General features: G+C 41.8%; 1 long non-coding RNA gene across 1 annotated transcript; it reads right to left on the reverse strand.

Moving 5' to 3' along the window:
* Positions 1 to 26,437: 26,437 nt before the first annotated feature.
* On the reverse strand, positions 26,438 to 50,968 carry LOC130018398 (uncharacterized). Its single transcript, XR_008791570.1, has 3 exons — positions 50,838 to 50,968; positions 46,541 to 46,955; positions 26,438 to 26,677 (listed from the first exon to the last, which is right to left on the reverse strand). It is a non-coding gene; the product is annotated as an uncharacterized LOC130018398 (long non-coding RNA).
* Positions 50,969 to 72,089: the final 21,121 nt, after the last annotated feature.

Here is a 72,089-nt window from a genome sequence, read left to right on the forward strand (position 1 = left end):
TGGCCTGACTTGCCAACATGAGGCCATGTGTTCAGTCCTGGCTCCACCTACCGGCTGAGAGTCCCAGTGGCACTGGCAGCTGGCACCTTTTGTACCAGGCACTCGAAGTGCCACATGCAGTGCATGTCAACCAATCATGTGTGATCTCTGGTCATCAACGATGACAATAAAAGGGAAAGAGAAAATATTGAACTAAAACACAGAGGGTTTATTTTAAAGATTAGACTTTGGGGGTCAAAGTGATGTCACTAGAAGGCTGGCACCTGCTTTGCATGCAGGATCAGTCCCCACAGCACACGTGCCCTTACCAGCAGAGGGAGGGACCTACCCTCTTAGTACCAACCCAGGAGTAGCCTCAAATACCACCAGGCATGATCCAACCCTTTTCCTTGCCTCCAAAAATAAATGTTGAACTTAAACGAGATTATGTCTAGAGACAATTCAAAACAATGATTTTTGTTAAATCAAACCTGAGAGGAATACTGCAGAACTTCTAGATGGAAATAGTTTTTTTATTCTTATGACTGTTTTCTCTTAAATAATCCTTTTCATACATTGTCCAGTGTAATAAAAACTGAAGCTCTTTGTTTCAGTGGAATGACAAAGATAGAACTCACCTCTACTTGGGTTCATGAACATCTGCTGAGGACCAGAAAGCACAGTGCTCTAAGGAGAGTTTCAGAAGAGCAGGGGGGAGTTGTGTGCTGGGCCACAGTGCAAGGTTCTCTGAGGTCCAGAGACCCAGTTACAAAACATATCGCACATATTTGATAACATTGAGGAAGCTCAATAAAATATTAATTTTCTACTACAGTCAGCTACTGAACTATCTGCACAACTTTGTTCACTTGGTTAGGAAGATATTTCAATATGGTAGCCTCAGAGAATGTCAACAAGAATCCCATTTTGCAACGAAAAGATTCTGATCCCTCAGTCTGTCAGAAGAATTAGAGAACTAGGAAAAACAAAAGGCCCAACTGTAGAACAAAGCAGACTTTCAAGTGTCCTTTTACAAATAACTGTGCTCACCAGGTGTTGAAGGAACAGTGTTCATCTTAAGATTGTGATGTTCAGGGGCTGGAGCGATAGCACATCAGGTAGGATGTTTGCCTTGCATGTGGTCAACCTGGGTTGAATTCCAAGCATTTTATATGGTTCTCTGAGCACTACCAGGAGTAATTCCTGAGTGCAGAGCCAGGTGTAACCCCTGTGCATCACCGGGTGTGACCCAAAAGGCAAAAGAAAAAAATTATGAATTTCTTGGTATCGGAAGAATTCATTGCATTGTCACTTTATGGTCATCACTGAAAACAAATACGATGCTTAGATATAGTATGTGCATGCACACACACACACACACACACACACACACACACACACCCCCCAAAAATCTTGCACTAATGCTTTGTTTTAAAAATGTAGACTCTCCCTGGTTAGCAATTTACATGTTTCTTTTTTTAATATTTCTGTTATTTTTTCCAAGGGGGTCTCTTAGGCTGTGCTCAGGAGGTGGAGGACCAGCTGATATTCTCAGCCAACTGACCCCATGGTTCACCATAGATCCTGAGGATGTGATGCTAACATGGCCCTGGACTTTCCTGGATACCTGGGGCCAGACTGGCACTGCTGGCGTCCTCCAGGGTGATTCTGGGGGAATCATATGATGCCAGGATCCAAAACCTTGACTGGACACATGCTGAGCAAGTGTCATCTACTGTACTATCTCTGGCCCTTCTCTTTAATTGTTTAATTGCAGTATATTGCATGCTGATGATTTATCTTAAACATTTCACATACCGCTTCCTTTCTCATACTAAGCCCCACTTAAGCACAAGGGCAGCACACATTGTCATCTTAAAGGAGCAGAGAGAAATCCGCCTAGACAATGCTTCAGAGTTACCTGCTGCAAACAGCGTTTCAGAACAGCCCACTCCCACTTCACAATAGGGCAAATTGCTCTTCTGAAGCCGCATTCTTCAAGAAATGTTATTCATTGATTTCAAATCTTTCCTTCTTTGTTATCCTATTCCAGCTTACACTCTCCTAGGTAGAAATCCCGGTCCTTACTTAGTAGTGGTCCAGTAGGAGTGATGCAAAACAGTTCCTCAATCTTTAATCATTTATATATATAATGTTGGGCTGGAGCGATAGCACAGCGGTAGGGCGTTTGCCTTGCACGCAGCCAACATGGCCGACCCGAGTTTGATTCCTCTGCCCCTCTCGGAGAGCGCGGCAAACTACTGAGAGTATCTCGCCCACACGGCAGAGCCTGGCAAGCTCTCCGTGATGTATTCGATATGCCAGACACAGTAACAACAAAGTCTCCAATGGAGACGTTACTGGGCCCGCTCGAGTAAATCGATGATCAATGGGAGGGCCTTTACTTTACTTATATATAATGTTATATCAGGCTATTTTTCCTGATTATTTGACATTAATAGTTCTCTTAATTATGTATTAGTGTAAAGTACATTGAACACAAGCAGAGGCATAATTTTTCCTAATGAAGTAACAATGAGTTGAAGTATTAATTTACTCTAAGAGCAATAGTTGGTTAAAAAATCATGAAGATTTCCAACAATAATTTGCAATAGAGCCTACCCTACACATTGGGCAGGGTTCTGTTTTGTTCATGACAGCCTTTTTGTAATGAATGTTCAATAATCTTGTGTTGAGTTGAAGACTTCTTGGTGGTCCCAAATATTTTCCACATTGATGCTGCAAAACTACAAATCAGCTTTGAATTTGAACTCCTTATAAAACACAGAAAGAGGGTGTATGGTGCCTCCAGCAGGTCAATCTGTACTTGTGAGGTGAGTGCATCAGCAACCTGATGGCACCGTCAGGCCTTCAGGTACCCCAAAGTTGCTGCAGTGCCTTTGGCCAGACCCCAAAATCTTGGGGCAAAGTTTACCAAGAAAATAAACGGACAAAAGTTAGGTATGTCGGAGACACACCCACAAACCACTTCCGGCTTAGCTATATAATTGGAGGCATGACCTCTGTGGTTCCTGATTAAACTGCTTAACAGCCATGATCCTAGAGGTTCAGAAACGAATCTCAGAACCCAAAAGCTTTTGGCAGAAATGCATCCTGTTCCTGCAGTAGGTTACTGGGGCTGGGCCATTCCAGGTGGGAATAGGTTTAGTGTCGTGGCCTGTTCCCCTTGGCGGCCTGGTGACCGTCATCCCCCAGAGGACACAGTCAGGTTTGGGCCTGCAGTGACGAGACACGCGGTGCCTCACCAGATGGGGGTGGAACCAGCCCTTTCCTCCCCATCCCAGCAAGACCTCGAGTTGCCACCTACAAATGGCATCTCTGGCTCCTGATCAAGCTGATTAATGGCCACGATCCCAGAGACTCAGAAACAAATCTCGAAAACCAGCGGCTTTTGGGAGAAATGCATCTGGACTGCACACATGGCCATGGCTCCAGAGGCAAAAGGACTTAATCCAGAGCCCGACAGCTTGTGGTAGAAAAGTGAATCGACCATGCATTAAACTATGGTGACATGCCTCCCCGGGAGGGAAAGGGTGTTGCTCTCTTCTGCCTTTCTCCGCCCCAGCTGCAAGGTGGCTGCCGCCTCAGAGCTTATTGGAAAGCCAGGTATGAGCCGGCAGTGACGGGGCAACTGTAGTCTCACAGGAAGGGGGTCGGTACCCCTCATCCTTTATGCCCTATTGAGGTCATGAGTCTCCTCCACTAGCAGCTCTCCGGCACAGACATGGTTTCAGAGGCAAAAGGACTTAGTCCAGAGCCCGGAAGCTTGCGTCAGAAAAGTAAATGGACCATGTGTTAAACTACGGCATCATCCCTCTCCAGGAGGAAAAGGGTGTTGTTCCCTTCAGCCTTTTTCCTACCTGGCAGCAAGGTGGCCGCCTCCTCAGAGCTTTGGGAAAGCCAGGTATGAGCCAGTGGTGACAGGGCAACTGCAGGCTCATGGGAAGGGGAGCGATACTGCTCATCCTTCACGCCCTACCGAGGTGACTAGTTGCCTCCCACAAGTGTCTCTCTGGCACGGCCATGGCTCCAGAGGTAAAAGGACTTAATCCAGATCCCGGCAGCTTGCACCAGAAAAGTGAATGGACCATGCGTTAAACTATGGTGCCATGCCTCCCCGGGAGGGATAGGGTGTTGCTCCTTTCTGCCTTTCTCTGACCTGACAGCAAGGTGGCTGCCACCTCAGAGCTTATTGGAAAGCCAGGTATGAGCCAGCAGTGACAGGGCAATTGCAGTCTCATGGGAAAGGGGTCAGTACCGGCTCATCCTTTACACCCTACTGAGGTCCTGAGTTGGCCCCCACCAGCGGCTCTCCGGCACAGCATAACACCAGACACACAGAAACCAATCTCTAAATATCTTTGCAGAAATCCAAAATTGCGTGGCTGCAATAGCGGCCGCACAACATTATATGATTCTCATAACCAGTTATAGAAAACGAAGTATTTCACAATGCCTTTTCAATAATTCTGATTGTTGTGGGGGGGATTCTAAACAATCATGGTGCATCCTTTGTCGAAATGATGAATGTAATCAATGTAGAGAAGAGTTAAGTAGAAATCATCTGCCTCACAGGCATTGGGTGGGGTGGCAGGGGGGTATATTGGGGTTAATAAATAAAACTATGAAAAAAATGTAAGGTGGAGTTTATGCCCAATTCCATCAGCTAATCAGTGGCTGAATAAATAGCAGTACTCTTACATATAAAAAATAAATAAAACACAGAAAGAGGCTAGATAGCTTACAACAAGTTATTCAAACTAGGGGACAGCACACACTAGTTTCCAGTAGACAGTGGCAGACCAGAGTTTTCAAATAGTTTCCTGGTTGATCTGAAACAAGAGGAGCAATACTTTATGGGCACCATTTGGTCATAGTTTGTGATTTTTGTTCCGTTTGACTTCAAAGCATAATCTTAATGTCTCTCCATGATAAAAAGTCTCAGCTTGTCCTGGCTAGTTATTAGATACTTAGAATATCAGGGAAAGTCAGAGAAGTCCCTGAGGATAGATCGGGCGTGCACTTTTCACTGTTATTCATCATAATACTGCCTTTATTTCTCTATGGATTTTTTTCTATTGGTTATTAACATCTTGGATTCTTTTTTTTTATAGTGAAGCAGTTTTATTTAAGAAACATAACAAGGAATGGCAAGAGAAAAAAGTGTGAGAGAGGGACCAGAGGGAGAGAGATAGAGAGAGGAAGGGAGTGAGGGAGAGGATGAAAGAAAGGGAGGGGGTAGAGGGAGGGAGAGAGGGAGGGAGAGGGAGAAAGAGAGAGAAATTATTCATTCTGATCATTGGAGACCTTCACGATGGAGTGTGTCAAAACTTTAGCTTACTTATCACAGAAGCAAATAGTAATAAAAGTTCCCCATTTGTATAGTAAATACTGCTTTGTAATTAAAAATGATTTGGTATTGTCAAATACCAGCATCATTCAGAAATTTCTGCTTCTTTGGTGGAACAGAAATGGCAGCTGCCCTGGAAGAAATTTCTACTTTTGTTGAAATTGGTCCAAAATAAATATTCCAGTGATATATGAAGTGTTTTAAAATAACAAACTACGCTAATGTATTTGCAAAAACGTTCTTCGGGATTTAGGTTTGCTTATGAATGATTTCCTTTGAGAAGTCATGTGTGAAAGGTTTTGCAAAAATGTAACCTAGAGGGGCCAGAGCGATTGCACAGTGGATAGGGTGTTTGTCTTGCACAATGCCAACCCGGGTTTGATTCCCAGCATCCCATATGGTCCTCCAAGCACCACCAGGAGTAATTCCTGAGTGCAGAGCCAGGAGTAACCTCTGAGCATCACTGGGTATGAAACCAAAAAGAAAAAAAAAAAGAAAAAATGCAATCTTGAAAATTTTTACCATCTTGAAATCAAGATGGACTTTATTCCCCCCAAATCTGAAAATTCAGATACTGCCTGAATTTAACTGAAATTATTTGAGCAGGACCCTCTGTCCAGCTGAATGACAAAGAGATTTGATTGTAAATTTTCTATGTCTGGGGAAGCCCCCGAAATTTTAGTTCTAGAGCTATTTATTAAGATCTGAGACATTTAGATCACAACACTGGAGGTGCCAATATTCCAATGAGAAATAAAAAGTGTATCAGAATATTGAAATTTAACTTTATCATTTCTCTGAAGGGGATGATAGTTTTTTATAATCTGAAAATATTTCCGAAGGAGTCAGAATTTAAAACAAGAACACCAGAATGAGAGAGAGAGAGAGAGAGAGAGAGAGAGAGAGAGAGAGAGAGAGAGAGATCTCCTAAAGGTGAATAATTTTTCATTATAAATATCACCAAAATGAAAACTCCTAGAGATTTTTCTACATTCAGGGATTTGGCAAAATAAACTAACAGCAAAAAAGGAATGATTTAGGAGAATTAATACAATTATTTAGAGTAGTTCTTCTTAGGAAAATTAAGAAAACATTTAAGGACTTTTATTTTGAAGGCTGAATATGATGGCAACTATGCAAAAATTAATATTCCATTGCAAAGGTAACATTTATTAACTCTATTTTTTGAAGTGGTAATGAATATTCTATATCTACTCTTCCCTTCATCTGTGGAACAGGTAACTTAGATATTTTTCCCTTTCTAAGGTAATAAAAGAGACGTTTAAGGAGAAAGCTATCTTGCCCACTCTTATTGTTGGCAAATTTCATCAAATGGGCCTTATCCTTTGTTTTATCTTTGATAATTTTTAATAAACTCCCAAAATTAAGAGACATAAGATATGATACGCCCCTCTTGGAGAACCTGGCAAGCTACCAAGAGTATCTCACCTGCAGGCAAAGCCAAGCAAGCTACCCGTGAGGTGTTCGATATGCCAAACACAGTGATAAGTGTCACAATGGAGACGTTACTGGGCCCACTCGAGCAAATCAATGAACAATGGGAGGACAGTAACAGTGACAGTGATTTAGCTTACTTGAAAAATAATTTTTGGGTAGGTCACCAATTTTCACTGACAAGACCATAGCTAAAGGCTACCTATTCCATTTTATTTTTTTAAGTAAAATAAACAAAAGAATAAGCATTTCAATTAAATTCTATCACAATGTTCTTTTTCCTTGTTTGTTTTTCTTTGGGGACCACATCCAAGAGTGTTCAGGGTTTTCTCCAGGAACTGCATTCAGGGGTCACTTCTAGTGGGGTTCTGAGGTCCACTTGTGGTGCTGAGCATCAAACCCAGAGTGGCTATGTGCAGGGAAAGTGCCTCACCCACTATATTATCACTCCACTTGCCTCCAGATTCTGATTTATCGGTACCTCTTCTCATGCCTGAGTAAATTCATCTATAAATTAAAAATTTTTTTAAAAATCCATCACTATCCTTTTGACTAGTAATCAAATGATAAAATAATTAGCAGAAGTGACCATTACAGTCAGGCATCACTAATGACCTTTGATTCAATCATGTACCACATACGCAGTGGACTCAGTTGGCTATGCCATATATGTATAATATTCACACACACACATATATATACATACACACAGATACACATAAATATATTCATATATAGACATATATATGTGTGTAATAAGTACAGCCAACTGTGCGCCATCTGAGTCTAAAAATTATACCCCATGATCTTTATGCAATTACTAATTATGGGATGACATGTTTCTCAAAAATAATTCTTGCTGTTAAGTCACATGTGAATGTAGTACACAATCCCTGTGGCTACTCTCTGATCATCACTATGTATTCCTTATCAAACATCATTCTGTTCTACATGGAACCTTTAACACAAGGGGAGCTATTTCATGATGTGGCAGCAGCAACATAAAATCGTTCATGGATTAATTCATTGTCCAGAGCAGAGGCTGAAGAGCAAATTCACCAGGAGCTTTTGGGAGAGGTTGTGCAACCTTCCCTCCTTAGAACCTTCTCCTTCCTGTCTGGGAGACACATGTGCCTCTGTGAGTTTGACAGTGACTTGGGTGAGTCTAGAGTCTTCTAAAAGACAAAAACAGGGTAGCACCATTCGAAGGAGTGAAGGCTTTAGTGGTCAGACTCTAAAACATACACAGAACCAAAAAAATACAATGATGTCGGAACAAATGATGCAAATGTTCTTGCTAAAGCACGTGGAGATTAGACTAAAAATATACCCGAGTGGAAGTTAATGGGGACCAGTGACTCAGGATTAGCTTTATAAAAGAGAATGAGCAGAGTACTGGCAGAGCCAGAATGGATTGTACCAAACACTTTTTGTTGAGATCTAAAAATCTAGATTTTACCAGCGCTGGGCCACCCCAGGTGGGAATAAGTTTCTGCCTTGGCCTATTCCCCCTGGCAGCCGGGTGTTCACCATCCTCCAGAGGCCTCTGAACAGTCAGGTTTGGGCCCGCAGTGACAAGACACACAGGGCCTCATGGGATGGGGGTGGAGCTGGCCCTTTCCTCCCCATTCCAAAAAGACCCCGAGTCATCGCCCATGAACGGCCTCTCTGGCTCTGATCAAGCTGCTTAACGGCCATGATCCCAGAGGCTCAGAAACAAATCTTGAAACCCAGAAGCTTTTGGCAGAAATGCGTCTAGCCCCCACAGTAGGTTACTGTCGCCAGGCCACCCTAGGGGGGAAAGAGTGCTGTCCCTCCACCTGTTCCCCCTTGGTGGCTCAGTGGCCGCCATCTGCCAGAGGCCACTGGAGAGTCAGGTTTGGGCCCTCAGAGATGAGACATGCGGGGCCTCACGGGATAGGGGTGGAGCCGGCCCATTCCTCCCCATCCCAAGGAGACCCCGATTTGCTGCCCAAAAAATAGCCTTTCTGGCTCCTGATCAAGTTACTTAACAGCCATGATCCAAGAGACTCAGGAACAAATCTTAGAACCCAGCAGGTTTTGGCAAGAAATCCCTCCAGATTCAATTGTTAAAATTTCAGAATTTCAAAATCACACAACCACTACTGCAGCCACATGACATCATATGTTATTCATAACTAGCAATAGAAAACAAATTGTCTTCTGTTGCCTTTTCAGCAGATCTGAGTGTTGGGGTAAAATCCCAAACAATAATGGTGGGTCTGGTGTTAAAATATTGAATGTAATCAAAGTAGAGAGAGAATAATGTGGAAATCGTCTGCCCCACAGGTAGGGGGAGGGTGTGGGATGGGGGTATACTGGGGTTTTGGGGGATGGAGAATGGACACTTGTGAAGGTATGGGTGTTTCATTGTATGACCAAGACTTAAACCTGAAAACTTTGTAACTGCTCTCACGGTGATTCAATAAATAAAATTATAAAAAATAAAAAAAATGTAAGGTGAAGTTCATGCCCAATTCAATCAGCTAATAAGTAGCTAAAGAAATAGCAGTACTCTTACATAAAATAAATAAATAAATATCTAGACTTACTCTATATATTTACTAGAGTAAATATTCTAACTAACCTGGTTATTAAAATTTACTCATTCCTTCATTCCTCTCCAGGCTTTTCATGGGTTAGTCTATCATTTAAAATATAAGAAGAATTTTTGGCTGGCATTTTGAAAAAAGATATTTTTTTAAATTTTTTTTTATTAGTGAAACACCATGAGGTAGAGTTGTAGATTTACAATTTTTTGTGCTTGGGTTTGATTATACAATGATCAGATACCCATCCCTCCACCAGTGCCCATTTTCCACCACCATGGATAATATCCCCCCCCACCCCATCCACCTATCCCCCCCTGCCTCTGTGGCAGGGCAATCCCCTGTGTTCTCTCTCTCCTTTTGGGTGTTGTGGTCTGCAAAAGAGGCATTGAGTGGCAAACATGTTCAGTCCATAGTCCACTTTCGACATGCATCTCCCCTCCTGGGAGGATCCTCCAAACACCCTTTATTTGGTGTTCCTTTCTCTATCTGAGCTGCCCTTTCCCCTAGAATGCCCGGCTGGCCTCTTAGCTATGGAGTAATCCTCCTGGTGCTGATCTCAGCTATTCTTGGGTATTAATCTCATATTTTGTTACTTTATGTCCCCCAGATGGATGCAATCTTTCTATGTCTATCCCTCTCTTTCTGACTCATTTCGCTTAGCATGATACTTTCCATGTTGTACCACTTGTATGTAAATTTCATGACTTCATCTTTTCTAACAGCTACATAGTACTCCATTGTGTAGATGTACCAAAGTTTCTTTAACCAGTCACCTGTTCTTGGGCATTCAGGTTTCTTCCAGTTTCTGTCTATTGTAAAGAGTGCTGCAATGAACAAACAAGTGCAGATGTCACTTCGACTATATATTTTTGCCTCTCTGAGATATATTCCCAGGAGTGGTATTGCTGGGTCAAATGGGAGCTCAATTTCTAATTTTTTGAGAATCGTCCATACTGTTTTCCAGAAGGGCTGAACCAGTCGACATTCCCACCAACAGTGAAGGAGTGTCCCTTTCTCGCCACATCCACGCCAGCATCGGTTGCTTTTGTTCTTTTGAATGTGGGCCAGTCTCTGAGATGTGAGATGGTATCTCATTGTGGTTTTGATCTGCATCTCCCTGATGATTAATGATGTAGAGCATTTTCTCATGTGTTTTTTTGCCATTCGGATTTCTTCTTTGAGAAAGTTTCTGTTCATTCCATTGCCCCATTTTTGGATGGGGTTGGATGTTTTCTTCTTGTGGAGTTTAACCAGTATTTTGTATATCCTGGATATCAACCCCTTGTCAGATGTGTATTCGGCGAATATCCTTTCCCATTCTGTAGACTGTCTTTGTATTTTGGTCACTGTTTCTTTGGAGGTGCAGAATGTTCTTAGTTTAAGATAGTCCCATTTATCTATCTCTGTTTTCACTTGCTCAGACAGTGGCGTGGCATCTTTGAAGATACCATTAGCTTCAATCTCATGGAGGGTTTTGCCAACTTTTTCTTCAATGTACCTTATGGTTTCTGGTCTGATGTTGAGGTCTTTAATCCATTTTGATCTTACTTTTGTACACGGTGTTAGGCAGAGTTCTGAGCCCATTTTTTTGCTTGTAGCAGTCCAGTGATGCTAGCACAATTTGTTAAAGAGACTTTCCTTACTCCACTTCACATTACTTGCACCTTTATCAAAGATTAGATGATCATATGATTGAGGGGAGATGTCAGTGTATTCAACCCTGTTCCATTGGTCTGCAGTTCTGCCTTTGTTCCAGTACCATGCTGTTTTGATTATTACTGCTTTGTAGTAGAGTTTGAAGTTAGGGAGGTTGATTCCTCCCATTTTCTTTTTCCCAAGAATTGCTTTAGCTATTCGTGGGGGCTTATTGTTCCATATAAATTTTAGGAGTGTTTGCTCCATTTTTTTGAAGAATGTCATGGGTATCCTTATAGGGATTGCATTGAATTTATACAATGCTTTCGGTAGTATTGCCATATTGACAATGTTAAGTCTCCTGACCCATGAGCAGGGGATATCTTTCCATTTCCTCATGTCCTCTTTTATTTCCTGAAGTAGAATTTTGTCGTTTTCTTTGTACAGGTCCTTTACTTCCTTAGTTAAGCTGATTCCTAGGTACTTGATTTTCTGGGGCACAATTGTGAACGGGATTGTTTTTTCATGTAGCTTTCTTCTCTCTCACTGTTTGCATATAGGAAAGCCATGGACTTTTGGGTATTGATTTTATAGCCTGCAACTTTACTATACGAGTCTATTGTTTCTAGGAGTTTTTTGGTGGAGGTTATTGGGTTCTCTAAGTATAGTATCATATCATCTGCGAATAGTGAGAGCTTGATTTCTTCCTTTCCTACCTGAATGCCCTTAATATCTTTTTCTTGCCTAATCGCTATTGCAAGTACTTCCAGTACTATATTGAACAGCAGTGGAGAGAGTGGGCATCCTTGTCTCGTCCCTGATCTTAGAGGGAAGGCTCTCAGTTTTTCCCCATTGAGGATGATGCTTGCTGTAGGCTTGTGGTAGATGGCTTTAATTATGTTGAGGAAGGTCCCCTCTATACCCATTTTGGCTAGGGTTTTCATCATAAAGGGGTGCTGGATCTTGTCAAATGCTTTCTCTGCATCTATTGATATAATCATATGCTTTTTATCTTTTCTTTTGTTGATATGATGGATTATGTTGATTGATTTCCGAATGTTGAACCATCCTTGCATCCCTGGGATGAATCCTACTTGGTCATGGTGTATGATCTTTTTGATGAGTAGTTGGATTCTATTTGCTAGTAGTTTGTTGAGGATCTTTGCATCTGTGTTCATCAGGGATATCGGTCTGTAATTCTCTTTCTTTGTGGTATCTCTGTCTGCTTTTGGTATCAGTGTGATATTTGCTTCGTATAAACTGTTTGGAAGTGTTTTTGATATTTCAATTTCGTGGAAAAGCTTAAAGAGGATTGGGAGTAAGTCCTCTTTAAAGATTTGGAATAATTCACTAGTGAATCCATCCGGGCCAGGACTTTTGTGCTTGGGGACACTTTTTATTACCATTTCAATTTCCTTGATGGTGATAGGTCTGTTCAGGTATTCCAGGTCTTCTTGGTTCAGCCTTGGGAGTCTGTAGGAGTCTAGGAATTTATCCATTTCCTCGAGGTTTTGATGTTCCGTGGCATACAGTTTCTCAAAGTATTCCCTGAGGATCCTCTCAATTTCTGTAGTTTCTGTTGTAATGACCCCCTTTTCATTTCTGATTCGGTTTATTAGGGTTTTATCTCTCCCTTTCTTTGTGAGTTTTGGTAGAGGCTTATCAATCTTGTTAATTTTCTCGAAGAACCAACTCTTGGTTTCATTGATCTTTCAGATTGTTTTTTGGGTTTCCATCTCGTTAATCTCTGCTCTGAGTTTTATTATTTCCTTTCTCCTGTTCGGGTTGTGCTCCTTTGAAAAAAGATATTTTGATTGTGGTCAATATTCTATGATTAGACCTGGGTATTTTTCATTACTGAGAATTCAGTTATATCCCCAAACTTTTAGGAAATTCATACATTGCGGAGTTCTTCCTGGTATTTTGGTGATGCGTGTTTACCTTATCAAGCCTTAGGCATTCATTGTTTTGGGTTCTGCTGTGGGGGTAGGATACTCTTGGTAGCTTTCCAGGCTTTCCAACAGGGCTGGAGGAATGGAATCCAGGTCGACCGGGTGCAAGGCAAATGCCCTGCCCGCTGTTCTATCACTCCAACCCAAGATAAGCCCTACTCTTCTATAAAAAATGTATATGCAAAAATCAAAATTCTGGTTAAATTTTAACCTACATTATTGATAAAGGTAAACTGGGGGATGTAGCTTATGTGGAAGCTCTTTAAATTATATAATTGGATGGATGGTCCCATCTCAATGAGCATTGAATTGACAACAATACTCCCAAGTTATGTTCAGGGCATAGATGGGATCAATGGAGCATGCTCAGTTACTTTCCAAAACTGACCAATACGAACTATCACCCTTGAAGGGGCAGGATGCTAAAGGGTGGTTTCAAGTCCAGAGGAAACACCCCGGGAGGGAAAAAAAAATTGGTCCTGTGACCATCTGCATCTCTTTATATGATTGATGTCTAAAAATCTTTGCATTAAAATTAAAAAAACAAGCCTGAAACACACCACCAAACAGAAAAAAAACCTCATATCTTTAAAGTCTGAGTAAAAGATAGTGTCCTACCTCTTATGTCATAAATCAAAGTTAAGCGAGATAATAAGAAATGATCTGAGAGATTTGTTACAAATAAATAATGCATGGTGTGTAGTCAAAGGAAATCATTGGCACTTCTTAGCTAAAAATCTAAAGTTAATCATCCACTGCAGAGAGAGAGTGGCAGTTATGTCTTCAGAGATATAGAAATTGTGAGCAGATTGCCAAACCGGGTCTGGGAGAAAAACCAGCTTCACGCAGAGCAAACACTGCATGAGCCAGTGGAAACTCCTGCTCTGCTTGGCTGCCAGGAAGCACTGTGTCCCTGTGCCATGAGCCAACCGCCTCTTTCATGTCACAGAACATGACATGAACATGTCTTAAAGATTTCTTTGTCATGTCTTGGGTTCGGGAGTTAATAGGAAGTGATGCGGGAAATCAAATCTCCCTCAACCATTCTGAGAAATTTCTTTCTTCCTCGTCAAACAACATAGCTTCGATTCATGTGCAGCCTGTTCATTCGGAAAGTGCTCTGCAGAGCCTCTGGTTCCCTCTCTTAAATGATGGCATGATGAAGCGGAATCTGTTTGATGTCCCACCCTGGCAGGCTAGTGTGAATTCCCCTCTCCGCCTCCCCTAGGACACCATGATGCTGACCTACCTGAAGCAAATCCTGTCACTTTGATGTCAGTGGGCCTCACGGGTGGCTCACGTGAGTCGGGAGGAGAGAAAGATTCTCACCTTCTCCCGATCCTCCTCTGCCACCCGGGACTCAGGCTTACTGGGTTCTTGTCTCGCCTTGCAGAGAAGAATTTCAGGAGTAGAAGAGCAGTGAAATAAAACAGATTTTATTTGAAGGGAAGGAGGGAGAGAAAGTGGGAGAGAGTGGAGACTATAGTGTGCAAGAGAGAACCCAGGCTTCTCCAAGGGTGGAGAGAGCCCCTACACACATCCCAGCATTCCACAGAAAAGCATGAAAGTCCACATCTCAAGAGGGGAGATGCAGGTGACACATGTGCTCAGCCACATGGGCGCAAGCAGCACTTGGGCTCGGGCATCCTTCTTTTGTTCAAGGTGGCCTTTATAGGGTTTCTCCAACCTGCCCCACTGGGGCTTCTACCTAGGTCAAAATCCATTGCTAAGGAGGCTGCCTAGGGGGCTTGCGCGTGATGAAGGTTTCTTTGAAATTCCTTCCCTGGCCTTTCGTTTCTGCAGGAGCTTCTCTGGGTCTGCTGCTGGTGCCAGGTGAGGGTCTTATCAGGCCTGAGTTCCTGTTTTCTGCAAGGTTGGCCTTTGCAACTTCAGAGCTATTACTTCCCAGGAAATTTACTGCCATCGCCTGGGGTGGGAGCCTTCCCCATCTACCTGCCTACATGAACTTCAGGGGAAAATGGTGCCATGTTCCAAGAGCCACGCCAGGGTGTTGCTCATGATCGTGGAACTGGCATCTATAGGATACAGGGCAGGAGGCAGAGAGATCAAAGGGCTTTTAGGAAGTTTGCAGTTTCTTGGCCAAAGGCTCCAAAAGCAGACTCATTTTTCTCTCTAACTTTCCCTGCAGGTGGGTAAATGCAGGATCAGAGCTACATTCTGCATGCTCAGCATTTCAACTGGGAATCAGCAGCACTGGGCCAAGGGCTGAAAGTCCTTCCATTCACTGCAAGGAGGTGGATTCGCAGACAAGAACAAAGGCGTCAATTGAAGATCATTTCCATTAGAGAGGAAGGCACACAAGCTGGGGAAAAGGTTTCAAACCATTAGATTTGTTTACTCTGAATGCTAGTACAATTTGTTTAGAGTAATTAATCGGAAAGAGAATATTAGCCAGACTATATTATAAATGTGGAGGAAGCTGAGCCTGAACTCTTCCAAAGGAAAGGAAGATTGATTCAAGTTGCGCAAATAAACGTATTCTATGACTTACTTTGGCACACACATTTGTGAATGAGGGATATAAATTGTGAATGAGGACCAAAGTGACAGCACAGAAGGTACTGTGCTCACCCCATGTGGCTGATGCAGACTTGATTCCCTGCACAAGGTGTGGGTTCCTGAGTCCTCTGGTCATGATTTCTGAGCACAGGGACTCTTAAACCAAAAGTTTGTGGATAAAGAGCAAAATTCAAAAATTTGAAACTTTTGTTCAGTAAACAATAAAAAAATTGCAGTCAAAGCTACTAAAATGTAAGTTTTTATTTAGAAATATTTTGTTACTAAAAAAATCTATTGAGATATGTTTATATATGAGCAGCGACATGCATGCAAGCTGCCCAAAAGATAACTTAATGAACAATTTTATAAAAGATAATTTAAAGAGAATAAAATAGTTTATTACAACAAGAGCTTAACTGAGCATAAGATTTGTACTTATTTTCTTTTTTGACGTTATAAAATTCATTTACTTAGTAATTCAACGTTTATAATATTTCACCTTCACCCACTGCACCAAGCCCCTTAGTGTGACAGCTGTCAGTCTCGTCTTGTATCCATCAATTTTGTCATTGGCTGGTATATATTTTTCACACATGATGGACTGATTTCCCTCTGTTAGGGCACAGATTAAAATCTCCCTTTAACGACAAAGAGACTCCAGAGACTGCAAACACCAAGCAGGGTTTATTGTAAGACTGGCTAGCCAGGGCCAAGCTGCCTACGTGGACACGCAGTTCGAACAGGTTGGGCAAGACCCCGAGCTTCTCCAAAGGAGATCTTATATAGGCCTTTACCAGCCGTTACAGCAGAGCCTGTGCATTTTATAGCCAATAGATTTGAAACAACACATACTTTTCTAATCAATCCATTTAAAAGTACATCACTCCATAGCCTATAGTTTAAAGATCAGCATTTGTGTCAGTACTTAGAAACGTCCTGGTTTTTAGGGAAGTCCTGGGTCCTTTGAGAGACATCTGGTTATCTGGTCTGACCCCCACCCTTCTCTTGACTTGCAACTCTGGGCACCTGTATCGGAGTTCCTTGCTCAGGGGCAGAAAAACAAGTTATTTTGCAATGCGGGTTCCTGTAAAGAGGATCTGAAAAAGCTATCTAGTCCTGTTCCTCACATTCTTAATCTAGGAAAAACAAGTTGGTCAGCGTTCATCTGGTTCAGGGCCTCGTTATTCACACCTCTAAATTGGGATCAGACTTTGACTTTACACAATGCTCAATTTTGCACAATTTTAGACAATGCTCAAATTTTACACAATTTTACACAATGCTCAAATTTTACACAATTTTACACAACGTATCTTACAAATGCTCAAAGACTTAATTTTCTAAAAATTTAATTTGCTATAAAAATATAAACTTTTATCAGCTTACTTTTTATTGACACAACTTTATCAATGCATAATTATTTCTATTAATATATACTATGTTAAATATATAATTATGTCAATACATTCTTGTTATTGGCCCAATGTCAGATTACAAACAATGTTTGATAGTTTTTTATTTTGACTAGAATTGTTTTACTGGTGGCATTTTTGTTAACTTATTAAGGCACAGTGGTTTACAAAGTTAGCCATAACTGAATTTTAGTAGTACAGTGTTCCAGCACTAGTCCCTCACCTATGTCTCCAGGTGTCCCCCTGCCCCCGCCACCCCAGCAAAATCAGAAATAAAAATAAATGTGCAACTGATACAAACCTCCAGGTATTTCTGTATGTGTCTGGGGGAGGGATCTGTGCTTGTGCTCACAAGTCCCTCTGGTTCCCATAACCAAATTAGAGAGGACGAGGAAAAGACTTCTGTTGCAGAGTACTCTCCATTTCTTTCCCTGTACAGTTTGTTAAAGTGATAAGTAATCACTGGCTTAAAATGTTCATTATGTTAAGGAAAAAGACTTTCGTCAGGAGCTGAATTGTGTCCCTGGAAAATTCCTTTGTTGTGGATCTCAGAATGTGTCTAAATTGGGGGTAGGATGTTGAAATAGGTGGTAAAGCTAAAATAAGGGCCCAAGGTTAGGTAGTCACCCACTGGAACTTAAGAAGAGGAAAACTGAACACAGACTCACCCAGGACCAAACCATAAGATCCCATCCACAGACTCAAAGATCTCAGAAGAAAGAAAACTTCCAGCTTCTTTCAGCCTCTGCCAGGGGGAAATGTCTACAAATGCCGGGTGGCGGCGGCTCTCACAGAGGAACTCAGCCTCTTTGGATTTGAACTGAGCTTCTTCCCTGCAGCCTCCTCCACTCCTTCCTGTGGTACTGCAGCCCCTGTGTTGATGGGCACATTTGAACAGCAATCACCTTCCTTCAGGAAGTCTGTGTTCCAGTGAAAGCTCACTTTTTGACCAAGTGTGAAATTCTAGACGAAACCTGCTAATCGCCTCATGTCAGAGTGGCATGGGATGGACAGACAGTGTCCCCAGTGTGGGGTCAGGATAAGAAGATTCCAGACATACAGCCAGAAGATTGCACTTCAGAGATTCCTTAAATGAGAGATGTGAGCAATGGGCATTGCCAAGGCAACCCGTTCCTCTGATCTCTGTAAACCCCAGCATGCCCACAACTTGTCACTCTATGTTCTCCTGGATTGTCCTTTTCACTTTTGTTTTTGTGCCATCCCCAGCTGTGATCAGGGAATCTTTGCTCGAGCAGGCCCAGTAATGTCTCCATCGTGAGACTTGTTGTTACTGTGTTTGGCATATTGAATACATCATAGGTAGCTTGCCAGACTCTGCCGCGTGGCGAGATACTCTCAGTAGCTTGCCGGGCTCTCCGAGAGGGGCAGAGGAATCGAACTCAAGTCGGCCATGTTGGCTGCGTGCAAGGCAAATGCCCTACCGCTGTGCTATCGCTCCAGCCCCAAGGAATCTTAAAAAGAGGAAATCCCATGACTCTGTGCTCAGGGACCACTCTTGCAGGGTTCGAGGACTATACAGGATGCCTGGAGCTATATTATCTCTCTGGACCCTGGATGGCCCTTTTTAGACTGAATTTGCTGCCTTAACTCAGTTTCAAAAAGGATTAAAAAAATTTCCAACTGTGTAAGGCGTTTCTTCTTTGATTTCAAGGGCACAGATACTTTCTGCTGAAGATAGGATAACAAATGGAGAAAATAGGGCAATCTCCGAGCATGAGAAGTGTTTATATCACTGGCTAGTAGGCTATATTAAGGATATTTTTAAATGTAACTATGACCCTAGAGTGAAGAAGGAGCAAGCTGGGAACAGACCTTGTAAACTTTTGTTTTGGTAACTTACAGTCATTGAAATCTGCCACCTGAGGGGGATTATTAATGCTTGCATGCCCCTCCCCCATATGCCCACTGCAATGGTCAGCCAGCAAGAGAAACTTTCTCATTAATTTTGCTAGTCTGAAGTATGCTGGAGTATCAAAGCATTTAAGGTTTTTAAAATAACTCCAGTGTTGACTTACAGCAGAAGGAGAGATGGAAAAAGTTAAGAAACTATTCTATAAAAACATAAAATGACAATGACTCGGTGACCTTATGAGGATGGATTTGGGTTGATTTAAAGCGATTTTGCAACAGTCTATTTTCTGTGTGTGTGGGGGGGGAGGTTGTTTTGTTTTATTTTGAAAATAACATTCATGCAAAGAACTGCATGATTACTTTTCTAAGCATTATATTCCAAAAAATTCAATAACATGGAAAATTAGTTTGGGAAGATGTCTTAAAGGAAGGGAGCCCCCGCGTCCCTAGAGTCCCTAGCGTCCCTGAGTACCATAACATGGGAAAGGCCTTTGCCTCTTTCTCCCAAGCGCCCCCTACAGGAGACTTCCTATATTGAGGAGTTTCTTGCTATGGCATTGTCCAGGGAAGAGCTTGGCACTCTCGCGGTCCACCTGTATGTCCTGACAATATCACAACACTTTTTTCCTGCTGGAGCTTCTCTCAGGGGGTTGGGGGTAGGGGGGATAAGCGTCCAGGCTTAGGTTCCTGTGTCCACAAAGTGAGTTTGATCATAATGCCTTTTTTGCTGCTACTGTGATAATGACCGAGTAACTTCTTTAAATACCCATCTGGGTTATATTTTCTCCCCCAACCTGATCACCAGGAACATCCTTATCTACCTGTCAGCCTCAGGATGGCTCATCATGGGAAAGAAACGTGTTTGGCTTTAAAAGGAACTGCTAGGTGCTGAGTGAAATAAATTAGAAGAAGACAAATACCAAGTATCTCATTTATCTGCAATATGTTTTGGTTTTGGATGCCAAGAAAAGGGAAAGCAAGCTATCAAAGCAGGAAGAGACCTTGGCTGTCTCACCCCTAGATTCTGGAACTGAGAAGCACGGGGGGGGGGGGGGGGGGGGCAGTGAGGAGAGGACTGGGAGCAACAGGGGCCTTAGACATCAGCAGTATAGAGATGTGGCAAATGTCTGCATCTGGACCAGAGAACAAATAATGCTGAAAACAGAAGATACAAAGTACAAGTAAACTTACAAATGTGCCTGTCAAGGACACAGGCTGAGAGGTGGGAAAAAACTGGAGACATTGGTGGTAGGAGGTGGCACTGCTGATGGGATTGGAGTTGAAACATTGTACGCCTAAAATCCAACTAAAAATAACGTTGTAAATCATATTGCTTTCATTTATGATATATTTATTGAATCACCATGAGATAGAGCATCACAAAACTGTTCATGATTGGGGTTTCAGTCATACAATATTCTAACATCCATCCCTGCACCAGTGTCCCCAGTTTCCTTCCCACCACCCACGCCCTGCCTGCCCGCACTTCTTCTTCTTCTTCTTCTTCTTCTTCTTCTTCTTCTTCTTCTTCTTCTTCTTCTTCTTCTTCTTCTTCTTCTTCTTCTTCTTCTTCTTCTTCTTCTTCTTCTCCTTCTCCTTCTCCTTCTCCTTCTCCTTCTCCTTCTCCTTCTCCTTCTCCTTCTCCTTCTCCTTCTCCTTCTCCTTCTCCTTCTCCTTCTTCTTCTTCTTCTTCTTCTTCTCCTTCTTCTTCTTCTTCTTCTTCTTCTTCCTCTTCTTCTCTCTCTCTCTCTCTCTGTGTCTGTGTCTCTGTCTCTCTCTAATTTTAGGCATTATGGTTTGAAATACAGACGCTGAAAGGCTATTTCTCTCTATCTTTCTCTGTCTCTCTGTCTCTCTCTCTATTGTCTCTCAGTCTCTCATTTTGGGCACTATGGTTTGCGATACAGATGCTGGAAGGTTACCATGTACATTCCTTTATCTACTTGAAACACTGTAGCACTGTAGCATTGTCCTCCGGTTGTTCATAGATTTTGCTTGAATGGGCCCAGTAACATCTCCGCTGTGAGACTTGTTACTGTGTTTTGGCATATCCAATACCTCACGGGTAGCTTGCCAGGCTTTGCCGTTCGGTGAGGTACTCTCTGTAGCTTTCCGGGCTCTCCGAGAGAGGCGGAGGAATTGAACGCGGGTTGACCTGGCCAGCCGCTTGTAAGGCAAACGCCCTACCGCTGTGCTATTGCTCCAGCCCACTTGAAACACTCAGTTCTTGTAAATTATCACAAGTATGTTAGGGGCAGAGGGCAGATAAGGTATAAGATACAGGAGAGTCCAGTATGGCAATAATAGTTGGTAATTTATAATTTTAACAACTGATTTTTAAAAGGAGGTATAGCATGGGTTTCCATTTTAAAATTAAAAATAAATTATTAAATTTTGTTCCAAAACATCTCAAAATGCTCTATTTCTGAATACATTGCTTGAATGTTCTAGCTGTTCTATTTCTCACTAAGGTTTGGTGCTGAGTCTTTAAACATTGGTTAGTTTTTTATGGTCATTATTGTGTGTGAGATGCTGACTCACAGATTTAACTTAGGTTTTTCTGATAATAGAGACAGTTGACAAACTTTTAAATAGAAGTAATATAATTTAATAATATAATTGGTAATATAATAATATAATTTAAATACACACAAGTATAATCTGTTGCATTGATATTGGACTGCTCAAAGTGCCTGTTCTATTCTGGATGAGTTTTCGCCGTTTGTGTTATTCAGTAAAATAGTGCAATTTATACAACTTGTATACTATATGCAGAGAGCTATATGCAATATTCTTGCTTTGCCTTTGTTGTTTGCTTTTTGACCTGCCCCCAGTGCTGTGTATGGGAAGGAGTACTCCCAGATCACTGCTTGGTGGTCACTCCTGGCGTTGCATGGCGAACATGTGCTGCTGGGGATGAAACCAGAATCTCCCTCACACAAAGAATGCACTCAATCCCTTGAGTTACCTCCAAGACGCTCTCAGTGCCTTCAGCATGAATGTGAAATGTATCAGCATGATACAGCTTTTGCTTCCAGGACTTTGGCTGCTGGAGAATATTCTTTTATTCTTTGACACTGTTTGAGATTAATCATTTTTATTTATTTTTCAAATGATCATTTTTAGTTGACTGATTTTCTCTCCTTGCCTGTTTTTGATTTCTGTTCTTGAGCACAATATTATTTGAATTTATCACACTTTATATCAAAGTTGATATTTCAAGTTTTTTTTTTAGTTTTATAATTTTTCCAATTTTTATTTACTGTTTCTCCTTTAATCCATGAGTTAGTAGATACATGCTCTTCAGTTTATCCCTAGGGCACTTGGGAAAAATATGTACTAGTAACTGGAGTGTTCCAGAAAAACAAATCAGATCTGTTTTCTTGGTAGATTTTATATGTTCCATCTCCCTGATATTCACTCTGATGAATCCTCTACAGAGAGAGGAATTATTAATTTGTCCAAGTATTATTGTGATTTTATTTATTTCTCTTTTCAGTTCCTTTGTCTTTCTTTTCATGTATCCGAACATTATTTTTGGTGCATATGATCTGGTGGATTGATTATTATTGCTTTGAGGTTTATTATCTTCTTGGTGAACATCTAACTCTTTAATTGTCAGCAAATGTTATTTCTTGTTCCTGGAATATATTTTCTAAAGTCCAGTATAACAGAATTGCTGTTTAATTAGTTTCTGTATGGCATGTTTTGTTTGTAAAACTTTTCTTCTTTTTGTACATGTGTATTTAAATTTCTTGTAGACAGTACAGAGTTAGGTAATTAATTTATTTAATTCACTCTGACAATTTCCATGTGTCTAGGCAATTTACACTTAATGTAATAGCAGAGCAGTGTTTAGGTCTATCATTTTATTATTTGTTTGGATCATTGACTTTTAATTAGATTTTGCTCATATAACTCGCACCTATAATAATAGAATTAGAGACTTTGGAAATGTTCAATTAATATTATTTTCTTTTATAGATTTTGAAATGGAAACAAACACTGATGGTAATGAGGTACAGTTTGAATAAAATATTGGAAGAAAATGGGAGAATGTTGCTAAATAAAAGTTGATTTGGGGGGTCATGAAAATATTCTAGACTTAGATTTTAGGTCCCTTATACAATATTGAAAATATAGTAAAAAACCATTAAGTTGTACATGCCTTTGGCCATGTTGGCTATGTGCAAGGCAAACGCCCTATCCGTTGTGGGAGTGATAGCACAGCGGTAGGGCGTTTGCCTTGCACACAGCCAACATGGCCGACCTGAGTTCGATTCCTCCGCCCCTCTCAGAGAACCCGGCAAGCTACCGAGAGTATCTCGCCCACATGGCAGAGCCTGGCAAGCTACCCGTGATGTATTCGATATGCCAAAACACAGTAACAACAAAATCTCCAATGGAGACGTTACTGGGCCCGCTCGAACAAATCGATGAACAACGGGAGGACAGTGACAGTGAAATGCCTTTGGCAAAGAAAACAGGAGCAAAAGTAAACAAATGAATCTAGATCAAATTTAATAAGCTTCAATATGGGTATGAAAATGATGATTAGATAGGAGAGAATAGGGACCACTATGACAGTGATAGTTAGAAATGATCATTCTGGACAAGAACTGGATTCTGAAAGGAGGTAAAGGGATAGACATGATAACCTTTCACTTCCTGTATTGCAGACCATAATGTTCAAAAAGAAAGAGGAAGAGAGGAAGAGAGAGAGAGAGAGAGAGAGAGAGAGAGAGAGAGAGAGAGAGAGAGAGAGGAAAGAGGCGGGCAGGGCAATGAGGGTTGGGAGAGAAACTGGGGACATTGGTGGTGTGTAATGTACACTGATAACAAGGCAGGTTTTGTAACACTGTATGACTGAAACCCAATAAAGATCAATTTTGTAACTGTGTGACTCATGATGATTCAATTTAAAAAAAAAGATGACTATAATAAAAAGGGCTGGAGTGGTAGCACAGCGGTAGGGCGTTTGCCTTGCACGCAGCCAACATGGCCGACCCGAGTTCGATTCCTCCGCCCCTCTCGGAGAGCCCGGCAAGCTACCGAGAGTATCTCACCCGCACGGCAGAGCCTGGCAAGCTCCCCGTGATGTATTTGATATGCCAGACACAGTAACAACAAAGTCTCCAGTGGAGATGTTACTGAGCCTGCTCGAGCAAATCGATGATCAATAATAAAAAGACCCCCTGCTCACTGATCTGTTTCTTCTTCCTATCCCTTCCACTCTTTCTTTCCTTTTCCTCCCTTTCTTCTGCAGCCCAGTTTGGCCTGGGAAACCCCCTTTAAAACATTTCATTCCCTCATCCTGTTATTCTAAATACCACAAGTAAGCGATGCCATCCTGTTTTTATCCTTATTCTGACTTACTTCTTTTAACATAATGTTTTCCAATTCCATCCATACTGCTGCAAATTGCCTGATTTTATCATTCCTTACAGCTGTGTAGTATTCCACTGTGGATATGTACCACATCTTCATGAACAATTTATCTGTTGTTGGGCAGCCAGGTTGATTCCAAATCTTAGTTATAATATGAGTGCTGCAATGAATAGTGGTGTGCAATTGTCCTTTTGAATGAATGTTTTTCCTGCCTTCGAGATAGATGGCCCAGAGTGGAATTGTTGAGTCACATGAGAGCTCAATTCTGAAATTACTGAGTGCCTTCCATATTGTTTTTCATAGGGGCTGGACCAGACAACATTACCACTAGCAGTGGATGAGGGTTCCTTTTTCACCACATTCCCACCAACACAGATTGTTACCAGCATTTTTAACATGTGCCATTCTCGTTGGTATAAAATGGTATCTCCTCATCATCTTGATTTGAATTTCCCTAATAATAAGCGATGATGAGTCATTTTTATATGCCTGTTGGCCTTCCATTGGTCTTCCTCAGAGAAATGTCTGTTCATTTATTCTGTTTTTTGATGGGGATTTTGATGGGATTTGCTATTGATCTTTGTGAATACATTATAGATCCTGGATATTAACCTTTTATCTGATTGCTGAGTGCAAATATTTTCTCCCATCCAGTTAGCTCCAATTTAGTTTTAGCCCATGCTTCTTTTGCCATATAGAAACTTTTGTCTTACGTAGTAGCATTTGTTTAACTTTGATTCTGTAGCTTTTGCCAATGGAATTGTATCATTGAAGACTACTTTGAGATCTAGGTCTTGGAGCATTATGCCTGTATTTTCTTCTTTATACTGTATAGATTTAAGTCTTATCTCAAGGCCTGTGATCCATTTTGAGTTGACTTTTGAGTAAGGTGGGAGTTCTGAATCCAGGTTTAATTTCTTGCACGTGGTTATCCAATTCTCCCAACGCCTTTGTTGAAAAGGCTGTGTTTATTCCATTTTATGCCCTCAGCTCCTTTGTCAAATATTAGATGACTATATATATATATATATATATATATATATATATATATATATATGGGTTTGTCCTTGGTTATACTATTATGAGCATTGTTCAGGGAATTTTTTTTTATTCCAGCACAACTGTGTCTTGATTACTCTGGTTAAATAGCATAAATTCGACTTAGGTAGTGATACGCCTATCAGTTTCTTATTTTTCTGTATGGTTTTGGCTATGCAGGGTCTTTTTTGGTTCCACACAAACTTAACTGGCTGTTCTTAGTTCCTGAAGAATGTTGTCTGAATTTGAATAGGGATTTCATTGAATCTTTATATAGCATAGGTAAGATGGTAATTTTGACAATGTTGATTTTTCCCATCCATGAGCATGAAATGATTTTTCCATTTTCTAAGATCTTCAGTTTCTTTCTTAAGTGTGTTGAAGTTTTCATGGTATAGGTTCTTCACGTCTTTTGTTGATTTGAATCTGCTCAGCTGCCTTCTTCCAGAAAGTGGGGAAGTTTTCAGCTACTATATCTCCCACTACTCTTTTCGCCCCTTTTCCTTTATTCTTTACTTTCTGGGATTCCTATAATTTGAAGATTAATTTTCCTGTCTTTGTTTTCCTGTCTTTGTTTTTCCATTCTTTTGTTTCTCTTTTTCTTTTCAACATCTTTATTAATGCTGGCCTGTAATTTGTCTTCAATTTTCTCTACATAACTTTCCCCTGTGAGATTATACTCCTATGGCTTGCTAGTGTGTTCTTTAGCTCCTTCACTTTCATTTGTATGTAATCTCTCATCTTCTAAAAATTTTTTCTTTTTCGAGTTGGTTGAATTTCTCACCTAGTGATTGCTTAATTTCACTGGCAAGTGCTTGCTTAATCTCTGTTACCAGCGCTGTGAGCAATTATTTTAGGTCCTCATCAATGTATTATATTTAAAACAATGTATATATTTTAAAAATATCCTTTGTGGCTGGAGTGATAGCACAGCGGTAGGGCGTTTGCCTTGCACGCAGCCAACATGGCCGACCCGAGTTCGATTCCTCCGCCCCTCTCGGAGAGCCCGGTAAGCTACCGAGAGTATCTTGCCCGCACGGCAGAGCCTGGCAAGCTCCCCATGACGTATTTGATATGCCAGACACAGTAACAACAAAGTCTCCAACGGAGACGTTACTGGGCCCGCTCGAGCAAATCGATGTTCAATGGAAAGGCCTTTACCTTTACCTTGTGTGGAATATAAATTATATTTCAAGTATTTGGTTAAAGTTCAAATATGAAAACATACAAAGAGCTGGTAAATCAATTTTAATGCTCAGTGTTTACTAGATTGACTAATGAAAATAAACCAAAAATTACAACTTTGTTCAGTATTTCAAGGCAAATACAATAAGAACTTCAATTAAATCACAGTTTCTCTTACAACTATTTCAAATTAATTTTACAATAATAGCTCCAGGCAGCACTCAGTCGTAGTATAGCTTTAAAAGTAGATCTTTAGTGAGACGATATTGTAATAATATTCCCCTTTGAGTTTCTCATCTGTTAAAATAAAAATGCGAAGTCAAAGACATTTTTTAAGTGGAAAGAGATAAGCACATAAGAAACATGCCAATTACAAGTTCAAAAATACCAAATCTTCTCTGAAATGTTTCACAGTCGATTTCGATGAAATATGTCTAACTTACCAGAGCCCAAAGCAATAGCAACTTGAAGGGTGCCTTTTCCTGTATCTCTCTAAAGGCACCCACTGGTTCAAACCGAAGACGTGATTCATCGCCTCGTCCTCTTTTTAACCCAATAGCAAATAATTTCAATCCTCTCTTGGAACATCTCTCTCCTACCCAAGGTCCTGACTTCTGGTCCCTTCACTAGTCTTGATAGATCGTAAAACTGTGAGGCTGCATCTACCACTTGAGTCCCTTTCCACTGGCTGCTCCTGCACTTCAAGCTATGCCAGGGAACATCTTTGACCTCCATAAACAGCATTTTTAATTCTTTTTAATTTCTTTTAGATATTTAAAAATTTAGTCACCATGAAATCACAACGTTATTCCTGATTGGGTTTCAGACATACAATATTTCTTTTTTTAAATTTTTGTTAGTAACACACCATGAGGTACAGTTGTAGACTTACAAATTTTTGTGCTTGAGTTTCAGTTATACAATGATGGAGTACCCATCCCTCCACCAGTGCCCATTCTCCATCACCACTTATCCAAGTATCCCTCCCACCCCCCATTCCCCCATCCCACCCTGCCTCTGTGGCAGGGCATTCCCTTTTGTTCTCTCTCTCCTTTTGGGTGCTGTGGTTTGAAAAAGAGTCATTGAGAGGCAATCATGTTCAGTCTATAGCCTACTTTCAACATGCATCTCCCATCTTAGATGGGAGGATCCTCCCAACACCCTTTATTTGGTGCTGCCTTCTCTATCTGAGCTGCCTTTTCCCCTAGCGTGTATGTGGCTGCCCTCCAAGCCATGGAGTAAACCTCCTAGTACCTATTGGCTATTCTTGGGTGTTAGTCTCCTATTTTGTTACTTTACGTTACCCAGATATTTCTATATCTGTCCTTTTCTTTATGACTCATTTTGCTTAGCATGATATTTTCCATGTAGTACCACTTGTCAGACATACAATATTTCAATGCTGCTTCCTTCCCCAATGCCTAATTCCCTCCACCAACCCCCACCCAGTCGCTTCTCACCTGCTTTAATGGAAGATGTGTTTTTAAATTTTTTTGCAGTGTGATTTACAGTACAAACAATATTTTTTTGAGTTATTTCCTGCCTTATCAATAAATTTTATTCATATATATAAAATCCTAGACAAAGCCCCATCATCTGAGCTAGATGGGCCCAATTTGCTCTTTACCAGGCTGGAGTGATAGCACAGCGGTAGGGCGTTTGCCTTGCACGCAGCCAACATGGCCGACCCGAGTTTGATTCCTCCACCCCTCTCGGAGAGCCCAGCAAGCTCCCCGTGACGTATTCGATATGCCAAACACAGTAACAACAAAGTCTCCAATGGAGACGTTACTGGGCCCGCTTGAGCAAATCGATGAATGTGTAAAGAAAGAAAAATATGTACACAATAATATTGTGCTATGATGCCCCACGACACAGTCCTTAATCTTATACATGCATCAGAAGACAGAATACTAGTTCTGGCCAATGGGTTCGTGCAAAATAATTAGAAGTTGGTATGTAACTCTCAGCTTTCTCGTCTTTGTCACAGCAGTAAAAATAACACAGTGGAACAAACAGAAAAGTTTTCATATATCATCTATTTGGAATTCCACATTTTGACAAAGTAAACAATAACTGCATTCCAGAAATTTATATCAAGAAATAGAATTTTACCAGAATCTGAGAAAAGAACACCTTGTCTGAACTCTTGTATGCCTTTACTCTACCTAAATTAATAATTGTCTTTCACACACAAAAAAACCCACCCATCAATGGTTGAGTGGCTATATTAATGTTTATGCATAAGCATAAGCATGTGAATCCTATATCATAGATAGAAAAATATGTGGTAATGCTGAATGCAACAATATGGGTGCAGTGAACAATGCAACTCAGAGTGAATAAAAGCTAGGTCTAAGGTGCACATCCAGATTGTTCAGGTAGGTAGGCAGAGGAATCAAACATGTAACTGCTTTAGAACGCCAGCCCAAGCTCAAGGAGAATGGTTTCTACCTTGTCTGGTTGTTAGTCTATGGAAAGTCTTGGTAAATGCACCACCAACACTACCAAAATCTAAAGAATGTAGGAAGCCATCGGCTAGGAGATGTGCTGTTGTTTTATTTCCTGCTAAGAAGACAGAAAACCACCAACTGTATTTTTGGAGAAAGTTTCTAATAGGATTACCTTTATTTGGAATATAAAAACGAATTTTATATAATAATTATATATGTATAATAGATGATATCCTCTCAGAGAGCCCGGCAAGCTATCCAGAGTATCCCACCCACATGGCAGAGCCTGGCAAACTACCTGTGCCGTATTTGATATGCCAAAAACAGTCACAATAATGGGTCTCATTCCCCGACTCTGAAAGAGCCCCCAATACGCCATTGGGCCACGCTAGCATGCGACAGGGACAAACGGAGACGTTACTGGCACCCGCTCTAGAAAATCCATGAACAACTGGATGACAAATGATACAAGTGATACAATATATGATATATGTAATTATACATGCATGATTTATGTTTTTTTATAGGGATCTTCTGTAGTGCTAGGGTGAGGGTCAGGACAGGCTATGCCAGAGACTGAACTCAGAGTCTCATGTTTGCTAAGCAGATGTATCAGCAGTTGCCCTGTTTCCCCAGCAACAATCTATGCATTTGAGACTCAGTAAAATATGGCACTTGTTTAGTTTAGTGAGAAACTCGACAGCTTGTGTGACACTGAGATTTACTTTGTTCACACTATTAATTAATAGGGCAAGAGAGACAGCACAGCGGTAGGACGTTTGCCTTGCGCGCGGCCGACCTGACCAACCCAGGTTCAATTCCTCCGCCCCTCTTGGAGATCCCGGCCAGCTACCGAGAGTATCTCGCCTGCACAGCAAAGCCTGGCAAGCTACCCGTGACGTATTCGATATGCCAAAGACAGTAACAACAAGTCTCACAATGGAGACATTACTGGGCCCGCTCGACCAAATCGATGAGCAACGGGAGGACAGTGCTAAAGTGCTACACTATTAATGGTGGCACTTTCAACCTGGAAGTTGGACTTGTCAACATGGAATCCTTAAAATATGGTTGTCAGTTTAAAGGATTTCATATTAAAGCCCCACCCTTTGCAACTGAAAAGCAGTATTGCACTGTGTAGCACTGTCCTCCTGTCGTTCATCGATTTGCTCGAGCAGGCACCTGTAACATCTCCATTGTTAGACTTGTTGTTACCGTTTTTGGCATATAGAATACACCACAGGGAGCTTGCCAGGCTCTGCCATGTAGGCGGGATACTCTCGGTAGCTTGCTGGGTTCGAACCCAGGTTGGCCTGCATGCAAGGCAAACACCACTGTACTGTCGCTCCAGCCAGTATCGACACTTTTAAAATTTCACTGCAGGGATCTAGAGAGATAATATGGGAGGGTTGAGTTCTTGCTTGGATCTGGCTGGCCTGGGTTTAATTTCCAGTACCGAGACCCTCCAGAAGAGATCCCTGAGCACTGAACCCAGAGTAAGCCTGGAGCAGAACCAGGTATGGCCACAAAATTGGCCATACCATTGAACAAAGCTACGGTATAGAAAATGTAAACTAAATTAACAGTTTTTGGAGTGATTACAGAATTGTTCAAATAATAAAGCACCCATAGGCTTAAAGTTTCCTTTGACAAAATTTGAGCCTGTATATTAATCCCTCAACTAAAGAACATGAGAAGTGTGTGCGCACACATGTGTAGGAGTATTCACAAGTGTGTATGCACATATTATGTTTGAAAAATGAGGCATTCCATATTGTAATAGCTTGATGATAGGAAATAATATTTTAAAATAGTTCAGCAGTTGGAGGAAAATTATATTATAACCAGTCATATTCCAGAGAAATTTTCCATTGCTGCTATTTTTTCAGTAAGAAATAAAGATGGTTTTTATCTACACTTCTACTTGGAAAGTTGACCTAAGTATGAGAAATGTACAGAGAAAAGTAAAGAAATGTTTAAACTACCTCATATCTATATAATAGAATTTCCTGAGTTATTTAAAATACTCTTGCAAAATAATATTTGACAGTGTAGAAATATTCACTGCATTGTATTGTGTGGGAAATAGCAAAATACTCTTGTACATAATATTCATATTTAAATAGAAATTTGAGATTTATATATAAATAAGGAGAGAAATAAAATAGCTATAAAATATTAATGCTGTTCTTACTTGTGTGGGAGATTATGATTAAATTTTCTTCTCTATTTTAAGTATAGAAAAATAATATATTTTATAGTTATAACCAAAATTAATTCACTTGAAAAACTCATTAGCAATGTTCATAATGATAAAGACATAGCTAATAAGAATAGTATGTAAAAATTAAATCCATATTGGAACTAGTTTTTAATTTAAACAAATCATCTGTTTCAAATAATGAAGTGATATAGAAACCATTATGACTAAATTTTACTTAAAGAAATCACTTAAATCCAGTGATTAATTTCAGAATACCATTACACACAAAACATAATTTCTGTTAAGTTTAGTTTTTTTTATGTTTTGAGGTATGATCTTTATCACATCCAGAACTTCTATTTTGTTTAGAATCCATGTACAAATGAATAGGTAGGAGGAAATCTAATGTTTGTTAATATGTGCAATGATCTCTAATAGTCATCTAAGACAAATTGAGAACTATTTCACACCCACCTTAATTGTGGCAACATTTTAAAGGTCTGAAAATAGCAAGCATATATGAAGATTAGAGAAGTGTGTGTAGCAAAGATGGAGAAATACTACTACTGACAGAGAAGCTATGATATCTATCCAATCTTTATGCTCATCCATCATATGCACTGCAAAAAGTCTTCACAGATACACAAATACAAAAAGACATTCACTGCAGATAGGCTCATAAAGTCTTAAAAAATAAACCATCAAAGGATTTATTAACTCAGTTTCAAATTATTATATGTTTATAGTTTAATGTTACACAGGAGTGAAAATAATGAGTTCAACCAAACTTCAGAGAAAGGGTTAATGTTCATGATATATAAATCACTCACAAAGCTTAAAAACAGAAAATCAGTAATGCCATTAAAATGGGAGTGAAGTAAACATATACGTCCCTAGAGAAGTCATGCAGATGGCCAGTAGGCATATGAAAAATTATTCACCATCAATTATTATCAAGACAATGCAATCAAAATGACAATAAGATATCAAATCACATCAATGAGAATGGCATGCACGCACACCCACACACCCACCCACACACACACACCCACACCTTCTTTCTCACACACACACTGAAAACAACCAGTGTTGTCAGGATATAATGATAAAAAGGAATCCTCATTCATTGTAGCTGGAGATTCCATCTGATTTAGCCTTTGTGGAAAATGGTATAAAGAGTTCTCAATTATGTGAAAACTAGATGTACCATATGATACAAGTATTCTACTTTTTGGCATCTAACACAAGAATGCTAAGTTATTGCTTAAAAAAGATACATGCACACCTATGTTCATTGGTATGCTAAGTACAATAACTCAGATATGAAAATAACTCAAATATCCAACATCAGATTAATAGATAAAGAAATTCTAGTATAAGTGGGCTGGAGCGATAGCACAGCGGTAGGGCATTTGCCTTACAAGCGGCCAACATGGCCGACCTGAGTTCGATTCCTCCTCCCCTCTTGGAGATCCCGGCAAGCTACTGAGAGTATCTCGCCCACACAGCAGAGCCTGGCAAGCTACCCATGACGTATTTGATATGCCAAACACAGTAACAACAAGTCTCATGATGGAGACGTTACTGGGCCCACTCGAGCAAATCGATGAACAACGGGAGGACCATGACCGTGATAGGACCCAATGTAATACCACTCAGCAATAAAAAGAAAATGAATAGTTGACTTTTGTTTCTAGGTGAATGGAAGCAGAGGGGTTCATGTTACGTGAAGTAAGTCTATGGAAGAAGAACAAAGACTTTACTCTTAAGCGATATATATGAAAGCAATAATATAATAAACAGTATTGAATGAAAACGAAACTTGGACTTCTCTATAGCCCCACGGGTCAAATGGTGAGTAGCAGGGCTGAGGGCTTGGGGTGGGGTCCTGTGTTAGGAGTAACGTAGCAGAGTGTTGGAGTGGCAGAGACCCTTCTGTGATGGTGGGATGCAGTCATTTTGTGCATCTTGCGCCTCAAGCCTTGTGTGTGTCCATGTGTTTTTTTTTTTGTTAAAGACTCACTAGTCCTAAATGAGTTCTGTCGAGGGGACAGTCAGCATTCCTGAGGCCCACTCAGGTGATCACTTTTAGGCATCACAACCTGAACAACCCCGCCCTGCCTGCGGTAACCATTGGCTACTATTGCCATTAAGAATAAAAGCATTCCTGTTTGGTCTATAGTCTACTTTCAGCATGCTTCTCCCATCCTGGGAGGATCCTCCCAACACCCTTTATTTGGTGCTCCCTTCTCTATCTGAGCTTCCTTTTCCCCTAGCACGTGTGGCTGGCCTCCAAGCCATGGAGCAAAACTCCTGGTACTAATCTCAGCCATTCTTGGGTGTTAGTCTCCTATTTTGTTACTTTCTGTTCCCCAGACGAATGCAATCTTTCTATGTCTATCACTCTCTTTCTGACTCATTTCACTTAACATGATACTTTCCATGCAGTACCACTTGTATGTAAATTTCATGACTTCATCTTTTCTAACAGTTACATAGTACTCCATTGTGCAAATGTACCAAAGTTTCTTTAACCAGTCATCTGTTCTCGGGCACTCAGGTTTTTTCCAGATTCTGGCTATTGTAAAGAGTGCTACAATGAACAAACAAGTGCAGATGTCACTTTGACTATACTTTTTTGCTTCTTTGGGATATATTCCAAATCACAACACCCAAAAGGAGAGAACAGAGGGGAATGCCCTGCCACAGAGGCAGGGTGGGATGGGGGGATGGGGTGTGGGAGGAATACTGGGATCTGTGGTGGTGGGAAATGGGCACTGGTGGAGGGATGGGTATTTGATCATTCTATAATTGAAACCCAAGCACAAAATTTGTAAGTCTACAACTGTACCTCATGGTGTCTCACTAATAAAAATTAAAAAAAAAGAATAGAAGCATTCCAAGGATAGATGTTCTGGGAAATGCCAGCCTGCATGGAAATGAGCTGAAGATTCACAGAGGTGGAGCTAAAGCCCTTGACTGAGCAATCTGGAGTGTTCAATGCAGTTTCCTTCCTTTAAAAAATGATTTAATTAAAAAACCGTGATTTAAAACGTTGTTGGTAGTTGAGTTTTACTCCAAAACAAATCCTACCACCAGTGTCAATTTCTCTCCACCAGAGTCCACCCACTCCTGGCTCTGCACTGAGGTGGTGCTGGGGAAACCATGTGGGATGCCAGGATTGAACCCAGGTGGGCACTGCAAGACAAATGTCCTACCCACTGTACTATCTCTCTGGCACAGTGTTTGTGGTCGGGATTTCATAGTTTCAGTGATGTTGAGACTGCACTCTCAGTATACAACTGTACTATGATGCGCTTACATCACCAGTGGGCCCGCATCCTTTACCCCTGTCTCATCGTTATGTGCCTTTCTTCTGCTCTTTTTTTCCCTTAAGCCACAATCGCCATAGATATGCCCATGTCTGTTCTGCTGAAATCTAAGCAAGGAAAATACGCGTTGGGAACGTAAATTGCCTTGTAATTCTTACAAACATTTTAAATTCCACATTGGATTAAATAAAATTAGAACAGTAGTAATGTCAAAGCAACTCTTTGTTCATCCATCTGTAAATATAGAGATAAATCTATCGGTTATTTGGGAGGGGTTCATACCCAGGGCCAGTTATTTCTGGCTCCACGCTCAGAAATTACTCCTGGTGGTAGTCAAAGGACCCTATGGAATGCAGGAGATACAACCTGGTCACGGAGTGCAAGGCAAGCATCTTGTATATTTCTATACTGGAGATAAATCTATTGCTCTGTTTTGTTGGCTTGGGGCCAAACCTAGCAGTTCTCATGGCTTCTTCCTGGCTTTTTGGTTACAGATCACTCCTGGTGGGACACAGGAAATCATATGTAACTCCAGGGATGGACCCTGGGTGGGTTATATGCAAGGCTAGGGACCTTCCCACTGTACTATTGCCCTGGTTTCTAAGTCTATAGGTTTTATACACATATAAATCTCAGTTTTTATTTTATCGGCATTTGACATAAAAAAAAAAGCGTATCACCAAAGCCCAAAGATTTTCATCCATAGACACACACATCATAATCTCTTCCTGCAAATAGGAAAAAAAAAGTCTGAAATGTAGAAATACCCAGAGTGATTCCATTGCTTATTCAGGGACTATACTGACAAAAGTAAATCTCAAAAAAAATATTGGATCTCGTCTTGTTCTAGATAGGGATAATCACCATAAACAGGAGTTTCCTGAATTGTAAAATTGGCTTTACCTTCCTTACCTGGCTCTTTGGAAGTTAAGCAACTCTCAAACGCATCCCACCCTCAACTTCTAATGAGAACTAGACATCAAGAATGTTTGTATGTATTATTTTTATTTCTTCTATTGATATTTTGCTCTTTTATTTGATCCACATGAAATTTACCTATAAATTTCAATCAAGGAAGTTCTTTGCAGGTTATAAAACCACAATAATGTTTAAACTCGAAGTAAAATAAAAGGAGATACCTATGTAAATTTTTTTTTTTATTTATTTATTGAATCACTGTGGGAAAGGTTACAAAGCTTTCAGGTTTATGTCTCAGTCATGCAAATATCAAACACATTTCCCTTTACCAATACTTATTTTTTCCCATGAAGAACCCCAATAAAACCCCACCCCCCACCCCTCCCCGTCCCTGTGAGGCAGATGAATTCTAGTTAACACTCTATCCGCTTTGATTAGATTGTTTCAATAAAAGATTCACCACTATTATTTAGAGTTTACCCCCCCCCCCCAAATCAGACATGCTGAAAAAGCATTGTGAAGTGATTTGCTTTCTCCAGCTGGGTTCAAGAATTAAATGTTGGTTTTGGATTTCTGCTATTTTACTTATTGACCCTGGAAGTATTTCTACTGAAAGTCAGATAGTTAAGAAATTGGTTTCTGTGTTCTGGAGTCGTGGCCGTGCTGGAGAGCCGCTCGTGGGGGGCAACTGGTGGCCTCGGTAGGGCGTGAAGGGCGGAGCGAAACGCCCCCCTTCCCATGAGGTTTTAGTCGCCCCCACACTCCCGGCTCATACCTGCTGTCCACAAGGCTCCCATGTGGCCGCCATCTTTCTTTCCAGAGAGGAGAGGGCGAATGGGGCAACACCCTCTCCCCTCCGGCAGACTTGATGGGCTGGATCAATGCATAGTCCATTCACTTTTCTGCTCCAAGCTGCTGGGTTCTGCATTAAGTCCTTGTGCTTCTGGGGCCATGGCCGTGCTGGAGAGCCGCTCGTGGGGGGCAACTGGTGACCTCGGTAGGGCATGAAGGACGGACCGGAACGCCCCCCGACCCATGAGGTTTTAGTCGCCCCCACTCCCCCGGCTCATACCTGCTGTCCACAAGGCTCCCATGTGGCCGCCATCTTTCTTTCCAGAGAGGAGAGGGCGAATGGGGCAACACCCTCTCCCCTCCGGCAGACTTGATGGCCTGGATCAATGCATAGTCCGTTCACTTTTCTGCTCCAAGCTGCTGGGTTCTGCATTAAGTCCTTGTGCTTCTGGGGCCGTGGCTGTGCTGGAGAGCCGCTCGTGGGGGGCAACTGGTGACCTCGGTAGGGCGTGAAGGAAGGACCGGAACGCCCCCCTTCCCATGAAGTTTTAGTCGCCCCCACACCCCCGGCTCATACCTGCTGTCCACAAGGCTCCCATGTGGCCGCCATCTTTCTTTCCAGAGGGAGGAGGGCGGAAGGGAGCAACACCCTTTCCCCTCTGGGCAGAAATGATTGCCTGGATTAACGCATAGTCCTTTCACTTTTCTGCTCCAAGCTGCTGGGTTCTGCATTAAGCCCTTGTGCTTCTGGGGCTGTGGCCGTGCTGGAGAGCCGCTCGTGGGGGGCAACTGGTGACCTCGGTAGGGCGTGAAGGACGGACCGGAACGCCCCCCTTCCCATGAGGTTTTAGTCGCCCCCACACCCCCGGCTCATACCTGCTGTCCACAAGGCTCCCATGTGGCCGCCATCTTTCTTTCCAGAGAGGAGAGGGCGAAATGTAAATTTTTTTAATGAACAAAAGAGGTGATTAAAAAGACAATGTAAGTCAGAAAATATTTAAGAAAATACACCCAATCTAGAATTAGTGGTAAGAGGTTTATCATTTGTCAGTGAAAGAAATACATGAACCATGAGAAGTAAAAATACATTTTTAAAATTTTATAATGTTTCAAATCAAAATGAAATTCAATAAAATCTATTAATATTTTAGATTTTTCAAATGGCTTTTTTGTTGTATAGTTATTGTACGTTAGATTAATTAAGCATAAAGTCAAGATAACTTTTGTTTTTAATCTTTAGATACTCCAGTGTCAATGCAGAATTTGGAGTCACTCAGCCTGTGCCACGGGGAGTCCTCTATGGATGTCCCTCTCTCTTTTTTGACCTGACTATGGTAGGTTGGGATCTTTCTTGGTCCAATCATAAATATATGTCTCAAATTCATGCAGACTCATGCATGCTTGAACGGAATCCTGAGGTTAATTTATTAGCAGCTGAAGTTGGCTCGAAGTTTTTGTTCTTTCCTCAAATAGAGTGGATTTTGAAACTTAAGACATAAATCAAGTTGAAAAGTCCCTGGCAAAATAAATCTAAAGTGGCACAAAGAAGTACAAAATATTACAGAATTAATTAATTTACAATTTGAGGAGCACATTGTGAGTAGGAGAGAAGCCCTATGCAAGAGCTGTTTCCTTCAAATACACATATCCTAAATCACTCTGCTGTCAGAAAGACACCAGTCAGGGTACTTCCCAAGATAAAAATTCCATCTATTAATGAGCACCTCATGGTTTGTGAATCTATCTACACCATAAACCCATATACATGAAACAATTGAACATGCTTACGAAAAAGTGTTCATATAGGAAATAGTTTGAAGATTGTTCTGTTTCGGCAGGGGCCATTAAGACATTCTATAGGTTATCACTAACATGTTGTTAAAGTTAGATGATGTGAGCTTTGGTACATATATCTGAAAATATGTTTATATGCCTATATATATATTTCCCTCTATAATTTGTTTCCTACTATCTGAACCCCATCAAATATGGTGTGGTAATTATGGAGAATGGGTGTTGCAGTTCTTCATAACAGACACTACAAAATATATTGTTTCAGTTATGTTTTGGGACAGGGGTTGGGGCTTGGGATGGAGACATCCCAAATTTGGTGGTGGGAAGGTGTAATGGTGGTGGGATTGGTGTTTGAATATTGAATGTAATCAAACATTGTGAACTAACTTATAAAATTAAAAAATAAAAAAAGTTATGTGGAGTTCATGCCCAATTCCATCAGCTTAATCAATGGCTAAATAAATGGCAGTACTCCTATATTAAAAAAAAAGAAAGAAACAATTATTATGGCTAAATTAGTTACTGGGCTGGAGCGATAGCACAGCGGGTAGGGCGTTCGCCTTACAAGCGGCCAACATGGCTGACCCGAGTTCGATTCCTCCGCCCCTCTCAGAGAGCCCAGCAAGCTACCGAGAGTATTCGATATGCCAGACACAGTAACAACAAAGTCTCCAATGGAGACGTTACTGGGCCCGCTCGAGCAAACTAGTTACTATTTCCTGCCACAGAGCTCCCTTCTGTTGGTTGTTTCCTGCAGCTTGCCCTGAGCTCGGATCTGAGCTCTGCACCAAGGTCCTGTGTCCAGCATACCATTTCTCACCTAATTAGCCATGCACAGTCGTATCATGTTTGTATCTGACATTGTTTCCCATCCTTCTAAAATACTAGCTTTTACCAATAATACTGTCGAGTCAGTGCATTAATTAATGAAGTTCTCTGCAAACACCCTAGAGGTCTAAGATAATTTTGCATATATTTTTGAGGGATGTTCATATACTTACACTGTGACGCTTCAACTACTCCTTCTTATTTATGTTCACCTCCTGCCTCATAGGATTGGATATCCAGACAGATAGAAGGTTAATCATGTCTTAATGGACCCGTGGGGCCCTCACAAATTCAGACTGAATAAAAGTCTGTGTTTAGACTTCAAAGTATTGGTCTAGTGATTGCAGCTTCAGATAGGGCCACACTAACACAAACAAAACAAAACCCCTCAAAAAACCACAAAAGAAAATCAAGAATCAGTGTTGCAAAAGACAGATTAAAGCTCCCTTACTATTAACACATGCCAGAGTCCTATCTCTTGGACAGGATAGCACAAAAATGAGACTGAATATCACATTTCAGAGAGATGATTGAGATTCCATGATTTTATGAGAGACATTGACAACTGCAAAGACAATGCACATAAAATTACAGTTAATGTCATCTTCTGCCATGAAGCTAAAGGCTAAAAAATGATTCATTGCCACTGACTTCTAGTAGTTGTCTTAACCCCACAAAAATCATCATATATATTTATGAAGAAAACATACAATAATGACACCTTTACATTTTCTATTAAATTAATTGTAGCCTGCCTTCAAAACTTAAATTTGAAAAGTAGGACTTCATAATCTGAAATATGATGACTTGGGAATTATGCTTATAAGAACATACCTATTTTTAGATTTATATTTACATCATAGGGTCCTTTTGTGAATTCAAATATTATTTGAAAATTTAAAGCTATGGGAAAATATTTTTCTTGAGTCAATCTTCTTCCTTCTGAGTTTAAACTGAGCTTTTATATTAAATATTGGTTCCTTGCATTGAGAAAGAAAAATGTGAGTCTATCATTGTCTTTTGTCACAGAGGATCAATATTTAATTCATCACTGATTTACAGTGGAAAAGAATTCAATCAACAGGAAAGCACGGGGGAATAAAAAGAGCCTTTTAATGTGTTCTTACTATTCCTGGAAGTCTTGCTTACTTCCCCATCAGCTGGCCCGAGGGTATGCCATGCCCTATACTTTCCACCAACCTGCACAAGGAAGTACAGAAGGGTGCAATCCCCATCACACTTCACAGATGTATGAATTAATAACCAGACAGGCAACCAATAGGATTGTGTTGTTATGGTTGAACTCTGAGCTTCCCCTCTAGTTTGAGGTAGAGAGGATTTGGTCTAAGGGTACGGCTGAGATTGGGGTCTCTGAGCTCTGGAAGTTTGCAGACACCTTTCCTCACTGAGCACATTAGAAAGTCTGGACACACTTTGGTGTTCCCAGGACAACTTCGACCCTATGAAAGCATTCCTGTGATGAGGAAGAAAGGTCTGGTGCTGAGGGTCCTGGTCTTCCTCAGAGCCATGGTCTTCTGCAGACTTGAAATTTGGTGTAGGGGACAAACAGCTGACAGTAATCATTTTCTTTCATACCTCAGAAGCCGAACAGATTGGCTGGCCTGTGTTTTTATATCTCCACATTCATTTATTTGAATTTCCTTCTCTTTGTGTATCAGCAAGAGGGTCCCCCTATTTTTTTATTTGAATGATGTTTGATAGACTATCCTCTGAGCATAAATACTCAGCTTTGACTATGCATGCTGAGGTCTTCCCACCGGTTCGTCTTATCTTGACTTAGAGAAAACATCCCAAAGATACTAAGTCAGACCTATGCATGCTGGGGTCTTCCCACCGGTTCGTCTTATCTTGACTTAGAGAGAACATCCCAAATATATTAAGTCAGATCTATGCATGCTGGGGTCTTCCCACTGGTTACTCTTATCTTGACTTAGAGCGAACATCCCAAAGATATTAAGTCAGACCGAAGTTGCCAGAGGTTGAGAGATGAGACTTTCGGGATTGCAGATCTGACCTTGAATGCCTCCAAGCCTTGCTTTCAGCAGGATGCGGGTGCAAAGGGGCAGGAGGATGAGGGGGGCAACTAGTCTCCATGTTCCATGCTGCGGGCCCAATGCAGGCCTTCTGGTATGATTAATAACTAGATAAAAGCCAAGCATCTGGATGAAGGAGAAAAATTTGGGGTCTCTTCATTTGTTCCCCTCTCTCTGTGAAGTTTATAAATTTTTGAAGATCTATATCAAAAGAGGAGTAAATAGCATGACAGATTGTGTAACTGTACAGAAAATTTTAGGCTCAAAAATCACAGAGACAGAATATAACACCATCTACTATCTCTTTGGTGTTGTTATGCTTTCCCAAATTACTCCTTTTTTCCTAGAAGTCTATGTTAAAGGTGCTGTACGAACAGAATCTTCCCTTTTATGCTTACTTGGGATTCTCTAAAAAGATAAATAAATAAAATCAATCTGTTTTACAGAAATGAATGGGGGAAGAAACTACTGAATTTCTCAATTCTAGAATAAGCTAGTGTTGGTGACTCAACTTTGTGAAAATAACAAAATCCATTAAATCCATTAAATGGTACATTTTTAAATGGGAAAATTTATGATATATAGAATATATCTTAATTCCAATACTAAAGTTCATTGTTATCAAGAATATAAAAACATCTTTTAAAAATAAGCTAAAATATAGTAGAAGATTCTGAGGGAGGAGAAACAGACAACATTTCATGGGAATATCAAATTATTACCTGGCAAAAAAATTTAGGGGAAATGCTCATTAACATACTCATCAAAATGTTCATTAATTAGGATAGTCACTAAAAGTCATAAATAAAAGGATCTTGAGACATAGCTCAAAAGGCTAAACCATGTTCTTTTCCACCTGCTGATGTGTGGGTATCTGTCTATATACTTGTCCTTGGACCATTAGCTACAACCACTGGGGCAGCCCCCTGGTTTTCAGTCTTCTACACCAGAAAACTTGCACCAGTTCCTGGAACGGTAATTGAAAGCCGAGAAGAGAATGTGTTTTGCAAGCTGGAGGCCCAGGTTCTATCCCCAGCACCTTATGATCCTCTGAGCGCCACAGGGAGTGATTCCCCAAGCAGAGAGCTGGGAGTATCCCTGAGCACTAATGATCCCTGAGCCCTGAGCACTACTCAGTGTGGCCAAAACACTACAAGGAAATAGGAAGAAACTAGCACATCTTCACTGCCACCTCACCCTGGCAAAATTTCCCTTCACACACCCTTCTCTGAATTCCTGCCATACATCTGTGCTAATTGAATGTCTCTCATGTCTGACTTCTCAATGGGGGTGAGATCCCCAAGAAAAACCTCTTGATTCTTAGCTGTGAGACCACTGAATGATGTAACTTCCACTTTCATACCCATTTGCTTTGTGCTTTGAAAGGTCCCAGGACGTCATTGTGCAAAGCCCAGTGTCCCTGCACTGAGGAAGAGCCCAGGAGAATCATAAGGAGATTCTGAATGCTTCAGAGGCCTGAACACTTGGGAAATAATGTCATCAAGTGCATTTAGGTAATATTATTCAACTTACAACAGAAACTTACCAATGCCTTCAGAATGGATGTGACTTAGGTCCATGGTCCACTGCAGGCTCGTGGGACTAAAACCCTCCAGGAGCATCTGCAGTTTTCCTGGGGGAAGGAAAGGCAGACATTCTACGGGATCAAGTTCCCAGGCAATGGTGATGCTGGTTTGAGAGCTCCTTATTTATTTATTATTACATTTTTTAGTTTGGTGACCACATCTGGTGGTGCTCGGTGCTTACTCCTGACTCTGTGCTCAGTGATCACTTTAGGCAGTGCTCTGGAGACCACATGGGGTTCCAGGGATCAAAAATGGGTGCCCCCAGGCTATTTCTCTGGCCCCCTGGGGAGGGGGGCTCTTTATTAAACTGAATAACAGTTGTAACATCTTGTCCATTGCTTTTAAGAGACATGGAGGAAGACAGCATTCTGGTCAGTAAATAAAGGACAGTGTCATGCTTCTCTTCATAATTGTTTTTCAGTTAATGGTCTCAGGTCTCAAGAGATTATGAAATTAGCAGAAACCATGATTGTCGTTTGCATGCTAACTTGGTTTCCTCTGTATCCTTGAGACCAGCTAAGAAGAAGACAGCATCCAGATATTTCTTCACATTTCTGTTTGAAAAGCTTTATCATCTGCTTCCAATAAATGTGCTAATATCAATCCAGAGGCTGCAATATTCTACTCTTTTACAAATACTGAAGAGAAAACAAATCTTTTTTTTTACCCCTTCTACTAGCTCATATAGAATATTGCTATTTTCTTAAGAGAATGGTTCAGCTCCTCCAAAACGTTTCCCTTCACGTCCATCAGGGCATAATTCAGTTTTATTTTGAAGTAGCCAACTTGCTGATGTGTGCTCTCTCTCTAACAGAATTGCCTCCCCCAGTCTCACCCCGACCCCCTACCCATGCTCCCTGATTCTATTTACTGGAGTTTGCTCTGCCTTGCTCATCAGGCCTTTTCAGCAGACAAAAGGAGTCTTTCTTCAGTCTCGGGGCATGGCTTGTAACATGTTCAGAATCAGCTACAGACACGAATGCTTGTCGACGGATCTGGGCATTCAAGGAGGCGGTGCTGGGTGCTCAGAGAAAGAACAGCACCTCCTAAAAGGATGGATAACAGCGCACAACTTGTGCATAAACCGCAGGTCACTGCCCCAGATAGACTCGATCCCATGACACCAGGCCAATAACGGTGGATTAATGAAAAATCCTGCGAGGCTTTAAACAGACCCTTGTGATCCTTTAGGGGGAAGGAGGCCTCCTGGACCTGAACCAGGTGAGGTAGGTGGGTAGGAGGCTGGAGCTGCCCTCTGCTGGCTGTGTCTCTCACAGCAAGCAGAGTAGAGATGCCCAAGGAAGCCTGCGGTACCCAGAGAGTCCAGCGGGTCAGCACGTGTTTTGCATCACTAGGATGCCCAGGTTTGAACCCCTGTGATGCTCGCGGTCCCCTGAGCGCCGCCCAAAGTCACCCCAGCCCCAGGCTGACAGCCAGTGTTGTGCTACTTTCGTAGTAAAGTAGATGTGCAGAAGCACAGGCTCTTATCCTCTCCCAAACGTCAACCCCGCAGAATCTGGCTCCATGTGATCTTCTGCCCTGCTTCCTCCTCTTCCCAGTCCCCACGTAGACCCCTCGGCATCTGTCCTGGCAAAACAACTTCTTTCCCTGTAGGGCTGAATAATCTTCCATTGGGTGCAAGTGCTGGTTGGCTTTTGCATGCACATACGGAAGGACGTCCCAGCTGCTTCCAAAGCTTGACAGTTATGAACGAAAATACAGTAAATACTCATGTGCAAGTTTTGTATGGTGAATGCTACAATTTTATGTATACCATTGATACTGTCAGTGCCATGGGTAACAAGCTAAATTCTTAGATGGAATGAAAACTTGACCTGACTATAGAGTTTTTAAAACCTAAAGTTGTTCCTATGGAGTTAAAGTAGTTTCAGCTTTATCTTGATAAAAAAAAATCTGAAAAATTGATGACATACTGTCAGGGTTTTAAGTCCTGAGAATCTGAATCTAAAATTCTCTTCCCTGTTTATGGTCTTGATGTATAGGACATAATAAGACCTAGAATATAATATTAAAAGCACTTACTCTCTTTAGACATGTTTTATGCATTTTGCATATATTAAAAATGACATTTTCCTAATTCCATATGGGAGATGTCATTATTATTTCCAAGCACAGCAGGTAGGGTGTTTGCCTTGCATGTGGCCGACCCGGGTTCGATTCCTCCATTCCTCTTGGAGAGCCCGGCAAACTACTGAAAGTATCCCGGTTGCAGGGCAGAGCCTGGCCAGCTCCCCGTGGCATATTCGATATGCCAAAAACAGAAACAACAAGTCTCACAATGGAGACCTTACTGGTGCCCACCCTAGCAAATTGATGAACAACGGGAGGACAGTGCTACAGACAGTGTGGTTAAAGCGATAGGAGGGTGTCCAGAGGTAGCAGGTGGCAGAACATTGGTTCTAATTTACAGGCTCTATTCTTCATTCTAGATGACAACTGTTTTCCTGTTATGTGAAATAAATGAGCATCCTGCAAAGTGCTGACTGATACTCATTCCATGAAAGGCAGATGTCTAGTAAATAGATACAAATGGCCCTCTTAATTTTATAAACAATTTTGTTTCTCACCATTTGTAATACATTTTAAGTGAGCAAAAATTTAACCTCAAGATTCATTTGCAAAATATGTCAAATTTTCATTCTATCACTGATCTGGGTACCAAATTCTAGGTTATCTAGGAGGATGCAATCTGTGTCCCACACATGTTGCAATGTTTCTTTCTAAACAGACACACTCTCTTCACTGAGATCCGTATCATCAATGAGGTAGACCAGTCATGATTCCGCTATATCACCTAGATTGTGCTTTAAGAGTCCCAAGGTCTTACACCAATCAAAACTCTATCCACATTGAACAATCTTTCTGACTGCTTGATGGTACTGCACAGTTGGCCTTATTCGGGGATTACTCCTAACTCTGTGCTCGGGGCTTACTCCTAGCTGTGTGCTCAGAGACCCCTATTGTTGGTGCTTGGGGGACCATTTGTGGTGCCAGGGATTAAACTGGGGTTGGTCACATGCAATCCAAGTGTCTTGACCCCTGTCCTTTCTCTGCAGCCCCAAACAGTTCCACTCTTCTAATGACGGAGTTGAATAGTTTAGTGGCTCACGGAACACTTAGACTTTTTTCTCAACCTCACTTCCAAGTACTCTCCATTCCTGCCAACGTTGTTTCCCAAATGCACCCAAAACCTTCTGCAGCTTCATCTCTCTCACTACCCCATCCCAGACTATCAGCACAGCATTTTCTACTGGAATTTTACAATAGATTTCTGAAGTAAACAAGGAAGGTGGGTTCACTACTTTCCGTCCTACTATCTGTTCCCAGCAAAACAAACTAGCCAATGGTCTCTATTTCAATACCAGTGAAATAAAATCATCACGAAGGTCTCCTGGGCCTTCCTCCCTTTCTGTTCTCTAAGTGCTCTCTCTCTCTTGAAACTTATTTCCTAACACTAGCCCCAGCCCTGATTCTCAGCTTCTGCCCTATCTGTCCATCTGCCTAGCCCCTGCGACTTCACATATTCTTACATTCCTACTCTTCTACAAGCCTTTCCTCAAGTGCATCTTTCTCCAGAACACTTCCCTAACTGCTCCCATGTGAGTCTATTTCCTCCTACCAAATCACACACAATCCTGATTTGTTTCCAGTTTCATTTTCTTGAGCACCATGACCACCCCAAATACTGTCAAAATCTCTTATATTGTTTCTTTCATTGTAAACGACTGTTTACAATAGCTAGCAATGTAAATTGGTAGCAATTTTTATATTTGATTATTGCTATCTCGCGAGGACTGGAAACAATACTCAGAGCATCACTAGGTGCTCAAGCGCTGATGCTGAATGAATATATATATATATATTGTATATAATCTGACGACTTTATTTTGCAAATAGTAAACACAAATTTTTCTGTTAAAAATAGAAATAAATGGGGGGGGCTGGAGCAATAGCACAGCGGGTAGGGCATCTGCCTTGCATGCAGCCAACCTAGGTTCGATTCCCAGCATCCCATATGGTCCCCCGAGCACCGCCAGGAGCAATTCCTGAGTGCATGAACCAGGAGTAACTCCTGTGCATTGCCGGGTGTGACCCAATAAAAAAGCAAATAAATAAATAAATAAATAAATGGGAGGCCAGAAAATTAAAGACAGCAAAACTCTAATATTTTCAAATTACCTTCAGCTTATTCAGTGGTCTCTGGCTTGTCATTATTCATTTAGAAAGCTGCAAAGTGCATCAGGGCACAGACGTCAGGAAGAATATAGTAGACCCATACAGACCCTGAGCTGCTGACTGTACTTTCCTCCACACCCCTTACCTTCCACTGCCATGGCCTGAACTGATGTTTTCTCCCTGGAAGGAAAATCGTACATTCATTAGTATTGATTCCTCTGTCTGGAAATGGCAGCCACTAATTTTAATCACGGTTGGATACTTAGCTTTTTGCCACTCAGAGATGTTTTTCTTTGGCATCACTCTGAGAATTTCACTGCCATTATGCATCAAAACACACAGAGATATATTATCCAAGTTGCTCCTTGATTTGACTTCAACAATGGCACCTTTGTCTGGTTCAAGCAGTTCCACCTGGCTACAGATCAAAAGTGGAAAGAATTTGATTTGTCCCAAGGAAAATACTCTTGGAACAGTGGAGAGAACTGAGAAATCCCAGCTTCTCTGGATGTAGGGGTGACAGGTTTGCCCCAGTATGTGATTCTTTGTCAGCTAGCATCCAAACTCGAGAGATCCGGCTAGTGTGTAAGTCGTGAGTGATTTCCTGAGCATGGGAAGTCTGAAGATACATAGAGTCAGGGTGATACACCTGAAGACAGGGTCAGCCTTTTGTCACAAGGAAGACACCCACCCCCCCACATCAGAAAGACATGAATCTGCCATGTTTTTCTTTCATTCTTCCTTTTCTTTTCTTTCTTTCTTTTTTTTTTTTTTTGCTTTTTGGGTCAGAATACAGGGCGGAATACTCTTGGTAGCTTGCTGGGCTCTCTGAGAGGGACAGAAGAATCAAACCCAGGTCAGCTGCATGCAAGGCAAATGCCCTACCCGCTGTGTGATCGCTCCAGCCACAGTGCTACAGTTTTTATTGTTGTTGTTTGTTTGTTTTTGCTTTTTTGGTCCCACACAGTGATGCACAGGGGTTACTCCTGGCTCTGCACTCAGAAATTACTCCTGGCAGAGCTTAGGGTACCATATGGGATGCTGGGGATTGAACCCAGGTTGGCTGCGTGCAAGGCAAACACCCTACCTACAGTACTATTGCTCCAGTCCTTCTTCCATTCTTCCTTGACAGAGAGACTGACATTATTTAAAGCAATGGAGTGCCTAGCATCAAGAGTGTAAAGTTACCAGAAATCTGAAAGCAAATTCTACAGGTTGCAATTAGTGGTTGCAAATGTTGTTTGGTTGGCCCCCAATAGGGAGAAATCAGTAAACAAATGTGATATAGAGGGGCAGAAGATTCTCTGAAGAAACACTGTCTGTAGGCATAAATGTTTTAACTTGCAATCATAGAAGGAAGTCAAAGAAATAAAGTGATTTCTTAGAATGGGAAGATACATTAGATCAGCTTTAAATTTATTTTTTTATTTGGACAGTGTTTGGCGACTACTCTGGCTCTGTACTCAGGGATGACTCTTGGTAGGGATTGGAGGATCATTTGTGGTGTTGGGGATTTTAAAAACATTGGACCTCAAGTTACAAAGAAAAGGGATGGATTCTAAGAGACAAGCCCTGTGATGACTCTCTGAGTTTCTGGCTACAGGGAAAGGGCAGAAGTAGATTGCCTGGAAGAGGGATACTGAGATGAGAGGAGGAGAACAGGTTCTTGGAGATCTGGACAGAGATGAAGAGTCTACAGGGACCTGGAGCACAGATGAGAGGGCAAGACAGATCAGAGTGTGTTGACACTATCCCTGGTGATGAACTATCAATCTATTTTCACATCATATATTTCTGTCAATAAGAGTAATTATTAACAAGTAAATATAAATCACTGTAATCGCAGAAGCAAAACTGCCTGACTATGGAGAAGAAACCAAACAACAATTGCAACCACTAAGCTGAAGGAAGAAAGAAAATGAAATTCTGAAACATCTCAGTGTAGTGACTGTGGTGTAAGACAGCCTTGCAAGTCCTTGCTCAAGCCCTCCCCACAAGGAAAGGCTGAGGGTGTGTCTGTGATCATCCTTAGGGCTCTTTTATTTTTTTTGTACAAATTTCATTTTTTAAAATTTTATTGATTCAACATGAGATATAGTTACAAGCTTTCATATCTGAGTTACAATCGCACAATGATCAAACATCCATTCCTCCACCAGTGCACACTCCCCACCACCAATATCCCCAGAATATCCCCACCCTCCCACTGCCGCTATAGCAGACAATATTCCCCGTACTCTCTCTACTTTGGGGCATTATGGTTTGCAACGAAGATACTGAGAGGTTATCATGTTTGGTCCTCTATCTACTTTCGGCACACATTTCCCATCCCAATCGATTCCTCCAAACATCATTTTCTTAATGATCCCTTCTCTATTTCAGCTGTCCTCTCCCCGCCTGCCTGCTCCTGAGGCAGGCTTCCAACTATGGAGCAATCTTCCTGACCCTTCTATCTACTGTCCTTGGGTGTCGGTCTTGTGTTATGTTATTTTATACTCCACAAATGTCCTTGAGCTCTTACGAGACCCAGCTCGCAGCAAACTGCCCAGTTTTATCTGCACAGACAGGAAAAATGGAGGGTCTCCTTGAGCTCTGCTTGCCTGCAACCTTTCCTCCGCCAACACACACAAACACACACACACACACACACACACACACACACACACACACACACTGAGCAGGCTTCACTGGCCTGGCCCGCAAAGAATGTTGGGAGCAGTTCTTTGGGAGAAATAAAATAATGTGTATGTCAGTTTCCTGAGAGAAAAATGGGCAAAACTCTGAATTCTAGTAAAAGCTACACCACACTTCCTCAGCTACCTTGAAAATAGACGTTAAGTGTGTACTTATAGAAAAATTGAAAAATAATAATTATAAAATCAGCAGCTTAAAAGGGAGTTTGGGAAGCATTTCAAAGTTATGGAAATAAAGCTGTTATCTGAAGGAAATTACTTGATGGTTTTAGTGACTCTAAATATGTAACTATCAAGCCTGTTATTATGCCTGTGCAGGTTCTTATGAAACAGTTCTCAAGGGATAAAAGATCTCTTAGGGCTTTTCCCTCTTCAGTGCCTCTCAATTATTATTTCTGGTCACATCTTTCACTTTCCACTCTCTGACATGACCAGATGCCACTCTCAGATAACAGCAGGAAGGCACGCAACGAATCGTGCTTCCCCCCATTAACGGCATGAATGTTCCACTCCAGGCTCCAGCTATGACCTACAGCAACATGCGTTCGCCAATCAGGTTAAAATCAAGTACCATGATCAATGGTTATTTGCTTTAATTTTTTTTTAATTTCCAAGTTGTGGAATACCTACATTGCAGATTACATTGGTTCACAGTATTCCAAGGGAAAAAAAATCTCTTTGGGAACTTCAGATGAGAGCAGAGTCAAACATAAAACACACCACAGTGAGAACAAAAGAGGGAAACACTTTAACCACGGTAGCCAGAACAGATGTCCCCAGAGACATCAATGGACTAGGAACCGAGCACAGGTCCTAGCCTGGAGACTAGGGAGGACAGTGGTCAAGGCATATGCGACAGCCAGAGAAAGGCCCCAAAGAGATGATGGACCAAAGATGCAGTTCATTACAGTGATGAGTCACATTTCACGTGAATACAATGGGGACTCCCTGGTAGATTTCAGGAAGAGATTGAGATGATTCTTTGACACTGGACATACTTCTCAGTGCTCTGCAACTCATCCACATAATGCGCCACTTTATCAGACAGACAGTTTATACAACATTGTGAGTTTGTTATTTCATCACTCATATATTCTTAGGTTAACCACCACAACCACTAACCCTTGCCATATTACCGGATTCACTCCTTGTCTTAAGTCAAAAACACAAAACTCTTTGCAACCGTAAGAATCCCCAGGTATAGAAGGCTTAGAATTGACATATCAAGGATAAGGCTGCGTTCGTATTAAATCACCTTTACCTTCACTATCAATCAGCATCATCATCAAACATAGTTTGGCAGCCACCACGAGCAGGAATAGTCCACCTTGATGCTGACCACTAATTTATGTTACCAACTTAAAACAAATATATACTTCTGGTCAAAATCATTATCTAATCTAATTCTGCATGTTTATGTTTTTCCCTTTACTCTTTCCTCTGATGATTTTTCTCTACAGGTTAAACCACTTAATCTTACGAAGTTTATGTTAAGTTGAAGTTATTCCACTGTTTAGTATTCCAATTATTTCAATCTTATGGAAAAAATGTGGCTGTAGTTTTCAATATTAGATTTAATGTAGTGTCGTTTTGCAAAAACCTCTCACCTTTTTAGCAAGCCTCATTCATGCTAAAGAGTAGGAGCATTCTTCATCTAGGGTGACAGTGCAGTGGGTAGGGTGCCTGTTTTGCATGTGGCTGACCCGGGTTTGATCCCAGGCATGTCCCTGAGACCTTCAAGAGTGATCCCTGAGTGCAGAGCCAACACCAGATGTGGTCCTAAAACAAACCAAAAAAATAGAAGCACTCTTGAACCTTGAAGTGGGTGTCTGGCAAGTAGTGATATGGAAGCTGAATAGGAAGTTCCTCTGGGAAAATTTACTCAAGAAAATTCAGGTCACAATATATTTTGTCCAGTTGGAGCTCACAAAATTTTTCACCCAGTTTGAGCTCCATATTAAGAAATTGAGAGGGTTGTTTTTTTTTTTTTTTTGCTTTTTGGGTCATACCCAGCGATGCTCAGGGGTTATTCCTGGCTCTGCACTCAGGAATTATCCCTGGTGGTGCTTGGGGGACCATATGGGATGCCGGGGATTGAACCCAGGTCGGCTGCGTGCAAGGCAAACGCCCTACCAGATGTGCTAACACTCCGGCCCCGAAACTGAGAGTATTTTACAAGCTCTAATCCTGAATCCTTGAGCAATTTTATCCAAACAAGGCCAATGTCAGAGATGAGCTAAGAGATTATTGGAAGCCAAAGGAAAATGAGTTTGGTGGCTGAGTGTTCACAGGGCCTGGGAGGGTTCAGGAATTTGATGGGGACCAGGAAAAGGTTGAAAAAAAACAGGCTATATATACACAGTAGAATATTACTTGACAAGAAGAAAAGAAAAAGTTATAAAATTTGTTGTTACATGGAGGTAACTGGAGTGTATCATAGCACTGCAGCACTGTCCTCCCATTGTTCATCGATTTGCTCCAGTGGGCACCAGTAACGTCTCCATTGTGAGACTTATTACTGTGTTTGGCATATCGAATACGCCAAGGGGAGCTTGCCAGGCTCTGCCATGCGGATGGATACTCTAGGTAGCTTACCAGGTGCTCAGAGGAATCGAACCCAGGTTGTCTGTGTGCAAGGCGGAGGCCCTACCTGCCATGCTATCATATTGAATGAAATTAATCAGAGGGAGAGAGAATAACACAGAATGATCTTTATCACATGTGGGACATAAAAAAACACAATGGTAGAATAATGAAATTGCCAGGAGCAATGGAAACAAAGGACATGAGAACTGGTCTTCCATAGGAAACATGTCACCTGAGGGGGTTGGGGAAGAGGACAGGGAGGGGCAATGTCTATAGTGGAGGGAAGCATTTAATGGGGAGAAGGAAGTGTCACAGAAAGGTGGTAAAGTGTCCTGTGTGAAACACTGTAAATCACAGTGCACTAACTTAAAACAATTTTTGATTTTAAACTGAGATTTTAGAGATAGAAAAATGAGCAACAGTCTCCATCTTTAATCTGTTTCTAGATTTCTTAAGGGTTCTAGAAGAAAACAAATAAATAAAATCTGTAAATAAATGAATGACTGGTCTACATTCAACTGAGTAGTATAATAGATGTACAGAATGAGAGGTAAAAAGAATAAAGGGTCTTGTGCTATTTTATAATCATGATCAGACATTATATATAATATATATGCTTCAAGTTTATGCCTTTTAAAATAATTTATGTGTTGACTAAATTTAACATACTGAAGTTTATGGGATAGCCTTAAGATTGAAGAATCATATTCTGAAAGTGAGAAAGTCAAACTTACACATCAAGTGTGAGCCCAGTTTTTAGTAAAAAGGGACGTTGGTAATGATGACCTTGACGGCAATCTGCCTTTGAAAATTCTTATTCATCCTCAAATGCCTAAGTTCTGCTATAACTACAAAGTATATTATATTCAGTATCTGAATCCAGTTAATTTTTTCCATCTACGTTTTGTTTACTAGTTTGTTAGTAAAATAAAATATGAAAACATGAATTTAGGTTGCCCATTTCAATTTTAGATTTAAAAGGACAAGGTAAATCCTTCTCTGAATTATCATTCTAAGTCTGGTAAAGATAAAAAAAAATCTATAATGAGACTTTCAAAGTAATGAAAGTTGTTGACCTCAAACAAAAGCAGTTATTTGAACAACAAAATGGGTTTGTTGAGTGGGTTTGTTTGTGAATTAAGAAGCAAAAGACAGGGGCTGGAGTGATAGCACAGCAGGTAGGACTTTGCCTTGCATGCGGTCGACCTGGGTTTGATTCCCAACATCCCATATGGTCCCCCAGCATCACCAGGAGTAATTCCTGAGTGCAGAGTCAGGAGTAACCCCTGTGCATGGCTGGGTGTGACCCAAAAAATATATATATAAATAAATAAAAGAAGCAAAAGACAGAAAAGTGTGTCAAGAGCAGAAAGTTCTTATGGCTGGAGAAATCCACTTTTCCCTAGACCCGGGTTCCCCCACCTCTACTACAGCTCTATGGTCCTCAACTCATTGGAGGGAGAGCTCAGACACTCAAGACTGGTCTGCAGAGTGACACAGCCCAAGACATTCTCGCCAGTCCCTGGACATCTTTTCAACAGGGTTTCTAAGTCATTTATTTCCACACGGGTCTTTTTGCACATCTGAAGAATTTTTTTAAAAGATGTTCTGTAAATATCAAATTACATTTTCTAGACATAAATAAATATGAATCATAAACACCTATTTATTTTGCCATACGTGGAATGAAAGGAGTAAAAGTCTTACTCTTTGACACTCCAATACCTTTTTCTTGGTTCAAGCCCTTTAAGTCTCGTTCCCTCTCTATGTCTTGGTGTGCCTTTTCTGGCTGTTCTACTTTGGATAGTGTTTACTCACCTTTCCATTCGGGGTATGCAATGTTGCTACGATTTCTCTCTCTTCATTTTCTCATTATTTCTAGCCCCTACTGGAAAAGAAAAATGGACACTTTTAAAACCACAATGTTTTTTTGTTTATTATAGTTTGCCTTGGGCTGGAGCGATAGCATAGTGGGTAGGGTGTTTGCCTTGCACAAGGCCGACCCTGGTTCAATTCCTCCGCCCCTCTTGGAGAGCCCAGCAAGTTATCAAGAGTATTCCGCCTGCACAGGAGGAGCCCAGCGAGTTATCAAGAGTATTATGCCCGCACAGCTAAGCCTGGCAAGCTACTCATGATGTACTGAATATGCCAAAAACAGTAATTAGTCTCACAATGGAGATGTTACTGGTGTCCACTCGAGCAAATCGAAGAACAACAGGTGGACAGTGCTACAGTGCTATAGATTGTGTTTAGTGATCCTAGCGTTAATAAGTTCTGATAACCCACTACCATTGACCTAGCCAATGGCTACAGCAATAGCACAGCAGGTAGGGCGTTTGCCTTGCTCGTGGCCGACCCGGGTTCGATTCCTCCATCCCTCTCAGAGAACCTGGCAAGCTACTGAGAGTATCCCGCTGGCATGGAGAGCCTGGCAAGCTCCCCGTGGCATATTCAATATGCCAAAAACAGTAATAACAAGTCTCATAATGGAGACAATGGTGCCCGCTCCAGCAAATTGATGAACAATGGGAGGACAGAGCTACAGAGCTATAGTTTGCATTGTGTGTTTACAATCATGTTGGCATTTAGCCTTGGTGTCCACAGAAACCTACCCCAAAGTGCACACGACCGTGGTCACCTTCATCCACCAATTCCCCCCCCCCCCCGCGCCACCCTGTGCTCTCATCCTCTGATCCATGATCAGCTTATATCCACCCTCTTGTTTTATTTTCTTCTATCCCACAGTTAAGTGAGATCATCCAGTACCTATTTTTCTCTAGTTCATTTCATTCAGTGTGAAACACTCCATTTCCACTCAAGATCCCCATGGTAAATCATGGTGTTTTGAACAAGCAAAGTTTTCTTATTTAAAATAGTTTTAGTATTGGCAATCTCTGATAACTGATGCTGACTTGCTTGGGTTTCTACACACTTACTCAGCCCCCTAGAGCTCATTGTGTAAAGCAATGTCATGGGTGTAGAGGTCAGAGCTCAGGTAGAAGGAGACAATGTTCACCCCTAGTGAGAACACTCATGAGCCAGTTACTGTAGTTCCACTTCACAGGAACCTCATCACCATCCCAACCTCTGATTTCACAGGATTAGGTCTGGACTAACAGAAAGGCATACCTACCACATTTCTAATCCCCGGGGTTCAGGAGATCCCGACTGAAAACCTCCTTTCCATTCATTGTTTTCTGTGTATCTGTTGCACTAGATCAAAAGACAAGTCATTTGCTGTCACCACGTAAAATGAGATAACAATTAATTTGCATATCAAGGTTCTGTGTAATTGTTATATTCCTCACACAGAATATTCACTGACTGCTATTAGTGGGACCTGATAGTGGAAATCCTGTTTTTTGAAAAAGAAATAAACAATAAATTCTTTTGATAGGTCAACTTACTCCAGATTATTTATTAGTTATTCTTAAAGCTCAGTGTATGACTAGGTTTGGTATGTAAAATGCCTTCTACAAAGTGTAGAGCCACTTGAAGTATAGCAATATGTACTATATGTACACACACACACAATTCTGTATATCAAATTTTCTCCATATATTTAAATTATATGTATATTATAATTTAAAATAAAACAGAATGTGCAAACTGGGAAAGATAAATCATCTCTTGTCATGCTTAATTTCAAATTGAAAACTAACATAAAATCATTTTCTCTGATCATATTAGATACGCATGACAGGATGATATTAGAATCCAGAACCAATGAACCAATCAATAACTGGCTTTAATTAGGTTCAGTCATTTAAAATAAAACACAAATGTGCCTGTAATGTCAAACATTGGTTGGGTTTTAACTTGTTTACCTCTGTTTGTTCTGGAATTGGAAGGAAATTCTGGAATTAAGGCAAATATCTTAAACACATCTGGGTTCTGATTACACTCACCTTGACACTGAAAGTTAAAAAAAAAAAACTAGAAGTTTACAGGAAACATGAGGTTAATGTACTGGAACTTGTATACTCTTGGCATTTATTGCCTGTGTATTGATGGCTTCTTCACAATACACCATAAATGTTCATCTGATGCTACTGCTATTTGATTTTCAGAAATTTCTGGAGTTAGTTAGCTTTGGCTCTGCATAATATGTCCTTTGAAGTCACGAGAGGTGCTTATTTAAGTCACCCTCTCTTCTGTAAAGGCTTGTCTTTACTATTAATTATACAATGAATTAAAATATCACACTATTTGTGGGTTAGAGAATTTTTAATATGATGTTCAGAGCAATACATATGAGTAGACAAAGAATATCATTCTACTTACAGGAGAATAATAAAAAACCTAAACAATATTTTATGCTTTCTTCTATTTTCAATGTTTTGTAGCCTTATCTATGATACATTACTTTTCGTATTGAATATTTTTTGTTGACAACATTCGTTTATAGGGCTTCAACACTATAATTTGATATCTGTATATACAGTATATCATAATTCTACCAAAACTAGCAAATAATACCCTAAACTACAATAAGTTTAAAAAAAAACTAGTTTTCATCCCTCACCAAATGGTTGGCCCCTTCTCACCATCTCATTTTGCGACCCTTCCTCTCTGGTAATAATCACTCTCATCTTTATCTAAGATTTTGCTCTTGCTGGATTCATTGTTTATACTTGACACATAAATGATCCACTTATTTTCCTTTGGATAGCACCTTCAAGGTTCAGTTGTGTTTTCATGAAAGGCAAGATCTCATTTTTCAATTAAATTTTTTTACCTTATTTGGACTGTAACTGTCCTCCCATTGTTCATCAATTTGCTCAAGTGGGCCCAGTAACATCTCCATTGTGACACTTGTTACTGTGTTTGGCATATCGAATATGTCACGAGTAACTTTCCAGGCTTTGCCTTGTGGGCAAGATACTCTCGGTAGCTTGCTGGGCTCTCCAAGAGGGGCAGAGGAATTGAACTCGGGTCAGCCATGTAGGCCGCATGCAAGGCAAATGCCCTACCCACTGTGCTATATCTCCAGCCCTTTATTTGGACAATCTTCTTTATTAAAAATCTTTATCATTTATAATTTTTAAACCATAATTTGGTAATAGACAGCATTTTAAGTCCCCTGGAAATATTAAGACAATATTCTGAGTCATAACAGGGACTTATTAAAGGCCAGAATAATAATTTAAAAAACTGAAATTAGAAGTAATACATTTAAACCAAAAAGCATCATTGCATTGTGTAGCTTTATAAATATCCCAATGAAAACTTTTCTCTAGGCCTCTAGAAGACTTTTCATACTTTCATTATACTATAGTTTTGGGAAACAAAAATTAGCAAAACTCTTCAAAAGTTTATTGATGAGTTAAATCATATATCCTAAAATTACTCTCTTAAATTCTAAATTCAACAAACTTTTGCTAACATGAAGAATCTGTGATATGATAACCCATGTTCAGACTCTTAACCTCCCTATAAGTTCTCTCTGTACTTGGCCCCACATCTCCCTCCTGACTGTATAGGTTTGTCTTTCCTAGGCATTCCACACAGATGGAATCCTGCATCATGGTGCTGTCTTTCGTGCTTTGCTTCTTTCCTTCACTGATCAGCTCGTTAAGGTTTATCCAGATTAAATTACATATTCAATCTTTGTTCTCTTTTTTTTAATTTCCAAGCAGTATTTCATTAGATGGATGCACCTCATCTGTCTGTGAATCCTCCTCTTTATGGCATCTGGGTTGTTTCTGATTCGGGGCTCTCATAAATATGAACATTATTCACAAATGGGTGACATGCCATGTGATGTACGAGAGGCCTGAGCATCACCACTTTATCCCACGAAGGGGTTGCAGGTAAAAGTAAGGGTGATGCCCTGGGTGCCTGGCACCCCAGTTGTCTGGTACAACCCTAACTTGTGCCACTTTTCCACATTAGTTAATGATCGGAGTCCATTCACTGGTCAAAGTTTTAGGGTTTAAAAGGGACTCTAAAAAAGTCAGTATATTTTTGTTGACTTGGAAAAGTATGCATATTTAGCCTCAAATTTGGTGAAAAGTAGATCCTTAGGCCCAGAGAGTTTAGGCTGCAAGATGGTCAGCGTCACCAACTGAGGAAGCCACAAACTTATGGCTCAGGAGGGTCAGAATTGCCACCCTTAATTGTTGAAATTAAAATTGTACACATTCTAATATCCCTGAAGGAAACTAGTGGGCAATGAAATACCAAAGGTAGTTTAAAACCTGTTCTTGATAACAGATAGCCTTTACATTATCTTGTAATGGTCTCAAATCATATGGTTTACCCCCAATGACCTAGTTGGGTCACTTTCTGGATGTGGCCTTGAATGTTGAATAGGTGGCCATTGCCACTCTCATACCATATCCCCCCATTTCCTTTCAAACACAGTAAATCCTGGATACACCAGCACTCACTTCCTCCACATCTCTCGCAGATTATTATCACACTTATTCAATCAACAGTTCAGTTGCCCTGATAAATTGGAATGTCATATAAAACAGCAACAAAAATGTTAATAAAACTGAAACTCAAACAAAAAAATTATCACATAAGAATTAAAAATAATTTATCTAGATATAATTCTATTTATTTAATGTCATAGAAGTATAAGTCAACAAGTCATAAATCGAAAAATATATAAATATGGGAAATAAAAGGACAAAAATCATTGTTTTTTTAAAAAAAACAGCAACAAGTTTTGCAACATAATAAAGTATACTAAATGTATCCATTTCTTTTCTGACATTATTGTTTAATTGGGAATCCTATATTTTATCTGGTAATTATATTTTAGGCATAATCAATCAGTAGCACAAGGGAAGTTTATTGGGAACCTTTAAAAATATTTCTTGTGTCTTCATATTAGAGATGGGTAATTATCCTAATTCCTGATCTGCCATCCTTTCATAGCAGTACTTTAGCTGAATTCATGGTTCCAAAATCCTTCTCTAGATTTTCTATACTCCCATAAAGAAGGGGTGGTATCTCTGGATTTTGGCCAACTGTAAGTAGAAGGTCAGGGATACCCCAGGAGATCTTCCTCAGTCATCAAAATGCACTATTTTCTCCTCTGATTTTTTACCTTCCCCTGCTTGTATGAAAATAGGTCTAGCCACCATACACTATTAAAGGCAAGTGTATGATAATGAATGGCAGACCTCTCATCATGGAAATATCTTGGATGATGTCATAAAAATATGACATCATCATGCTGAGACCACTCTCCGCACACATGAAGGTACCAGCAGAGGAACAAAGGCATGCGGGTTCTGGGACTGAGATCTCCAAACCCACTCAAACACAGTAACAACAAAGTCTCCAATGGAGACGTTACTGGGCCCGCTCAAGCAAATTGATGAACAACGGGAGGACAGAAATAGAGACAGAAACTCAGATCGGGGCTGAGCATCCTTCTCCCAGATCCTCCAAATTCCAGTAGGCGGGGGTCACACCCACCAACTGGCCCCCTGGCGGCGTGTAATCCCATCAATGGCCAAGACTCAGAGACTATAAAACCCAGCTCCTGGAAGAGAACAGCGCCGAATCTCCTGCCCCCGTGCCTGGCTGTCCTTGCCGGGGCCCCTTGGAGGGGAGCGGGTTGAGTTTCCCTCCCTGCCCCGACCAGGGATCTGGCAGCCGAAGACCTCCAGAACCAGCCACCACCATGCTGAGACCACTCTCCGCACACATGAAGGTACCAGCAGAAGAACAAAGGTATGTGGGTCCCGGGACTGAGATCTCCAAGCCTACTTGGATGGGGCTGAGCATCTTCCACCCAGATCCTCCAAATTCCAGTAGGCGGGGGTCACACCCACCAACTGGCCCCCTGGCGCTGTGTAATCCCATCAACAGCCAAGACTCAGAGACTATAAAACCCAGCTCCCGGAAGCGCGCAGCCGATTATCTCATTCCTACTTTGGACAAACTTGCAGGCGACCAAATGTAACCTGCCCACACGGCAGAGTCTGGCAAACTCCCCGTGGCGTACCCAATATGCCAAATACCAGTAACAATGATGGGTCTCATTCTCCTAACTCTGAAAGAGCCTTGAATATGGCACTTTTTAAAAAATCTCAGGGCTAGGACAAAGGAGACGTTGCTGGGGCCTGCTCAAGGCAATCTACGAATAACAGGATGGTCATGATCGTGATCGTGATGTCATAAAAGTGTAAGAATGTCTTTATTTTTATCAACCTAATAATCCCATATTTTGGGTTATTTAGGCCACAGTGAACATCAGTAATATACTCCATACAGGTGAACATAACCCTTATTAATGGACTGATAAGGAAATCAGGGAGTGGTAAGAAATATGCACACCGAAGGGTGTGTGTTCGTGGGCTCTCCAGGTGGCTCTCCCTCACAGCCCGCGTTCGGTGCCCTCCAGCTGCTGTGTATGGACTGGATAAGGACAGCTGTTAGCGATGGGCAAGCGAAGAAAAGAGAAAGGAAGGAGGGCCAAGCTGGTTGATGATTAGTTGCATTTATTCAATCTCTCATCTCTCCCATCTCATGCATTTTTCATTCCTAGGCCCTCATTCCTCCATCCCCGCTCTCTGGATTCTTCCTCTTATCCACTAGTCTCTCCATCCCTACTTTTCTCTCTCCCTCTTGCCCTCTGGGCCCGTGCCATACCCAGTCTGGTAGCTAAATCAATTTAAGAAAGCCCTTCCTGAGGGCCCACCAGTTTCAAAGAAAACACTACCTGGGGTATTCCAAAGCCTTTCCTGACTGTTCAAGGGCAAAATACTCCTAAAACTTTGTTTTTTTCTCATTTCCTCAATCAAAAAACTCAATCAACATCTTAATACTAGTTGTTTCTGTATGGTCACAGTAAGAGATACATTGAGGCTTGTAGGACAGGGGAACATCTTGCCACAAACTCAGACTACAGCGCTCAGGCCAGATTAATCATTCCTAACCCTAGCAGGGTTCGAATCTAGTTATTACTTTTTGGATCATGACAGCATTTGTCCATGACCAACCTCTTAACTTATAGTTAAGCATTATGGCACCTTGGCCAGGCCCATCTCAATGCCAGGGTGGCACATAGCTTATAACTTGCCCTGGTTCCATCCAATCCCTCGTCAGGACCCTGCTTTGGGGGGTGCTAGGAAGTAAGGGCAGCTGAGGTTTCGGTCGAGAGAACAGATGCCCAGGAGGAAAATATCACTAAAAGAGTCACATTACAAACACATAGCATATACTGTCTTCTTGTGTCCATACAAAAAGGACATTGCTCTGAATCTACTATGCAAAAAACTTAGGGAGAAGAGAAAAACAATATTTACAAGTCAACAGAGCACAAAGAAAGAAATTACAAATAAACACAGAGGAATGGGAGCACTGCGATGGTAGCAACCCAATAAATCTAAACTACCTGAGGCTATGCAGGAAGGACAGAACAATGTTATCCTACAGGGAGTAAAATCTTCTTTTCCTGGTTCGAATGTAGTGGCATGAGGGCAGGATGCTAAGAAATGCGGCTGCCTTCTTGCAGTCAGTCATGAGGACTCATTCCTGAGATGGAAATGTCTCCATTGACCTAGAAAAACAGGCATAGCTAGGAATTGCTCCATTACAGCAGGCAGGCAATGTAGATCCCAGACTAGCTCTGAAGTAACATTTCTGAACATCTGCAGCATAAACATGTGTCTCAGAAACAGGACCTAGGAGTCTAACAATGTCTCTGAAGTTGAGAATGGTTTAAAGGACATTAATCATCTTCATACCCTTCCTGCTCTTGGTTACTCTCTAGGAACCAGTCCAGGACAATGTCATTTGAACAGAGGTGTTCAACTTTTTGAGTTCCCTGTCGACATAATGAGAATCCCGTCTCCTCTTCTTTTCATGGGGATGAGAGGTAAATGATAAGAGTTTCCATCACCTTCTTCCAGCCCATAGGAAATGTGCCCTGTGCCTTCATCTACTTTGTAATATGACATCCCTAAATACTGGAACTATTTTAACATCATCCATACCTGAATGAATTTCTAAGGTGGCTCATGATATTTATGTTAGCCAGGTTAAGGATTAAAAGTTTAAATGGTTCAGAAACTATAATGAATGAAAGGTCCGTGTTCAGTCTATTCAAAAAGCAAATTCCTGGTGCTGCCTTTCAGAAAAATATTTTTGCGTTTCAATTTATTTTTATTAAAAATTATTAAAATGGGGAGCGGGTTGAGCTTTCCTCCCCGCCCCGACCAGGGCTCCGGCAGCGGAAGACCTCCAGGACCAGCCACCACCATGCCGAGACCACTCTCCGCACACATGAAGGTAGTGGCAGAGGGACAAAGCCACGCGGGTTCCGGGGCCGAGACCTCCAAGCCTACTCGAATTGGAGTCGAGCATCCTCCACCCAGATCCTCCAAATTCCAGTAGGCGGGGGTCACACCCACCACCTGGCCCCCTGGCGCCATGTAATCCCATCAGCGGCCAAGACTCAGAGACTATAAAATCCAGCTCCCGGAACCGTGCGGCCGCATTCGGGGCCGTGCGACATCTTATCAGGACATCTTTTTATGACATCTTATTATCTCATTCCTACTTTGGACAAACTTGCAGGCTTTCGAATGTAGCCTGCCCACAGGGCAGAGTCTGGCAAACTCCCCGTGGCGTACCAAATATGCCAAATACCAGTAACAATGATGGGTCTCATTCTCCTAAAGAGCCTTGAATATAATCTCAGGGCTAGGATGAAAGGGACGTTACTGGGGCCTGCTCGAGGCAATCGACGAATAACAGGATGATGAATGAATGAATGAAAAATTATTAAAATGGGACTGGAGCTATAGTACAGCGGGTAGGACATATGCCTTGCACGCAGCCGACCCGGGTTTGATTCCCAGCATCCCATATGGTCCCCCGAGCACTGCCAGGAGTAATTCCTGAGCCAGGAGTCACCCCTATGTGTTGGAATATAGCTCCAAATATTTTAGGCTTAACTTTGGTTTGCCCTTTCCCCCTTGCCACGAGAAACTCAGGTTTATCACAGTGCTCCTGAGGCACTTCCATTCCATTGTGTTTATCTGTAAATTCTTCCCTATGCTCTCCTCCCCAACCAGTTAATCAGCTTTCCCCTAATCAGAATCTGTTAATTATTTTTAAGGTCAGATCCGTCTAGGACACTGAAATTGTATTGTAAGTTAATATTGCCTTTCTCCTCTCCTTATGTCTTTTGAATAGTTTACTTTAAAGCAATGCCCTTTTTGTATAGATACAGGAAGACCATTAATATCATGCTTTGTAACTTAGGATTTAATTGGTTCTGAATATTATTCACTCCCGGGAAACTGCTTTCTCAACTTAAGCTTCAGTTTCCCTTAGTTCCTAACACCCCAAAACCAGGGTCCCGACGAGGGACTAAATGGACCCAGGGCAAGTGGTAAGCTACCCTGGCATCAAAATGGGCCAGGCCAAAGTGCCACGATTCTTAACTATTAGTTAAGAGCTTGATCATAGACAAATGCTGTTATGATCCAAAAGTAATTACGAGACTAAGACCCCGCTAAGGGATAGGAAAGACTATCTGGCCTGAGCACTGTAGTCTGAGGTTTAAACGGCCCTAGGAGAGCAATTCTATAAGTTTAAGGTATTTCTTGCTATATCCATATAAAATGATTTATATTATATATGCTTATATGGACAAGGAGAGGAGAAACACACCCAAGAGATTCCGCTCTAGGGTGGGTTGATCTGATAATGAGAATCTGTCCTAGAAGCGGCTTTCCCTGAGGCAAAGAATTCTACCCCTATTGATCATGACCACACCTATGTGTAATTGTTACCCCAATCCCTCATGGGGGGTTATATATTGAGACTGTAAGAATGGGCAAGCGGTCACAGAGGCAGGGTGGGATGGGGGGGATGGGCGGTAGGAAGGATATTGGGATCCGTGGTGGTGGGAAATGGGCACTGGTGGAGGGATGGGTATTTGATCATTGTATAATTGAAACCCAAGCACAAAAATTTGTAAGTCTGCAACTGTACCTCATGATGTCTCACTAATAAAAATAAATAAAAAAAGAATGGGCAAGGGGAGGCAGAGGAGAGAGACAGGAATGAATGGAGAGAGGATTGGAATAAACTGCAACTAAGACCAACCAGCCTGGCCCTCGTTCCTTTCTTCACCTGCCCAATGCCATCGACCTCCCCGGGGTGGGGGAAGTGGCGTGAGACTACCGAATGCGGGCGGTGGGAGAGATAGAGCCGCTGCCACTGCTGTATTTTTTGAGTTTATACACCTGTGCATTACAGGTATGACACAAAAAGAAAAGAAAAGAAAAAATATTAAAATACAAGTGAGACTTGTATTTAAAATACAAGGGACTGGAGCGATAGCACAGCGGTAGGGCGTTCGCCTTACAAGCGGCCAACATGGCCGACCCGAGTTCGATTCCTCCGCCCCTCTCGGAGAGCCCGGCAAGCTACCGAGAGTATTTGATATGCCAAACAGAGTAACAACAAAGTCTCCAATGGAGACGTTATTGGGCCCGCTTGAGCAAATCGACGATCAACGGGAGGGCCTTTACCTTTACCTTACAAGTGAGACTACACACACTTCTGCATTTCTCTTTGAAAGCAGCAATGGGTCTGAACTTCACAGCTGTACGTCACTTAAGAAAGTGCATCGTGTAAGCTAGGCATAGTTAACTAGAGGCGAAGAGAACTATAATACACTTGGTAAAGGCTCCATGGCAACACCATGAGTAGCCCTAAGGTACAGGCTTCTGTGGGATGAAGGACACCCTGCACTCAGGGCTGGGGAATGGCCTGGTATCTGTCAGTGAATGTGGCCCTGCAACAAATCTCCCTACTGGCTTTAGAATCAATTATTTGAAATTATTTTTATGAGCTGTTGGCAAGTGTTTAAACAGTTTTCACATTAATCTTTAACATGAATAATTAATCAGCATAAATGAAAGACTCAATACCACAACTGAGGCAGACCAGCTTACCCAAAGAAGAAACGATTTGAGCAAGCAGTACGGGATGTTAAACATCTGCAGAAGGATGCAAAGTTTCTCTGGAGTGTCCTGCAGGTGTCAGGGTCCCACTTGCATGTTGCATCCTAGAAATAAATCACTGTTCATCCCAGACAGGGTCTATGAGGGAATGTGATGTCACAGCCAGACACCCACCGCCACACCTGCAAATAGATGAATGTAGAGATAGCACTCTGCTCACTCCCTGGAAATATTTTTTAGGACAATTTTTGGCCCAAGAAATGATTTCAGACGTTGGAGTTCCTGGAGAGAATCTGAGGAAGGGGGAAGAGGGTGACAACAAATATGGAGCAAGTGGACGGCAGCAGGAGACAGACAGGAGGATTAAGGGGAGGGGGGAGGGTTCTGAGGAAGTGCCCCAGAGGGGGGGGGTGCTGTGACACTGTCTCCCCAGCAGCCCTCACCCCCTTTTCTCCTTCCACAGAATAGTCTGAATTTTGAGCTTATACTGACTCATTTAAAAAATAGTCCAGGATACAGCAAGTACTGGGGGAGAAGGTAGTTGGAATAGAGAAGGGACCAGTATGACATAAACTAGTTGGAAATGATCACTCTGGATAAAAACTGCATGCTGAAAGGAGGTAAAGTAACAAACACGAAAACCTCTCAGTACCTGTATTGCAAACCACAATGCGCAAAAGGGAGAGAGAAAGAGAGAGTAAGAGAGAAAAAGACAGAGGGGGGAGGGGAGGAAGCGCCTGCCATAGAGACAGGCTGGGGGAGGGTGGTGGGAGGCAAACTGGGGACATTGGTGGTGGAAAATGTGCACTTGTGGAGGGATGGATGTTAGAACACTGCTTGACTGAAACTCAACCATGAACAACTTTGTAACTGTGTATCTCATGGTGACGCATTAAGAAAGAAAGAAAGAAAGAGAGAGAGAGAGAAGGAGGGAGGTAGGGAAGGAAAGAAGGAAGGAAGGAAGGAAGGAAGGAAGGAAGGAAGGAAGGAAGGAAGGAAGGGATAGAAGAAAGAAAGAAAGAAAGAAAGAAAGAAAGAAAGAAAAGAAGAGAGGAAAGAAAGAAAGAGGAAAGAAACAAATAAGTAAAGAAGGAAAAGAAAGCAAGCCCAGGACTTTGGGTGGGTGCTGAGTGAGTGTGGCAGAAGCAAGGAAAGGAAGGAAGTGACGTGTGGGTGGTCTCAAGGATGCTCGGCAGTTAGTACTGGGTCCCACAATTCCCGCACTGGGCAAAGTGCCACACTCCAGGGCACTGCCACAAGCAATGCAGAACCCTGAAAAAGCAGGACACAGTTCCATGGATGGGGCTCTGGTGAACGGGTGGTTGATGCAAGGGTGAAAGCAACCATGAGGACTAACTGCCTGCTTCTGGGACAGCCTGGGTGTCTGCCCTAGGAAAGCCCACTACAGAATTTGGAGCTGTGGAGCACAGGGCAAAATGGGAACACAGAATATCTTTTGAACAGTTGTTAAGACTTCAGACGGCAGCAGAGCATTCAAGTAACCTGGGTGGGGGGGGGGGCGCTGGAGCGATAGTACAACTGGTAGGGCATTTGCCTTGCACATATAGACCTGGGTTTGATTCTTAGCATCCCATATAGTCTCCTGAGCACTGCCAGGAGTAATTCCTGAGTGCATGAGCCAGGAGTAACCCCTGTGCATCACAGGGTGTGACCCAAAAAGCAAAAATAAAAAATAAAATAAAACAGCCCTGGGGTTATTTGGCACATGATATTGCGTTGGTCACAGACCCTGCCTACAACGCCAATGCAAACTGGGAATGCTCAACAGAACACGCAGGGGTTGGAACAGCTTCAGAGAGTACTGAAGGAAAACCTCCGAAACCTCCTTGAATGGGAACGCTCTATCCAGACTTGAATTTCCATCTCCAGCAACACAAATGCCTTCTCACCTGGCAGAGAAAGCTACTGGCAGATGTGCAATCCTACCATCTGAGAGAAAGGCTCTTTCCAAGAGTTTCAACCTCCAAAGGTCAAGTACCTCATTAGCCTGGTCATGAAGGATACTAACCATGGAGTATTTAAGAAAAGGGGCAAGGAAATTAAGAAATTAGATAATGATACTTAATAGCATCTGGACCTTAATGAGCCAGAAGAGATGCAAGAGTCTGTTTCTAGGCTACACATATAGTAGGTGATCAAGAACAAGCAATTAGTTCAGCATTGTTTCATTATAACAGTGCTTAGAAAAGTTATTGATTTCCATACAGAGCCCCTGACTGCAGCGTGTGTGTTGGGTTTTGCCTGGACTCTTCAGGTTTCCCCTATACCCTGAAGATATTTACATAAGGTGCCTGGCAACCAGTGAGTCCTTCTGGAGTGTCAAGGGACCTTGATGTCTAGGTTTTGTGGTTGTTGCTGTTGTTTGGGGGCCACATCTGGCTGTGTTCAGGGATTACTCCTGTCTCTGTGTTTAGGGATCCGTTCTGGATCTGGCAGAGTCCAGGGGATTATAGGGGGTGCTGGTAACCAAACTGGTCAGCCCTGTGCAAAGCAACTCTTCACTATCCTACAACTATAGAACCCTTTTCAGCCCCTCAATGTCTGTTATAGAAAGATCAGCATTGATATAAGTGGATGGTCATAAAGAGCATCATGCTAAGTGAAATGAGTCAGAAAGAGAGGAATAGACATAGAAGGACGGTGCTCATTTGTGGAATATAAAATAACGTAATATGAGACTGATACCCAAGGGCAGTAGACAAAAGGGCCAGGAAGACTGCCCCATAATTGGAAGCCTGCCTCATGAGCTGGGGGAGGAGGCAGTTGGGATAGAGAGGGGATCACAAAGACAATGATCACTTAGGATGGGATCGCTTAGGATGGGAGATGTGTGCGGAAAGTAGATAAAGAACCAAACGTGATAGTCTCTCAGTATCTGTATTGCAAACAAAAATGCCCAAAAGTAGAGAGAGTATGGGGGAAATTGTCTGCCAAGAGGCAGGGGGAGGGTTGGGATTTGGGCAGAAATGCTGGGGATATTGGTGGTGGAGAATGTGCGCTGGTGGAGGTATGGGTGTTTGATCATTGTATGACTAAAATTCAAACATGAAAGCTTGTAACTGTATCTCACGGTGATATTGTAATAATAATAATAATAATAATAATAATGTAGCTGAACCAGTCAATCGTATTCCTCATTAATGCTGTCAAGAGTGGCATCTTCCCATGTTGCCGCAATAGTGCCAAAGAACTCCCAGTTGGTGGTCGTTCTGGGATTTCTCTTTTTAAACTTTGCAGCCCTTTCTCCCCACTCTGTGAAGTAGAATTTTGTACGAAGGAGATGGTGGTCCAATCCCGTTCGGAATTTTGGGACAACAGCGACATCGGTCAGGCAAAACCATCGATTGAATATGATGTGGTCAATTTCGTTGTGGAATCGTTCACTGGGAGACTCCCATGTGCAACGTTTAGATTCTGCCTTCTGGAACTGTGAGTTACCATCGTGAGTTACCATCATGAGTTACCATCGTGAGTTACCATCATGTCTTGGTCGACATGATGAACTCTCACCCTGTTCATATCATTCTAGGCCATGGGTCCTGATGTGAAGTTCTTCAGCTGATCTTTTCGGTCCTATCTTGGCATTAAAATCACCCATAATGATCTTGTAGAAGGTGTGGTCTTCTTTATAGAACTTCTCCAGCTCCATGTAGAACTTCTCAATTTCTCTTTCATCATAATGAAATATTGGTGCGTAGACAACGAAGATAGAAACTGCCAGCAGTGAGCCACATCTATTGAAATGTAAATGTCCGATTCGGGTTGTTAGGCATTCAAATGAATCAATGCTCATAGCCAAGTTTGTGTTGACAAGGACACCGACGCCTCCGACACCTCTTTTATTGCATGTTCCAAGGAACAATTCTTCTCCAGTGTCGAAAACAGCATGGTGAGATTCGTGCCTTCTTGTCTCGGTCAGACCAATGATGTCGTACTTGATCTTTCGCACTTGTACCATCAGGTCCTCAATGGATGCATCTGATGCTAGCATATGTGCATTGAAAGTACAGACGATCATTTTTGTCTTCCTTCGTTGTGGCAGCGTAGTTCGGCCTTGAGATTTTATCGGCCTCTCCTTTCTCATCCTTCTCAGTGCTGCCATGTCAGTGAAGCCTTCAGGGTCAGGTGAATGAGACCCATTGTAGTTACTGGTTTTGGCATATCGCATACACAACGGATAGCTTGCCAGGCTCTGCCATGCAGGCGGAATACTCTCGGTAGCTTGCCAGTCTTTCCGAGAGGGATAGAGGCTTTGGGGGCGACCTCTAATCGCCCTCATAGGTGTTACCATATTTGAACCCTATCAACTATGGTAGGGCAATTCCGGAAGATGGGTATTTAGTGTCTTATGATGTGTTGCACGGCTGCTTCGCGGCCGCGCGGGTCCGGAAAGCGTCCTGGAGTGTGGAGGCGGCTGGGTAGTGGAGGTAGTGTCGGTAGTGGAGGTCTGCCAGTGGGGTATTTATCTGGTCCTGGTAGGAGAGGAACACCAAGAGAGAGATAGACACAAAAAAACGCCTGTCTTCGAAAACTCTTGAGCTTATTCGCCAACGTGGTTTGGCGCATGCCTCAGGCAACCGCAAGCTAATGTCCGAGCTCGCAAAGCAGTGCAGAGATGCGATAAAGGAAGACCTCAAAGAGAGAAGAGCAGAAGTGCTGGTAGATGCGGCAGAAGCCGGGAAAAGTATTCGTAACGCCTGCCTGTCCTTCGCCAACTAAAGACCAAGATGACTGCCCCCCGACGTCCTGATGGATCTGACCCATCCTCCAGAACGGCAATGGAGAATATTATCCATGACTTCTACTCAAATCTCTTCGATAGCCATGTCCACTTGTCAACATACCAAATTCCACAGGATGGATATGTCGTTCCCAATATTCTCCCTTCCGAAATCCGACACGCCAATTCGTCAGTAAAGAAACGAACAGCACCTGGCCCAGACAAGGTCAGACCTGAACACCTGAAGAACCTGCCGTCAGTACTCATCAATACACTGGCTCGACTCTTTACACGCTACCTGTCTGAATGCAAGTTTCCGTCCCAATGGAAAACTAGCAGGACCGTACTACTGTTCTAGAAAGCAGGCATCCATGACATTGGCAACTATCCCCCAATCTGCCTATTGTCTGTCATCTACAAGTTGTTCACTCGAGTCATCCTAAATAGGATTGGCAGAACACTAGATGAAGGACAACCATGCAAGCAAGCAAGGTTTCGCAAGGGATTCAGCACCATCAACCATATCCACACGATAACCAAGCTCACTGAGGTTTCTCAGGAGTTCAGGATGCCGCTCTGTTTAGCGTTCATTAATTTAAAGAAGGCCTTTGTTTCTGTTGAGACAGAAGCGGTCATTGAAGCCCTAGCCAACCAGGGCATTCAAGCCCAATACATCAAGATCCTCCGTGAGCTGTATTGCGGATTCACTACCAGGATCTCACCATTCTACAAAGATATAATCATTGATGTCAAGAGAGGGGTTCGGCAGGGTGATACCATTTCACCAAAACTTTTCAGTGTCACCCTCGAGAACATCATGTGACGACTGGAATGGGAAGGAATGGAAGTGAAGATAGATGGTCGGCAACTACACCACCTCTGCTTTGCTGATGACATTGTTTTAATAACACCAAACATCAGCCAAGCGGCACAAATGCTGGCCGACTTTGACCGTGAGTGTGGAAAGGCAGGACTACAGCTGAATCTTATGAAGACAATGTTTATGAGAAACAGCCTTGTTCCTGACGCCCCATTCGCTCTCAATGGAATGACCATCTCCGAATGAAACAGCTATGTGTGCCTAGGTCAAGAAGTCAACATGACAAATGACCTGGCATCCGAGCTGTGCAGGAGGAAGAAAGCGGCTTGGAATGCCTTCAAGGGCGTTGAAGAAATAGCTAAGAGGATGAAGAACCTCCGGCTCTGGGCACATCTCTTTGATTCCACTGTTCTTCCTGCATTAACATATGCCTCAGAGACCTGGGCCCTATGCAAACAGGATGAGAATGCTATTCAGGTCTCCCAAAGAAGAATAGAAAGAGCTATGCTTGGAGTATCACATTTCACTCAAATGAGAGAAAGAATCCAGAGTTCCAACAACCGTCGACAATCAAGAATCAGGGACGCTGTCTCGTTTGCCAAGGTGTCAAAAATCAGATGGGCTGGTCACGTAATGAGATTTAAAGACGACCACTGGACTAGAGCTGTTATCGACTGGATTCCACGGGATGTCAAAAGACCGCGTGGCCACCCACCTACCAGATGGTCAGACTTCTTCATCAAGATCATGAACGATCTATTTGAGGCTCTTCATGTTCCTAGAGTGAACAGATGCCATTGGGCTACACTAGCACGCGACAGGGACAAATGGAGACGTTACTGGCACCCGCTGGAGCAAATCGACAATTAACGGGAAGTTAAGTGATTAAGTGAAGTGAGTAATAATGTAGCACTGTAGCACTGTCCTCCTATTGTTCATCGATTTGTTCGAGGGGGCCCAGTTGCATCTCCATTGTGATACTTTATTGTTACTGTGTTTGGCATATTGAATACATCACGGGCAGCTTGCCAGGCTTTGCCGTGTGGGAGAGATACTCTCAGTAGCTTGCCATGCTCTCCAATAGGGTTGGAGGAATCAAACTCAGGTCAGCCAGGTCGGCCACATGCAAGGCAAACACCCTATCTGTTGTGCTATCGCTCCAGCCATATAATAATAATAATAGAAGATAAGCATTTCATGATGGAGAGTGAGGTCTGAAAACTGCAGATTCTGGTACCCACAGCATCTACAACAGGATTGGGGTGTCAGTCATGCATGGAAGAGGCATCAGTGAACAATGGCAAATGGTATAGTAAGTTCTGTGCCAAGATGGGTGGAAAGTCTCAATGAAAAAAAAATATAGAAGAGTCCATTGAGGTGCGGCATTGAGGAATCAGGTGTGAAGAGATGCAGTACACAAGGATAAACAGATTTCCCACTAACCCCAGCAGAGATGGTGCCACTGACAAGGTCTTCTCAAGGAGGAGTCAGCACTACAAATTCACTGTTAAACTCACTCCTGAGTTTTATTGAGCATCCAGTATCCACTGAGTAATTGATCCTCAGTGATACCTCCTCAGTGACAGCCAGACCCATGGACAGGAAGCATATTTACTCAGAAAGTGCTTTTGCCAATTATTTTGTCTTGTGATTTTCTGAAAAATGGACGTCCTCTGATTTCCCAAATCAGTAGTGAAAATAAGGTCTTGAAAATGGCCCAGAATCCTCCTACAGAATGCTACCCAAGCTTTACTCACTGTTCACTGCT

Source organism: Sorex fumeus, unplaced genomic scaffold (genome assembly GCF_029834395.1).
Source record: "Sorex fumeus unplaced genomic scaffold, SorFum_2.1 ptg000264l, whole genome shotgun sequence".
NCBI lineage: Eukaryota > Metazoa > Chordata > Mammalia > Eulipotyphla > Soricidae > Sorex > Sorex fumeus.